This window comes from Gossypium arboreum, chromosome 6, assembly GCF_025698485.1.
Source record: "Gossypium arboreum isolate Shixiya-1 chromosome 6, ASM2569848v2, whole genome shotgun sequence".
NCBI classification, from domain to species: domain Eukaryota; kingdom Viridiplantae; phylum Streptophyta; class Magnoliopsida; order Malvales; family Malvaceae; genus Gossypium; species Gossypium arboreum.
In genome coordinates this window covers 48,649,548-48,721,636 of record NC_069075.1, presented here as the reverse complement: position 1 = coordinate 48,721,636, position 72,089 = coordinate 48,649,548, and the positions used below count along the sequence as shown (strand labels likewise).

Here is a 72,089-nt window from a genome sequence, read left to right as displayed (position 1 = left end):
TCTTGAAGCTTGCGAAAATAAATATATTGATCATAATTGCTTCTTGTGTATCTCTATTCTGACATAAACTTGTCAAATCACTTGTATCACTGCCTCAGAGATTGCTTTAAACCATACAACAATTTTCCTAGTTTATACACTAAATTTTCTTTTTCAGCAACCTTGATTCTTCTGGCTAAGTCATATAGATTTTCTCTTCCAAGTCTTGATGTAAAAAAAAACAACTTTTACATCTAATTGAACTAGTTTCAGATCCAATTGTGCCACCAAAGCCAATAAAATTCTAATGGAGGACTGCTTCACAACTGGAGAAAATACCTCATTGTAATGAATTCCCTCCTTCTGGGCACAATCTTTCGCCACCAATCTTGCTTTGTAGTGCACCTCATCTTGGCCAGAAAATCCTTTTTCTTTGCAAATACCACTTGCACCCAATTGTCTTATTTCCCTTCAATAGACTAGCTAGTTTTCAAGTCTGATTCTTATGAAGGGACTACATTTCTTCATTTATGAAAGTCCTCCACTTTTCTTTATCTGAACTTTGAATTGCTTCATTAAAAGTGGTAAGAATGTCATTAGCTACAATTAAGAATGCATAAGCCGCTATATCAGCAAAGCGAGTAGGCTTTCTAATTATTCTTGTTGGCTTATTGGTTGTAATTGATTCAAGTTGCTGTAAAAGTTTTTGGGTCTAAGCCTCCTATTTATTAGAGTCTCATTTTTCCACTAGATCCTCCCTACTAGAGTCTTCTTCTACCATAAAAGAATCATTAACTTCATCATTTGTTAGAATCGTCACTCTTTCAAACTTCTCTACTTATGAGTATTATTTGACTGCTTCTTTTGCACTTTTGAAAACATGGTAGATTCATCAAAGGTGACATCCCTGCTAAAGATAATTTTCTTTATTTTTGGACACCATAAGTGAAAACCCATTATACCAGAAGTGATCCCTAAGAACACTGCTTTCTTTTCTATTGAATCCAACTTTGATCCCTTAACATTATAGTATGTAGTAGAACCAAACACATGTAAGGAATAATAATCTTTAGCATGTTTCCCACTCAATTTCTCTAATGGTGTTTTTCCATCTATTGCAATTGATGGTAAACAATTAATGAGATGACATGCATATGCTATAACCTCAGCCCAAAACTCTTTATCCAATCTAACATTGGATAGCATACATCAAACTTTCTCCAGCAATATCCGATTCGTGTGTTCTGCCACCCCATTCTGTTGTGATGTAGATTTTATAGTGAAGTGCCTAATGCTACTTTCATCTTTACAAATCTTTTCACATGGATCACTTCTATACTCTCCACTATTGTTTGTGGAAAGGTGTTTGATCCTTTTGTCAATTTAAGTTTCAATAATATTTTTCCATTTAAGGAAAGCTCCCAACATTTTATCTTTTGTTTTCATTGTATACACCTACATTTTGTGGGAATAATTATAAAAAAATTACATAATAATTTTTTCTTCTCAAAGAGCTTATTTTAAAGGGATTCTAGACATCAGAGTGAACATAATTCAAAATGTTTTTAGTATCATGGATTGTAGTCCCAAACTTCTCCCTTGGCTGCTTCTCTTTGATGTAATACTCATAGAAATTTAGTTTACAGGTTCTTACTCCTTTAAATAATCTTTGATTTATGAGTAAGTTCAAGGATTTTTCATTTGCATGCCTTAAGCGCATATGCCATAGATTAAGTGCTTCTAACTCCCGATTTTTATTTGATGCTACAACAACTGTCCCATTAACTGTATGACCCAAATAGTGGTATAAGTTAATATTCTTACGGACCTTCTCTATTAACACACATACACTAGAAATAAACTTCATCACACCATTTTTAACTCTCACTTCGAAACCTTTTGATGCCAATGTTTCCACAAAAATGAAATTTTTCATCAAATTTGGCATATAACGAACATAATGTAAAGTTATGATTGATTCATTATGATTTCTCAATTGAACAGAACTGATCTCATTTGTGGTAAGTGGAGTATTATTTGTTGTATAGATATCTCTACCCTTTAGTTTTTTAAAACCAAATAACCACTCCAAATAAGGACACATACAATAACTACAAGCTGAATCCAACATCCATACATCAGAATGGTCAGTTATTGATGTAACAAGTGAGAGATCTAAATCTTCTTTATCACACTCAGCTACATTTGATTCTGTTATAGCTTTCCCTTTATTAGATTTACCCTTATTTTTCAACTTTGGGCTATCTTTCTTCCAATATCCTTTTTCTCGACAAAAAGCACACTCATCTTTACTTGGTTTCCCCTTTGACTTGGATCTCCCTTTTTGTACTTTACTCCGAGTGTGTGAACGACTTCGGACTACCAAATCTTTTACATCTCCGATTGAATTTATTTGCTTTTCCTTCTTTCTTAGTTCATAACTATATAAAGATACACATACTTCACTAAGAAATACATAAGCATTCTTATAAAGTAGAATAGTTTCAAGTAACTTAAACTCCTTACGAAGTCACCCCCATAGCATCAAAGCCAAATATTCATCTTTGAAGGTCTCATCCATATTCACTAAATTAGTGACTAATTAATTAAAACTGGTGATGTGATCATTCATAGTGGTACTCGGAACATAAGTGAAGCGGAACAACCTTTTTCTTCATATAGAGCTTATTCTGATTGTTTTTCTTTAAAAAAAATTCTTCTAGTGCCAACCACAACTTATTTGCAAAAGTCTTCTTTGAGAAAGCCTACCTTTATTCTTAAGAAAGGCACAATTGAATTGTACCACATGTCAAACGATTGATAGTCTCCCAATCTTTCTCCTCCACATCATTTGGTTTCTTTTCATTTATGGCAATGTCTAGACCTTATTAAAAGAGAGCATCTAAAACCTTATTTTACCACTTATCGAAATGACTAGTGCCATTAAAGATCTCCACTGCCGATCTCGCCTTTTTCCCTCAACCTTTATTGGTACAAATTAAATTTTATGATTTTTATGATTGAGAAAGGCATGATCATATTTATCCCTCAACCTTTACACATTTATTCAATTTGACTCCTACTCTTTTATTGTAAGCAAATTAGAAGTTTTGAAACAAATAAGGCTAAAGGGTAAAAGAACCTTATTAACAAATAAAAAACCAATTAAGCCCTTTTAAATTTTAAAATTATTAAAAATCATAAAAATTTTAAACAAAATTTATAAAGAAATTATAAAAATATTAAAATTATACATTTTATTAAATAATAATACTAACTCAATAAAAGCGTAGGGTCAATTTTTAAAAATCTTATAACCATTAGATTTTAATGGATCGATATAGTTAGTTTTAAATAAATTTTTATATTTATATTTTTTATTATTTAATAATTTAATAATTTTAATTTTAAAAGGGCTTAATTAACTTTTTTTAATTTGTTACTAAGGTCTTTTGACCCTTTAGCTTTATTAGTTTCAAAATTTTCTAACTTACTTCCAATAAAATAGTAGGGGTAAAATTGAATAAATGTGTAAAGATTGAGGGCTAAATTTGTTATTATACATTATATAGAAATACCAAATTTTAATGGAAGGGCTATTTTGCTCATTTATCTAATATACAAGAGTTAATTTATTTAATTTTTGAGTAAAAAACCTAAAATACAAGCCAAGAATTTTGTGGTAGTTTTACATTTAAAAATATATCACAGCATAAAGATTGCGCTATATGTCACATTTATATCGCACAAATAAGTTTGGACAGTGGCTATAGAGACTATGGGAAGAATGAGCGGCAGTGCAGCCGCCGCCGCTGGTGGTGCTTCAATTGTCTCATTACATTCACTAGATTACTTGTAGCATAAGTGTGGTTTAATTACGTATTAGGTGTCTGGGGGGACCAACTTCTTCTTTTTCAGCTTTTTATTGGATTAAAATTATTGCCATTTAAGATCTATATAGTTTAACTGTTTCACAATTACAAAAACCTCATCGTTTATCTTAAATCAATTCTACATTCTTAGGTAGCTCATGTATTTATATATTTTTTTATTATCGTATTCATGTTTAAGTTATTTTATATTTATATAAGATTTGACAATTTGTGTTATCTAGATTTTGACACGTTCCTACCCTTCCGTGTTGTGCCATTGTTTTATACTTTTTATATTGTTTTCCCTTAATATGTTCATGTCTTATAATGTTGTATCACCAACATTTTTAAGCACTAAAATTGCCCCCAAAATTCTTACCTTTTTGGTTGGCTTGGTATCCTGAATTTTAGGCTATAAGAAAAATTCAATAGTTGAGAACTTCTGTAAGGAAAAAGGAATTTATATTATACTAAAGGTTATATTTTGTTATTAGTTTTATATATCCTGAAAGTTGTGGATTTAGTTCTTATATTTTAATTTGATCAATTTAATCTTTATATTTTTGAATTGGTCAATTTTAGTTTATGTACTTTTCAATTTTTGAAATTTTAGTCTTGACCCAAATAATAGTAGTTAAATTAATTCAGGTAGTATTTGAAAAGTCACCTAGTAATTGGATTTGGATGTAATTGCTTGTAATTGCACAATGAAAGCATGTTAGGGTAACCGTTGTAATTGAAAGGTCTCATCGAATTGGGTGTAATTGGAGTACCTAATTATAATTTCCAATTCTTAGGGGAGAGTGAGAATTGGAGTAATTACACCTAAATCCAATTGAAAAAAATATTTTTCATATAAGTTATAAAATTATATTTTAAGCATAAACACATATGAGAGTTTGAGATGATTATGACCAAAATTTTCTTATATTATAAATCGTAAAAATATTATATTATAAAAATAATTTAAATATTTTTAAAGTTATAAAACAAATATATTATTTAAATCCTAAACAAATTCTAAAGTTATGGCAACAAAAAGTTTTTTATAAAAATAAAAAATATAAAAATGTTTTAATATATTTATTTAAAAGTTACAGTTAAGAAATATGAGCATAACTTATTTATGTGTCCATACTATATATTATAAAATAATATATTTATTCATAAAAGAATATTATAGTTTTTTTCATAACTTATTTATAAAAAATAACTTTATAAGTTATGACAAAAAATATTATTTATATGAAAGTTTTGGACAATTTATAAAACCTATTTTATAAAAAAATATGTATTATAAATTTTATATTTTTTACTTAATTTATGTATTATAAAAGAGATATAATCTAGCATAAGTCCTTCTCCAAATTAAATTTATATAAGAGCTACAAATTATTTGGACTGTAGATCCAAATATTATAAGGTCGATACTAATTATGCAAATAGAAAAGGTTTTCTTGTACCATATTGTGTGATATGATATTATTTGATAGAATGGTATCAGACACAAGCACCACAAACAGCTCGCGAATTCTTTAATTTGAGACATTTAATACTTTAAAATATGGTTGAGACATTTAATACGCTTAGTCGACATATTTTCATTATTTTATTTTAATTAACTTTGAAAATGAATTATATATAATTTGACACATAATTGATCATTCTCTATGTATGTACAAAACGAGTGGATAGATGGATTGTACAAAAGATTTGGTACAAGAGTTTGAGCTGATGCACAATATGAAGAATTTGTGATTGTTTTATTATTTTTTATTTAACTTTTTTTTGTATTTTAAGTTTGTCTTTTTATTTTAGGTTTATTATTATTATTGAAAAGATATACGTGAAAGAGGAGCGTCAACCACCATTCTTTTTACCTATTAGATTTTATTTTCTTTTCAGTTATTATTATTGTTGCTGTTATTATTATTATATGTACATATAGTTAAGCGGGCGCACACTACCGCATTCACCAAATTATTTTGTTTATTTTTTGTTTTTATTTTAAGTAAAGTTTCTCTTTAGTTATTTTATTGTTATTATCCTTCACTTAAGTATTAGTTAGATTTGATCTAGTTTTAGATCAATAATTGATCCGGTGTTTGAACCGTGAGATTTCAAATTTGCACTTAATATTTTCCACATTAGTAATCGTTAATTTTCTGGTTTAGGAGGTAGACTCAATTGTCTCACAATGTTGTTTTAGCATTAAATAGATAAAGGATACCCCTTGGTCCAATGTTGGACAATATACAATTGGAGAATCAATATGATCCGTAATTGTTGTATTCGATACATCAAAGTATAAATTGACGCGATCAATTGAGTGAGTGGTTGGGTTCGTCAAGAGAGTTAACAATCAAGTTTAAATAATTTGCGTAGTTGAGGCTATTGATTTGAGCCAAGTTCTTCTAGTTCGTAAAACTATCGAGGAATTAAATCATGGAAGTTGTTTTAAAGGTTATTCACTTGGTAAGGGTTAGTTGTCGGGTTATTCCTGCAATTAGTTTATTACTACAAAAGAATTAAGAAGTTTGAGGTTGTTCCTTGATCTCTACAACTAACTAATCAATTGGAGAAGAAAATCCATTGTCCAAGATTAGTTCAAAGCCGAAGTCAAAATCACACTTGAGCTTAGAGTTTTCATTTATTTGTTTTATTTAGCTTTAATTTTGTTTTACTTATTTTTATTTCGTTTTTATTTAATTTCTATAAATTATTTTTATTTAGATTTAATCTCATTTTTTCTTTAATTTCGTAGATTTGTTTAATCTTGGTCATAAGAAACTGTAAATTAATTAGTCCAATCTCTATGAGGTTGACCTTAAACGACTTATGGTGGAGCAAAGAGAATGAGCTAGCAAGTGCATGTGGTGTGATATGAAGGATCACAAAGACTCTAAATGTCCAATGTATTCATTTAAGAAAACATTCTTGAAATTTTCATCCACACTCTCTCAACTTGATTTGATGCTAGTAGTCACACGATCCTTACAAGGCGAGGAATGTAAGTATGACATAAAGCCTATTGAGAAGTCTTCGTCCACTGCTATCATTGATGATGATATGAATGAGTAAGATACTTTGAGTGACACTATTTGTGAAGACAATAAGTGCGATTTTGTGCCAATTGTTGAGTCTAGATCTAACATTGCACCTTGTTTCAAAGTTGATGTCAAAGAAGTTGATAGTAATAGTGAGAACTATGATAATAGTGATAGTGAACTGGAAAAAGTTGAAAGTGTGAATTGTTTCCTAGAGTCTATAAATTTGGACAAGTTAGACCTTTATTTTCCTCTTAAAGAGTTGTATTTTGATGAATTAAATGTTCAAAATTTTTATGAGGGGTTAAAAGGAAGTGAGGATGGTTCATGTGAAAAGATCAAGAGAAAAGGGGCCTTGAGCGATAAAAGTCAATTTAATGGTCCAACTTTAGTGAGTAAAAATTCTTACGAGGTAAAATTAGAGAGTTCAATTCATATTGCAAAGGATCAAAGAAAGAAAGAATCTATCCAAAAGAGAGTTGTGTAAGCATCAAATTATTTTTCCCAAGGTTATAGACGACCCAAAAGCTTGCAAAATCCTTGGACAAGCTTTTGAACATCATCTCTATTTGGGTGTCTGGTCCAGATTGACCTAATTATCTATAGCCTCAACAAAGTATCTCATAAGAGTGACCATATGGTCTTTGACCAAATTGATAGGCTTTTGTTGGGCATTCATGAAACTAGTAATAATCGACTGTCAAGCCAAGGTAGCTTGGCTTACGAACATGTCTTTTAGTTTGTTTAGAATCTCTTTTACAGTCTTACAGCTCTCTAGTTGCTTACAGTGGTTATTGGTCATACTTGTCAGCATATAGCAGTGAGCTATCTCATTAGACTCCTTTCAGCGTTTTCTAGCCTCAGCTTAAGTGGTCGGAGGGAGTTTATTATCAAGGACTATTTTTAGTTTCTCACAACTCAGGGCAATCATGAGGTTCTTTTTCCATTCTTTATAGTTATTTTTGTTGAGTTTGTTCTCAATATGTATATTTTATAAAGGAGCAGGTATCATTTTTGAACTAAAAATAAAATATTCAGTCGTTGATATCTTTGTATTAAGAAAATATTTTGCAACTTATGGTATGCATTAAGATGATACATGTATCTTACATTAAATCTTGAAAAATATTTGTAAGTCATTACAACGATAATTCCTGCACCTATTGAATCAAGTCACCATGGGGTAATCTTGATCAACTAGTAAGAACATGTATTTCCATCCAATTAGTACATGAACCTAATTCCTTAGGCATTCACATGTACTAATTATTGTTTAATGTTTGGCCATCATTCTAACTTAAGTAGAGCTTTGTGGGAAGTTACTTAATTAGAAGATCTTGATTGTATAACTATCAACTCAACACCTATCACATTATGGAACACAAATGAGTCATTATGAGACAATCTCACCGAGTGACACATTGTGACTAGTTGTCCTCTTTGAAGAAAAACTTGTTATATCGTGTGATAATACCTACAACAGAACTGACCAACTATCATACAATTATAAGACAATTCTTCATACTTTCAAGAAATCTCCTCGATGATATCCACAATACAATACTATAGTAGGTAGTTAAATTGCCATTCCATCACAAGAGACCATTGATGGATGTCATAGGCCTTGTTTTGGGACCTTCTCCCACTCAATCTTTTAAAAACATGTAAGGTTTTCAATGTCTGGTTTCAATCATGAATAATTAATAAATGCATGGCAAGTACATATGTCATTCTTTCTTTAAACTATATGGCATGCTTATCATACATATGCATGAACATAAATTTGTTGCCAAATAAATATCATCATGCTATCATAAATAAAAGTATAAAATTTAAATGACCCTGACCAGCCAAAGTTTCCAAGATTCCTTTCTAGAAAAATAATAAAATTACAAAATCACCCTAAAGCATACTTTAGGTATTCTATTTTGCCACCATGGGCTTTCACTGCCACACCGGTTCACGTCGCCATTACCTCATCGTTGGGCTGCCGCTGGCTATTGTCGGCCCGCCACTAACCATCACCGTTGGCCACCGTTGGACCTTTGTTGACCACTATCGACCACCAACGTCGGCCTTCACAACCAACCCCTACCGTTGATCACCACCATCGGACCACTAACAACTTTTGTTGTCGAACCACTGCTAATATTTTTTCGATTTGCTTGGGTCGGGTTTGTATATCTAGATCAGCCTGGATGCATATCAGTTTTTTGGGTTTCGTAAAAAATATTAGTTACATAAGTCTGATGTCCATTTCTAGCTCACATAAATTATTCTAAAACAATAAAATAAATAAATCTTACGTGGAGATGATAGTCCACAATCTAATTACATTCCCGAAAATTAAAAATAATTACATTCATATTTGTAGGAATCACAACTTTGGAAAAATTATTTTATCATATAAATAATAAAATAATAACATATTTTCATTCACACACATATCCCTAAACATAATAATTATAAGAATGTCATATCTTTTCAAAATTCAATCACGCATGAAGAAGAGAGAAAAATTTTGGTATGAGTTTATACTATAAACATAGCACAAATTGACTCTGATACCAATTATTGAAAAAAATTTCAGTTCAAAAGCGATTCTCTTTGTAACACCCCTGACCCGTATCTGACGTTGGGACAGGGTATGAGGCATTACCAAACTTGTACTCATACATTTATGCAAAAGTCGGGCTATAAAATTTTTCTTTAAAATAACTTCATTCATACATACACAATTTATCTTTAATATGGGCCTACGAGGCCCAAAACAACTATCAGAAAAGGATCGGGACTAAATTGGAAACTTTTAGAAAAGTTTGGAAAATTTTCCCTAATACAGAGTCACACGCCCGTGTAAGACAGGGGATATGCCCGTGTCCTCCAGCCATGTAACTTTTTGACTATGACGTCAGTACCAATTTAGGGTCACATGGCCGTATCATATGCCCGTGTAGCCAGACCATGTGGTCAATTAAAATTAAATGAATTTTTCATAAAAAGGTGCAGACTTCACACGGCTAGAGTACACGCCTATGTGGGTAGGCCGTGTCTCTCACACGGCCAAGACACACGCCCGTGTTTTAGCTTGTGTGTTTACTACTGAGCATACTGACTTGTAAAATTATGGTGCAGGGGACACATGGCCATTCCAAATGCCCGTGGGACCGACTGTGTGTCACACACGGCCTAGACACATGCCCGTGTGGACAATTTGAAGGCTATTTTCCAAGCCAATTGCCACCGTTAGTCACTCATGCACTTAAGCAAATTTCATAGCGTACAACATGACATACTTAAACACTCAATATTCAGCACCATAGCACTTTCACATTTTTATAATATCATCCTATTGCACCTTTCCTTAATCACACCATTTGGAAGCATTTTATACAAACTTCATGCAAATCAACTTAATTATCAAAATTTCAAGTTGCACATTTATAACTATTATCATCTTAGGTCATTAAACCATTCTTTATCTCCTAGTATTTAATCCATACATCTTCATATATTCACCAAGCAATCATATTCCACATCATCAAGACAATATCTCATCATATATCAATCACACAACTACATAGCACATTATCAAGGCATCAACACATGCATGCATGAACAATTAGATATTACAACCCAAAAATCAATCACGAGTTATATCACATGGCTATTACAAAATGAATCATCAACATCGTAGGCCCTCACAATTTGGCCAAATAGCATGACACATATCATGAAATGACCAAGTCCCCTATACATGCCATACTCAAAATAACAAATTCACTATACCTAATGTTCTTTTGATAGTGTGATCGAATGCTTCGACGACTTTCGATCCTCGAGCTAGCTTGGCGGAACTACAAAGGATGGAAAAGAGAGGGGTGTAAGCATTTAAGCTTAGTAAGTCCATATGCAAATAATATGCAATATTAGTAAACCCTAATCATACAAGACATAATAACATAGCCATCAAGATTATTCATCATTCAAGGATTCTAGCTCATTAATCAAGTATTCATATATATATATATATATATATGAATGTACTTTCTTGTCACATGTTATCTTTTAACAGACATCACTTATGAGTATAACGTACGTACCTGTACATACCTGTAGCATATCAAATAACTTTACCGTCATTACCATGCCCATCTTGGGACTTTCATCGCATCATCCATTATAATACTCGTTGAACACTCAGAATACTATTGGATACAAGGAAACTTGCACATAAGTGCCACATACACATAAGTAGCTGAAGCTATCTGATATCATGCAACGATCGCAATGGAGCTACTCACGTGCTTGCTCATATAAGCTATCAATCAAGGTGTAACTACACGGGCTGCTCACAAAAGCTATCAAGTATCTGACCACTCAAGGATTACCTAGCCATCGGTAGGACAAACAAGATCATTGCCCAGAACTCAATCACATGTATCGCATCCATTATGAACTTAGACCATTCAATGAGTTCGGATGCTCGCATCCATAATGAACTCGGACCATTCAACGAGCTCGGATGCCACATATATCACGAACTCGGACCACTCAACGAGTTAGAACTTTTTAATTCCTAGTGACATGTCACTTGTATCCTAAACTATTCCGAAGGTTCAAACGAGATTTTCCTCACTTGCACATGGCATATTTTGTCGTACTTGCTCGTGATGTCGTATGTAACGACCATAATATCATTCATACTTACAATAGCACCATTAGACATAGCATGCATAATAAGCAATAAAATAATTATCACATAATGTTAACACAACATAACATACCACCTTGTCACATTATTTACACATGTACTTACCTCGGTACAAAAATGATGATAATGAAGCCTAATCTTCCCTCGATCAAGACCCGGTTCACTTTTTTTGTTATCTATAATGCCAAATTTAACTTGTTTATAAATCACATTACTCAAATCGATCCATAATTCATAATTTGGTAAAATTACCTTTTTACCCCTATCTTTATACTTATTTACGATTTAGTCCCTAGGCTCGTAAAATTAAATGCATGCATTTTCTTGGTTACCCAAGCCTAGTCAAACCTTTACTATGCTTACATCAGCCCATATTTTCCTTTATTTCACATTATTACTACTCACTTTTACACTTTCACAAACAAGTCCCCTTTTTAGGTGTTTTCACTAAAAATCACCTAGTAAAAGATGTTTATCATGCATCAAACATTCATATTACTCCATTAATAAACTAAATACATTCATGTTACACATGGGTCAAATTTCATACATGAACCCTAGCTCGAAATATAGCTAGAAAGGGGTAGATCATGCTTCAAAGACTTCAAAAATACAAAGAACATTAAAAACGGGGGATAGGAAGTACTTACAATCAAGCTTGGAAATATTGAACAAAACCCTAAATATGGATATTTAGAAATTTGGCTAGCACATGGAGAAGATGGACATATTTTTGCTTTGATTTTCCCTTTTTATTCTTTTAATTACCAAATGACCAAAATTGCCTTAGGGTTTTTCTTTCAAATTTTTCCTATGCATGTCCATTTTTGTCCAAAATTATAGAAATTGGTAAAATTGCTAATTAGGGCCTCTAATTCATAATCTAAAGCAATTTCATGCTTAAAGCTTCTAGAATGCAAGTTTTGCATCTTATTCAATTTGGTCCCTAAAGTTCAATTAGACATTTTATGCATAGAATTTCTTCATGAAACTTTCATATAAGCATGCATTCATATCATAGACCTCATAAAAATCATATAATAATTATTTCTATCTCTAATTTATGGTCTCGAAACCACTGTTCTGACTAGGCCCTAATTCGGGATGTTACACTCTTGCAGAGTAAAAAATAAAAATTTGAAAACAGAGCCATTTTGTGATATTTATAACAATAGACATTTCCCAAAGTCGTACCTGTGTTTTCGGTAAGACGGATCCCTATCATTCCTGACTTTCAACTAATGGCCTTCTCCGCTATTCTCGTATCATGAACTATTTCAAGTGTGGGCTCAAACAATTCGAATCAAACACTGAACCATAAATCATTTACTTTACTTTCAGTAGGAAAACAAAACTCTCTCTTTAATGAAAACTAGTAGAATTGTTATTTTCAAAAAATAAAAATTATACCTAAAAATAATTTTTTACTATTTTTGGGAAGAATAATAATATCTCAAAGTTATGTATCACTTCTTATGCTTTTAGCCTTATCGGTGCCATCTATTTATAGGGAAAGAAAGTGAAACCCTAGTTGAATTAGTAGAATACATTTAATGCCTATTTAATAGAAAAATAATCCCCTAGTTAAACTACGAGAGAGGGGGGTTAATAGGGTGTGCTTCCTTTCATATGTATTATGATAGGGATTCGGGCCTCACCTATATTAGGTCCAATTATATGTGCTTCCTAGACTTTTAACTCATCACTTTATAATTTAATCCAACCCAATACATATTTTTCTATTTCTCAAAAATAGATATTACTTACTAAATTAATTTAAATTAATTAATTTTCCAATTAAATATTTTTGTCAACTCAATTTTAATTGCTTTAAAATCATGACAACTTTATTGTAAAAGAATCTATAAGAAAATATATTTAATTTTCTACATTCAACTAATTCACAATGACCAATTAATTTATCCCATTTTTGAACTTCAATTAATTAATTAATTAATTAATTAATAATTCTAAAATTATAAATTAATTCTCAAGTCATTTTCATACTTAGTGGAAAACCACATTCATTTCTGAATGTTTCCCATTTATTTAACTTTACCATTTCTATAAATTTCTGCTCATTTGATTCAACACACAATTCATTTCTAGCTTCAATGAGCTAACGGAGGGACCAATTGGACATATGTGATTAGGGCTCAAATGATTTTTAATTAAGTTCCAGCTTTTCACCTATTAATTATAAACTCATTTAGTCACAAAGTCATTCCACTATAGTATCGTGACTAAGCTCTCCCTAATGACATACTAAAGCTACTTGATCAGTACTTGTCAATGACATTGTCGTAAGTGTGTTACCCTTATAGGATATCATTAATCTATTTGGGATAAATCCTCTCTGTCAATATGATCCTATTTTATCTAATGGTAACCATTACATCTTCCTTCATGAAAAGTCAACTACTATCAAATAGTAATTAAGTCATTCATCACAAAGACGAACGACCCATGACCACATTTAGTTTTCGTCTATCATGTAATGTCAATAAGAGGATATAATTTACCAATATTTGGGGCTATTAATTCCACTATTGTGAATGATTCTACATACTACAGAAGTCATATACACAATGCACTAACTTTCAGTTCATTATCTATTTGAACTAAAGCATTTACTTACATCAAAGTATACAAGTCATGCATACATAGTCCATCTTCTACTCAAGATTAAGATATGTCACACCATGAACATCACAAGTGAATAAATCCATAAAATAATTCAGGATCTATTCTGCTTGGGTCCAGTCCAATGTACTGTTAGTCCTGTTAGTCACATTTATATCTCTATCTTCTGGGAGTCATCTATTCGATGCCCAAGACAAGGCATCTCCCTAATTGGACTTGAAAAATGACATATTAGTCTTTCACTCGATTTACTCATTTTCGATTAGACTAATTACATGTTTAGGTTCATCTACTAGTAAAAGTTATTTTTCAGTAGTTCGACCCAAACACAAACTACCGCTTAGTATTAGTTAAAAATTAGACAACAATTGAGCTAATATTTGTTTTACATGAAAAAACCACATGAGGACATCATACAAAAGATATTAATGTAACTCATGAATAATTTTATAAACCAATTTGTTCGAAAAAAATTACAAGTGTACAAACAAATATACTACACTTAGGGCACTAGATCCAACACAGCATTAGTCACCGTGGTTCGTCTATCACTCACTTATTCATTGCATATGATAGTTTAATTTTTTAGGATACTACATAAGCTAGGGCAGAAGTTGTTTGATAGGTGCTTTTGGAGTACGAGGATTTTTTAGGTCAGGGTATTAAGTTTTCCAAGTCGATGGTCTTTTACAACTCAAATGTAAGGAATCAAAATTGTGTAGATGTGGAGTTGGTTTTGGGTGTTCACTAGTCAGATATCCTTGAAAGTATCTAGGTCTTCTTGTAGTGGACGATGTAAGATGGAGGCTTATCTTTATTTCAATAGTGTTTCAATAGTAGGAGTGTCTATTCTTTATCTCAAGGTGGTAAAGATATGTTTGTCAAATCCATTTTGCAATCGATCTTGATGTACGCTATGTTGTGTTTTTTTACTACCGCTTAGTTTGTACAAGGAACTTGAGGCGTTGATTGCTTGAGGTATTGGTTCATATCTTATTCGATGTGGTTGATGCGAATCTAATTCTCAACATTTTTCTTGCTCAGTATGGCCAAGTTGATATGCTAATCTGGTGATTGGATAATACATACATTTAAATAATGAATAGTAGGTACAAGACCATGCTCTCTAATCTTCCCTCTACTACCTATCGGCTTTTACAATTAACTCGAAACTTTTACACTAAATTTTTGCAGCATAATGTCCCAGAAAATATTAAGCTAGAAAATTGGCAATTTCTCAATAATTACATCCCTACTGTGTTGAATTTGTACAATAAGAAAATGGTTTCTTCTACTATTTGCATGATCTGCCAAGCTATAATTGAAACATGTTTACATGCCTTTCGTGACTGTGGGGTGGCTAGAAAAGTTTGGGCATCTCTTGATATTCATTGTTAAGCCAATTAGAATCATAGTGCAATGGATGTCTAGTTATCTTATCTATTGGAGGAAAATGATTCAAGGTGTAACACCCTACTCTTAACCCAATAATCAAATCCAAGATGTGAGATGCCATATTCGTTGCTAAAGAAGCTACGATTTTCATTACAATATCAATAAAGACAATCATGTTAACAATTAAGTTTAAATTTTTTAAAAAAAATTATTTATTCAAATATAGATTCTAAGTAAGCTTGAGAAAGCTTTTATAGAACTCTAGTAACAATTGAGGGTCTAAAATGTAAAAACAATTAAAATAGGGTGTTGTCGCGACACCAAAGGATGAATGACGGCACTAAGGGTAGTAGCATGGTGTCGTGACTTCATCTGGGGTGAGTAGCGACTATGAAGACATGAAGTTGACGTCGCAACTTCAATAAAGGAATGTTGCGACCTTGAAGACATGAGCCTTAATGTCGTGACACCAACAGGGGGATCTCACGACTATGAAGACAATTTCCTCCAAATTTTACATCATTTGCCTTAAACCTACAAAACACCAACTCCAAATGGTCTAAATGACCCAAAATCTCAACTCATCACCTTATAGGCATTAAATAAATGCCAACTCTTATTCTTGACACATCTATACACCTTTAAACATATGATGACAAACTTATACATATTCATTCTAGCCTCATGCATTAGATTCTATTACTTTGTATGTAAAGAAATCTTCATTTACAAACATACATGTCGAAACGGTTTTTTTTGTCCTGACTTATTTTATTTTTAAAAAGGAAGACGGATTCGCCACCAATCTTTTTAATTAGGAGTGATTGGATCACCTCGAAATCTAATTATTTTAATAAAATATTAAAATTACTAAAATTACTATTTTTTGGGGGCCTACAAAATTAGAAGAGTGGGTTCGGGAGTCGGTTACGCATGAGGAAGGATTAGCACCCTCATAATGCCCAAAATTTGTACCTAGTTGATTACTTGGTGTCTTAACGTTGAGAATTGTGAACTTGAAGAGAGTTTTAAAATGCTACACAGAAATACATGTCAATGATATTATTTAATGACATTACTAAAGATATTACTATATAAATTAAATTTTATGGAGAAGGTTCTTTTATTTCGAGTAAATTAAGAAGATAAGTCACGTGCCGTAAGTTAAGGGCACAACATCTTAAATCCCCCCCCCAAAAAAAAATACACATCGTCAAATTATTACCTAAAATACTGTTTATTTCCAATTTTAATAAGGATATTCAATTACTTTGGTTCAAGGCAAAAGTCATTGAATCACCTAGATAAAAGAACATTGCCTTGAGGTTAAGTACTAACTATGTGTAGTGCAAGGTGGATGCAAACACTAATGTAACTCACAATAAATTTACTCGAACATGGGGTACTATACAAAGCAGATGAATGTATGCAAGCATAATGTACAATATAATGATAATAGAAAAATTATTATATTAATAAAAATAGCAACGTAGATAATAAAATAAAATAATAAAACTATCGTAAAATAATAAAATAACAAAAATAATAGTAGACATAATTTTAATATATTAAAATAATACTATTTAATAATTGTAATAATAATAGCATAATAGTAAAATAAAAAAGGTATAATAATACTATAATTATAATAACAATCTAATATTAACAATGATAAAATTTTAACGGAAAATATCAATTATCCGTGATGATTATCCAATAACAATATTAATGACGACAATATTTAAAAATAAAGGATTGAAATGGCATAATAAAATAATTTAAGGCTAAAAATATAAATTGCATAACTTAAATGGTAATAGCGTAAATAGCATAAATTAGAAGTGCTGGAAATTTAAAAAAAAAAGGGGAAAGTAAAGGGACTGAATTAAATAAAAAAGGGCTAAATTGAGTCTGTAATGGAATTCAAAGTATGAATTACAAAAGAATGAAGGATCAAATTAAAATAAATAAAAAAATTATAGGGATCCGAAGAGTTATTATCCAACCCAGTACACGTGTCACTCCCAAGGGGTCAACGGCGGGTCAAAGGATTGAGATGCAAAAGGATAAATTTACAGGTTAAGTTTGCAAAAAGGGAAAAAAAGAATTAGAATAAAATTAAAAGAAAGTTAGAAGAGGAGGGATCTGGGCAGCAATTACACCCTCCCCTTAAAAAACACACGGATCCCAGGGGATCCGGGTCAGGTCATTGGATCAGGTCTCAAAACGATGTCATTTTCTGAGGCCAAGACCAAACGACATCGTTTTATTAGCCTTATCTAAGTTAAAAAGTTTCTAAAAAAAAATCATTTCACTCATTTTCTCAAAAAAATAATCTTATTTTTCTCTTTTTCTCTTCTGTGAGGCCAATCATCGAGCTGTTGAGCCTCCACCATGGCTATTGGTAATCGACGACGAAAATCGTTGCCACCTGTGGCTGGAGTTTTGATAAAAAAAACTTTTTAAGCATTTTAAAGCCCTGAAAACAGATTTGGGGCTGAAATCCTTTGAAACCCAGCCAAAACTTGAAAAAAGAACAAGAAATCGTCGATTCTTTTTGACAAAGAACCCTACACCATCCTATTCAATGAAACCCCATATGAATCCAAATGGATTCGGAGGTCTCTCACGCTAGAAGGAGGCTATCTTTAATTAGAGACAGCAGCCTCGTCCCTTCGTGGTGGGAGATGAAACGACACTCAAGTAAAAAAATAAAAACTTAATCTTTCCATTTATTTTCTTAGAAATTTAAAAAACAATAAAATAAACATACCTTTGAATCTATTTTTTTTTGTGTTCTATTTCATTCGTAAAAAATTACAAATTGATGGTTGGGCTGTTATAGTAGCATTAAATATTACAAAATATTTCTCTTTTCTTTGTTTTCCTTTCTCTTTTGTCTTTGTTTTGTAGGTAATTAAGCATGGTGGTGGCAGGGAGACCTTCGGGTCAACTTTGGTGGGGGGTTGTGCCTCTTGCCATTTCCGTACAACTATGACAGAGGGGTTTGGGCGTCAAATCTGTGGTGTGGGTGATAGTAGGAGCCTTGGATGGCATGTTACTAATGTGGCAAGGGCGGTGGCTGCTAAAGGTTTAGGGTGATTAGGGTTTTTGATGGGTTTGGCAATTTGGGCTTTGGGTTATTAGTTAATTGGGCTTTAGTTTTATAAAATGGACTTTTAATAATTAACGATACCCTTTCTTTTGGGCCATATGGAATTGGGCCCTTACAGCTGCCCCTCTTTTCTTATTGTCGTGTAACAGGAAGGGAGCAAAGACTCAAAAGAGGATTAATTTCACCTGACCCTATTGAATTTCGACTTCTCTAGCGCTTCTCTTTTCAAGTGATCCACTCTTCTATTTCATTCGTTGTTCTACCCCACTGTATATTTTGGGAGATTGGATCTAATACATTATCCACTTCACTACAACTTTAGGAAGACAAGATTTAGGCCCCATTGCAACTTCAAGTAGATAAGATTTACTTTGTAGCTTCATTCCAACTCGCTACAACTTTAGTGAGACTGGAATTATTGTTTTATCCATTTCACTACAACTTCAGGGGTATATGATTTGATTTTGTAGCTTCATCTCGCTCCACTACATCTTTAGGGAGATAAAATTTGCTATTGTAGCTTCACTTCATTCCACTACAACTTCAAGGATATAGGAGTCGCTGTTGTAGCTTCATCTTGTTCCACTACATCTTCAAGGAGATGAGATTTGCTACTGCAGCTTTATCTTACTGCATTGCATCTTCAGGGAGATGAGGTTTGCTACTGTAACTTCACTCCATCTCACTGCAACTTTTGTTAAATCCTTAATTTAGATATAAACATTTTTCTATCAAAGAATCTATAATCGATATAAAGTCCATTGATAGAAGAATGTTTATGTCTTAGAATTACACAAAAAAATCAAATTAATGATTTTGTAGAAGATTCAGCAATCAATTGGACTTCTATTAATGAATATACTAATACAGTAGAAGTAGAAATCAAAGAAATTAATAATAAAATTATTGAACTATTTGAACCTAATAAAATCACTACTTAAATACAACCAAAATTATTACATTTAAGAGATCTATCAATACCAAGAGATTGGATGATAAAAAGGATAAATAGTGCAAGTACTTCTAAAATAGTAAGTACAATAGAATATGTGTCGTCTTGTGATAAATTATATTTTAAAAATATGACAATAACAATACAAATGATAATTTGGTTTTACCCCCAAATACTGAAATAGAGGAAGATAAGGAAAATCCAAGTAGAAGTTCTATATCTTCAACACCAATAGGAATGAAAACAATTTATATTCCTATTTTCCCACAAAACCAAGTGGAAACTCTGTATCTTCTAGAAACACTAGAATGGAAGAAATACAAACTTCTATAATACTCCAACAAATGAAACTTGGAACAAGTGATGTGATTACATTTTCGAATTTCCAATCCAGGAAATATTACACATATATTAAAATTACATTTTAATTTAGAGAATATAAAACATATTCTTTACATGTTTTACTTGATACTGAAGCTACAACTAGCAGTTGCAGAAAAAATGCCATTCTTTTAGAAAAATGAGAACCTATGAAGCATCCAATAAGAGTTATAGGAATAGATTGTAACGAAAAAATCATTCAATATAAAGCTGGAAACGTACCACTTTACATAAATAATGTAAGATTTGTGATGCCAAAAATATTATGTTTTTCAGAAATACATGGAGATATATTATTAGGTAATAATTTTATATATCAACATTTGCCATTTTCTATTGATAGAGATTTAATTATGTTATTAGTAGAAAAACATTTATAGAAATACCATTAGTAGAAAATCATAAATTTGTTTGTGATAAAAAATTTTCACCACCAAGAAAAGAACAAATTAAACAACTTGAAACAAGTTATTGGTTGTTTAAAATATTATATAATAATTTTAGTCAAGAACCATTAAAATTATGTTGTTTAAAATATTATATAATAATTTTAGTCAAGAACCATTAAAATTATGGCCAAATAGCCCTAGATATTGTGATATTAAATTAGAAAATCCCAATAAAATTATTAGAGTTAAACTTGTGATTTATACAAAACAAGATATAGATGAATTTGACATACAAATTAAGGAATTATTAGAAAAAAGATTAATAGAAAAAGCTAATAGTCTACATTCTAGTGTCACAGGCTAGAGTTCAAAGCCCGTGACCATCGAACCAAATGCATCCGATGGAGGTCTATTACTTAAATGGGGATCATTTGGCCTACGAGACCTGGCCCGATCCAAGGAACTGATAGAGAAGCCTGTCAAATTGAAGCCTGGTTGGCCCGATAGCGAAGGTATGGAAACTTAGGCAACTATGGTAACTAATCTTCAAAGATAAAGGGAATCATATTTTGTAAGATTAGATAGGATTTGATTTGGCAATATCTTGTAAATCCCTTAAATTAAGGGATATAGTTAATCTCGTCCATCGATGTAATTGTATCTTGATCGTTGATTTTAGGGGAGCTCAAGTATAAATAGAGAGCCTCCCTCCTCATTTGTACTCACTTCATTCATTGTTTCATTATTCTATTGTGAATAAGAGAATAGAGAGAATTTACTCAAACACTTTGCGAGTGTCCCTTTCTGTTGTTCTTTTTAAGCTTCTTTTGGCATAAATTTGCTTCCGCTGTATGAGTTGGTGCCTTGGAGGAGTTCTTAAGGAATCCTCATTCGAGTAAAGGCTGACTTGGGCGAGTTTGGACGAGCAAATCGCCTAAGGCCGCATAAATTGCGAGACGAAAGGTCTAGCCCCGTGACAAGTGGTATCCGAGCTAGGGTTCGAACCAAGTGGTATCCGAGCTGTTGGTTCGAAGGCACTGTTGGGATGTCGAAAGAAGAGTTCGAACAAAGGTGGGCGAGAAAGTCTTTGAGGGAGATACTGTCGGCAGTAGAGGTACGCGTGGGTAAACTTGAGGAGTCCATGGAGGACGTTAAAGAGTCTGACAATGCTCACGGGGAAAGCATTGAAGACATGAAGGAACAGTTCAGGGACTTTGTGACCACGTGTCTAACTTCCCAAACGGATAACGTGCAAGAGTTGCTAGATTCCCAAAAGAAGAAGCTGACAGAGAGGAACAATGCTCTCGAAGCCATGGTGAAGGCTTTGAAGGAGGAAACAATGGCCACGACGCTGGCTTTAAGCACAAGAATAGAGGAGCTCGAGGGAGAGCTGGCCTTGTATCAAGCAGCGGTGGGGGAAGGAGTGTCAAGTGCAGCACTCAGTAACGAGTATGTCTCGAAGTTGAAAGAGTTTGTGGGGACAATGTCTGCATGTGATGTGGACAATTTCTTGTGGAGGATGGAAAACTACTTCTGTGCCAAAGGCATTGTGAATGATACGGGTAAGGTACAAACTGCTTCATTATTTCTTACTGATATTACACTTTTATGGTGGCGAGGTAGGACCACAGATAAAAGGCAAGGTGAGATTGGAACATGGGAAAAGTTCCAATGCGAGTTGAAGGGAAAGTTTTACTCGGAGTTTACCGAGGAAGAAGCTCGGGCAAAGTTGCAAGGGATAACGCAAAGGGGCACAGTGGGGGAGTATGTTCGTGAATTCAAAGAACTCATGCTCAAAGTTTTGGATGTGACCAAGAGAGAAGCAATGCTTGTTTTTCAAGAGGGATTGAAGCCGTGGGTCAGATAGGAGGTGGAACAAAGAGGTGTCCAAAAGCTGTCGGAAGCCATGATGGTAGCGGTATCCGTGGTTAAGCTTGGTCTAGGGAAAGACAAGCTTGGATATTCCAAGTCCGAGGAAAGGGGCGTATGTGAAGGGAATCACAAGGAAGATACGGATGAGTATGGCAATGGCAATGGCAACAATGGTGGTAATGGGAAACCACGAGTTGGGAAGAAGAAACCCAAGAGGAAAAAGGACAAGCTGAAATACTTTCTCTGCGACAGTCCACATATATTGAAGAAATGTCCGATGAAATCCGCGCTTAGGAAGAAGCCGGTGGGTAAGGCCTTGGGACTTAGTTCGAGCGCAAGGGGTGTCGAAGCCAAGAAGGCCGAAAGCAAGAAGAAGCCAGTCGAGTGCTTCTTATATCATGGTCTGCATAGGTTGCGGAAGTGTCCGAGAAAGTCTGCTGTCGATGGGAATGATCGAGCAGATACGGAGCCTAAGAAGCTTGGTTCGAGCAAGGGAAAAGCCGAAGCCAAGAGGGCAAAGAGGAGCAAGTCTGTCATCGAAGGGAACGATAGAGTAGACAATGAGCCCAAGAAGCTTGGTTCGAGCAAGGGAAATGCCGAAGCCAATGGGGCTAAGAGGAGTAAAAAGAAGCAAGTATAGTGCTTCTTGTGCTGTGGTCCGCATGAGTTGCGGAACTTTCCAAAGCAAGCCGTAGTTAAAGGAAAGGCAACGTCCGAGCATGGTGAGTCGTCGGAGGGGCTTCCACCCAAGGAAGAGGTGAGTTTGTCATCGAACTTAGAGGAAGAAGTTGCGATGAAAACAGTGAAGCTGGGACCAATGAGGCTCGAATCGAGTGAAGTATCGGAGTTGGCCGAATCATCGACAAGGCTTCCACCTATGGGAAAGGTGGGTGGTGCATCGGACTTCAAGGAAAAAGAAGTGATGCATGTGGGACAGTTGACCTGAGTAAATGCAAAGGTACATTCGGAACACTCTGATAGTGTTTTGCATTCTAACTTGTGTACTTGGCGAGAACGTAGGGGGCCTTTCGAAGTTCTTGAGCAAGGAGGCTGAGAGATTGTGGGTAAAGCGAAGCTAAGTGTTGTGAATCACGAGGATTCTATTCGAGGGAAGTTAGAATGTGGGCAAGGGAGTGACATAACTCCTTGTCGTCGAGATGTATAAATGAGTAGGACAGCTCGAGTTAAGAAGCGACAGAAGCCGAGGAAAAAGTCCCGAAGGAAGGGAAGAACTAAGGCAACGAGTGGGATCTGAGGCGAATCAAGTTAATGTCATTCGGGAGTCGCAACGAGGACGTTGCGAGAATGGGTGGGGGAGAATGTCACGGGCCAGAGTTCAAAGCCCATGACCATCGAACCAAATGCATCCGATGGAGGTCTATTACTTAGATGGGTATCATTTGGCCCACGAGACCTGGCCCGATTCAAGGAACTGATAGAGAAGCCTGTCAAATTGAAGCCTGGTTGGCCCGATAGCAAAGGTATGGAAACTTAGGCAACTATGGTAACTAATCTTCAAAGATAAAAGGAATCATATCTTGTAAGATTAGATAGGATTTGATTTGGCAATATCTTGTAAATCCCTTAAATTAGAGGATATGGTTAATCTCGTCTGTCGATGTAATTGTATCTTGACAGCTCAAGTATAAATAGAGAGCCTCCCCCCTCATTTGTACTCACTTCATTCATTGTTTTATTATTCTATGTGAATAAGAGAATAGAGAGCATTTACTCAAACACTTTGCGAGCGTCCCTTTCTGTTGTTCTTTTGAAGCTTCTTTTGGCATAAATTTGCTTCCGCTGTTCGAGTTGGTGCCTTGGAGGAGTTCTTAAGGAATCCTCATTCGAGTAAAGGCTGACTTGGGCAAGTTTGGACGAGCAAATCGCCTAAGGCCGCACGGATTGCGAGACAAAAGGTCTAGCCCCGTGACACTAGTCCATACTTTTATGGTTAGAAATCATGCCGAAATAAAAATAAAAAAGCTAGAATGGTCATTAATTAAAAAATATTAAATCAAAATATTATTTTTGATGATTATTTTATTCCAAGAAAGGATGTTTTAATTAATCTGGCTAAACAAGTGAAATATTTTAGTAAATTTGACTGTAAATCGGGATTCTAGTAAATCATGCTAACAGAAGAGTCCAAACCTTTGACAGCCTTTAGTGCACTGAATGGACATTATCAATGGAAGGTAATGCCATTTGGGTTGTGTAATGCACCACAAATCTTTCAAAGATGGTTGGATTCTATATTTAATAAATATAAAAATTTTGTGTAGTTTATATAGATGATATTTTGATATTTTCAGATACATTAGAATTACATAGAAAACATTTAAATATCATTTCTCAAGAATTCATAAAACATGGACCATACTAAGTCTTAAGAAAATAGAGCTAGAAAAACATAAATAGAATTTTTAGGATTAAAATTATCATGAGATTACAATAAAAATAAAAGAATTCCTAAAAAATTGAAGACAAAGAGTAGCTTCAGCAGTTTTAGGAATTATAAATTATGGAAGAAATTTCTTTCCTAAGTTATCTAAAAAATAAGTATGTTATATGAAAAATTAAAAAGGATAAACCTTTTATCTGGTCTAAAACAGACTGGAAATTTATGAAAAATTTAAGATCTGAAATCAATCAAATTCCAAAAGTTTATTTACCTAAACAATGTGATAAATTAATTTTAGAAACAGATGCCTCGCAAAATCATTGGGGTTGTATTTTAAAAGCTAGAAAAATAAATAACGAAGAGTTAATATGTGGATATAGTTCGGAAAATTTAAATTGAATGAAATTAATTATGTCATATATAAAAAAGAATTATTAGCTATAAAAAAAGAATAAAAATTTTCTTATATATTTAGCACATGTAAAATTTATCATAAACCGATAATCAGATAGTTAAACATTTCCTTACTAATAAAAGTTTGGAAATGGAAAATTTATCATAAAAACTGATAATCATACAGTTAAACATTTCCTTACTAATAAAAGTTTGGAAACTGTACCTAGAAGAATTAGATGGTAAAATAAATTATATACTTCTAATTTTGAAGTTTTATATGTCAAAGGAACTGACAATATTATTGTTGATTATCTTAGCCTGCCTTATGGATAGAGGCAAATAACCTTTAGAAAAAGTCGGTGAATGGACTATTGTTCATAAAAAGCCCAACAAAGGGAACACTTTCAAATCAATAAATCCTAATAAAGGATTTGTAACAATACATTCTCAAGTACCTTTTTATCCTAATCAAGAATATTATGTTCCATATCCAATAGTAAGATAACCAGTTGGAACTCAATTATCATTTACACCACAACCAGTAAGTCAACTATCTTGGTCGCAAGATCCAAATCCAGCATACCAAACCAATTATGCCGAAATTATAAAAGGAGCAGAAAAGTTTTATGCAACAGAAAATTTTTTAAAGCCACAACAAATTCAGGAAATAAAAGATTTTTATAATCCAGGCTTACTGTTAGAATTATATAATTTTATTAATAAAATATGGAAAACTCATATTACCGAGCAAAGAGCTAATTTCAGAAGAGCTCTTACTAAGCTTTCATAATTTTTAGTAGAAAAAAAAACTAAAGAACAAGAAGCTCATGATTTATTATTAAAAGCTATTTTATATTGAGATTGGGAAGAACTAGAAATTAGCTTTTTAGATATTAAAGAGATAATAAACAGTCTTCTTGATTATTCCAGTATTTATTAACAAGGGAACAAATAACCTGATTATAAATAAAATGTTTAGATTATGTTTATATAATAAGGCTAGGAATATCCTACCTGTAGAAATATTTACAAAAATAAATAGAGCCATTTGCAACCAATAAGCTCAATTTCAAAAAGCTTTTTTTGAATACTTTCTACAAGCTTATATTTTTTACAAATGATTTAGATGAAAAATTCCCTACTATAAAGTTTAGACAAAATCATGAACCATTTGATATAAGCAGTATCGAATGGGGTTTTGTTAGGGAAATAACAGTTCAAAATTTTTCTTTTCATTTATTAAAAGATTTCTTGCATTTATTAAAACTATGTTATTACGTATGGTATATGAAGATGATTTTTATTATTACTTTCATCGTGAAATTAGTAGCCTTATTGGTATAGCTGAAAAAGAAAAAAATTTATCAGCCATATCAAATATGGACCTTTAAAAAAAATGATTAGAGGACCCAACCTAACAACAGCTAACGAGGAGAAAGAACACTTGACAAAAAATATTGACAAGTGTTACAAAAATCCCAATTATTATCAAATCCAAGTAGAAGTAAATTTAATGACCAAAGCCCAATATCTACTTCAACAAAAATCTTATTACTTTTGGACTGATGGAAGAAAAATATTGGCATATGATGCTAGAGCTGGATATCACCAGGATGATAGAAGTAAAGAATCCGTTCAACTATTAAAAAAGATTGCTGACATGAAGATTAACGATTTTTCATCACACATAATTGAAGAAATAAAAAATACATGGGAAAGTTGGAACTCACCAAGATTGTCAATTGATTCATTAAATCTAGATGAAATTGAAGAAATGAATCTAGATAACATCCAAGAAGGATAAAAGAAAAGACAAAGGAAGCAACGTGTGGAAGCAACCATATCTATGTCCAGAAAAAAAAAGGAAGCAACGTGAAAGCAACCATATCAAGACAAAAAATATCATCAAGTCAAAGATGAGGCATCATCCTTATCGGAAAAACTATGTAGGATTTAAATGAAATTAAACAGGGTTCAAAATTTATCTTATAAAAGGAGATGGAGGAAGCCTAAGAAGTGCATTCAAGTTAGTTTTGAAATTTTTCTTTAAGTTACGACTCATCCACCATCCTCCCCTATTTTGTAAAACCTTTCATTTACTACTAGTTTCATTCTGTAAATTTGTATTACCATTTACTGTCTCCTTAAACTCCCTGTAACTGGTATCAGAGCATCAGTGTAACATCTTTTGAAGAAATAATATCGTAGTATTCATTGTAAGTTCTTATCCTTTATTTTCAATTATGCTTATTTCATGTTGGTTTTTCTTAAAACTCATATATCTGTTATTCTATTTTACTATAATCTGTTTATGTCTGGGTGAGACTATTGGCGTTTTAAAGTAAGTAAATATAAAGATAATAGACGATTTTAGGTACCTAAGATAAATTTCATGGAAGAAATTGATTGTTTATGCAATGATAAAATTTGCAATCATGCTATGCATATTGACTCTAAAATTGAAAACAATATTTCATCACTTAGTAAGGGTTTTAATAGTTTAATAGATATTACCTCTATATATTTTCATAAGTTATATAATAAAGTAAATAAATTAGAACAACAAATAAATAATTTAGGAGAAGTAACAAAATTAGATTTGAACAACAAATCTAAAGATATCTTATCTGAAGTTAATAATAAATTAGAACAAGTTATTATTAATAAAAATATAGGATAAGAAATAGATTTAGGACCTTTATATAATGGAAATAGTAATATAATATTAGCCTTGTCGGAAGAAGAAGACACTTTCTCGAAGAATCATCTTCTTAAAAAATATATAAAAATCTGAAAAGCAAAAGAAATTATACTTATCAATAAAAATATGATTTCCAATCCTTTAAACAACTTATAGAATATTGGAAGAATAAATTCACTAAGACATCGATAAAAATGAAAGAATTGAATATCTAAAACTAATAGAACAACTTTATGAAAAACATAAAACCTATTTGCATTATTCAATTATCATTATATGTTGAACTATGACACTACAAACAGTAGTAGTAAATAATTCTGATAATTCTATCAATTTAGAAGTTACAAATTTGATGAAAAAATACTTCAACAGATGAAGAAGAAAATATAGAAATATCAGAATCAATGGATACTGATAAAACAAATCAATATCCTTATGGAAAAATAAAACTAGAGTCGGATCTTCTAAAAGATGATTATTTAAGATCCTATAATAAAAATTATGAACAAGTTGATAATACAACTAGAATTTTTGGTAATCAAACAGAAAATATTGCTACTAATGAAATAAAATCTGAAAATTTAGGAGAATCATCTACTCAACTTGTCCCACATGGGTAGATGATCTAAATAAAAGAAATGTAGCTCAAGGAGGAGTATATTTAGATCTAACTAATATTCCTATGGCAGACTATGGAAAAACCATGATGATTGGGCACAGTCTATGACTATAATTGTTAACAACATGTGGCCAAAAGAAAATTTTTAAATTACTTTGTTGGAACATTTCAAGGAGATGTTCTACAATTCCTAAGAAGATGGGAAGAATTAGAAAAAGAAAAAGAACAAAAAGGGCAGTTAATCAACCAAATTCAAACTCCTAAAGATCTATTAAGGGCACGTTTGGTTGGGAGGAATGGAATAGAGCTATAATGTAATAGAGTTGTAATGGAATAGAGCTGTAATAGAATAGACCTGTAATGAATAATTTAGTTGTTTGGTTGAATAGAATGGAATAGAGTTGTAATAGTATTCTTGTGTTTGGTTGAATGGAATAGATGTTGTAATAGCATAAGGAAAAAGACTTAAATGACTAAAATACCCTTAGTAGAATTTTTTAAATAAATGATTATTATTTTTAAATTTTAATAAAATTATTATTAAATATAATTTAATAAAAATAATAATAAATAATAAATAATTTAATCATATTTTAACATAAGTATTATTAAATACAATTTAATAAAATAATATATAATTTAATAACATTCTTAATATTATTATTAAATTATGAATTAATAAAAATCATAATATATAATATTATAAAATAATATATAACTACTTTATTATTTTTAAACACATATTTAATGTGCTAAATGTTCCATTATCCATTTATTTTTCCTTGCACTCTTTTTCTTCCTTTACTAAATTTCTTTTATCTTTTATATAATAAAAATCAAGTTTATATAATCTTCAATTGAGTTAATTGGAAGATTCGTCTACAACCATGGTGAATCAACATATTATCATCTTTATAAACATATCATTTATATTTTATATAGTTAAATTAAAACACTTGTTCCTTATCAAACAAGCTGTAAGGAAAGTCACTCCAAGCTAAGGTGCTATATCTGTAAACAAGCATCAAAAGAGCACATAAAATATATATTTCAAAGTTTCATCTCAAATTGGATTATCCTCCACATTCATGCAACCAAACATTGCAAATGACACACATATCTACATACAATTTACATTCGATCAACTACATGTTGGAAGAATACTCAATATGATACTTTTTCGAGTAATCTTTCAAACGACGGCCTTTCCATGCCTCACGGTATCTGATCCCAATGATGTCTCGAACACTGTTTGTCCTTGAGAGCCCAGTTAATCTTGTTATTATCGATGCCAAGATCAATCATAATGTGCTTGTTTCTGGAAAAAAAGTTCACTTTACATTAAATCGACTTAATAGCATCACATTCAAATTGTTTTATTAGCCCTATCCATGACTTAATTAACACCAATTTACATCCCCTTTAACAACGAATTTAACCTTTTCGATCAGCAACAAAAACTAATATTTAACAACTATTGTTTTTCTTTTATTTCATACATGCAGCAGACCAATTGCTCTACATATTACAACACATTCAAATAAGTATTTATATGCTGGAATAATTAGCTTTCAAGCTGTAGTTTCCAGCAGTCATTTAAGCATTTAATTGTCAAATTTTCACTTCACTACTAACAACCGAACTTAGTAAGAATAGCATAATATTTTAGCTACTAAACTCGATTTATAAACCCCTACAACCATAGCTTACCTGCATGCAAACTTCAGAATTTAAACATGAAAATTTGCAAAGTTTCCTTTGAAAAACTCACTCACAAGCACATTCAATTTGTCCTATTTTGGACAGCACAAGACAGCAACATGCAGGGCATTTGTATCCCGCAACAACACACTCAAGAGTATTAAAATTTATTAGTTCATCACAGCAACAATCCATGATTTTTAATCCAGTAATACTCAATTATTTGGTCCCAAAACTGAATAGCATAATGCAACAAATGGGACTGTCTTTACAGCCCTCAATCAACATGAAAATAGAACCATTAATTTGTTCAAATTTTGGACAGCAAAATAAGGGCACAAAATTGGATAGCAGTAATTTTTACACTATTTCCGAGTAGCATTTAAACTTACAATAAACGAATCTAGCTAATGCCAGATAGTAAGTAGCCTTGAAAATTTAAAGAACATTTTCAGCCATTAAATCAAAGCCGAAACATCAATTCTAATTTAATATATATATTTTAAGCATGAAAATAACAAAATGAGTTTAAAGAAAACTCACCATTAGCAACACTCAATTTGTACTTCTAAAATGACAAGTCATTCAGCAAATAAAACGCAGTTTACTCATTAACGACACATCATCAATATCAATCCCAGAGTTATACATTTTAACCACGGCACCAAAGCACTATAAATCACAGCTATAACCCCTCCTAATTTGTCATTTGAAGATACCATAATTTCATTATTAAGACCGTTTAAATTACGACAATTAATCCACTTTAGATAATGGTTTAAGACAACATAAATACTTACATTTTAATCAAGATCAAGCAGTAGGAAATCTTAATTATAACTATGACATCTTCTAATTTCAGCTTAGGACATTAATATTTAATCACATTAAAAGTAAAAAGATAAACCCAAATACGAAATTGGGTATTTGAAGATTTCAACAATTACCCAAATATAAACTAGAAAATGGAAATCCATTTAACCTAAAACTGAATTAACCCGAACATATTCATACATGTAGACCAACACTATACAATCCAACCATAAAGTCGACAACCGAATCCATTTGACCTAAACCCAAATTGATCCAAATACAAAATGACCAAAACATGAGCTTCAAATCCAAATTAGCTGGTCATAAAACAACAAAACCCAAATAATAACAGTCCGAACCCAAATTGGCAAAATCTAAAATAAATGAAAATTTTAAAACTTAATTTGATTCAATCTACATTGTTCCTATGAACTCAAACTGACAAACTATTAGATCTATAAAGATGTATAGGAGATTACAACAAAATTCAAGCTAATATAGGTAAACAAATAGATGAATCTGCTAGAAGTAGAAAATTGGGTTGATTAAAATTGTATTGATTAAGCTAAATCAAAATCGTTATTGAAATTTTGAAACATGACAGATCCATTTTGAAGCATCATAAAAGGATTAAAAATGATTTTCAGAAATAATTCAAAATAAGTGTAAAATGAAAGAAAAAAGAGTTGAATCTTGATGTTGAAACATGTGAAGAGCAACAGATCTAGCGAACTGAATGGAAATGGATCCCCCAAAGACCAAAGGCCTATGGCGTAAACTTAACGTACGCCAATTCTCGAGTTCCTTCGATATTTCTTTCCAAAAAAAACCCTTTTTCTTAGGATTTTTGGCAAAAAAAGAGCCCTAATCGAGACTCCAGCCTTAATTTCTCCAATCATGGGGAAAATCCAATTCACATACAATAGTAAAAGCGAAGATTACATCAACATGTTTTCACACCCAAGATTAAAAAAAACCAAAAAGTTAACAAAATTATCAACAAATAGATTAAAAACTTGAAAATGCCTATTATTTCTACTAATTTAACAAAAAACTAGAAAAAAAAAGAAATCAAAATTGGAGAAGAGTTACCTGAGGGAGGACTGCCGATTGTTTCACTTCTCAAGTTTCCATCTCAATCGAAAGCCTTGTTAAGGGTTGGAGTTAAAAAAATGAATCTTAATTGAAGGCCTTGTTAGGGTTTATCAAAGGGAGATAGAGTTGGTGATAACAGAAGCATGAAAAAGAGGGAGACAAGTTTGGAATAAAATAGGAAGAAGAATGAAAAAAGCAGAGATTGCTTCAGACATGAGAAAGAGAAGGGTAAAGTTGAAAGTCTCAACATAATTTTTTACCCAGCCATTCGTTGAATCCCTATTCCGTGGGGAGGGTGCCGAATTGTAAACGGCACTTTTGCGTTGAATAAGGCCGTATTGAATGAGGCTGTAATAACCCATTACACCCAACCAAACAAAGTTTTAATGGGGGGCCCACTGAATTCAGCTGTAATGGCTTAGCATTACAGCCAACCAAACATGATGTAAGAGCGTTAACTTATATTCTAAAAATAGAATTTTGTGCATATATTGATAAAAATATCAAGATAGTCTACCTAGTTATGTGTTGTCAAAAATTAATTTATGTGATATTAGATATATAAAAGAATTTTCTAAAAAATTTCTTCACGAATATCAAAAACTAAAAAAAATGAAAATATAGAATTTTGGAAAAAAAACAATATTTCCATAAATTACCACCACCATGGGATGAGATTTGTATAAAAAAATACGATTCTTATTTAGAAAAGCACAGTAAAATATCAAGAGTGGATTCGAAACTATAAATTCTATAGGAAATAGAATTAATTTTGCAAAAGAAAGAATAATTGGTTATTATTTACAAAGTAAAGCTTCTAAACAAGTTAAGCATAAACTAAGTAATAAGTATTGTACAAAATTCTAGAAAATGAACTAGAATTTGGATATAAATCAGTATGTCCAACTACTTATAAAAAACATAAAAAGAAAAATAGTAGATATAATCTAGTTAGATGGAAACCAGGAAATAAGAAAAATTCTGGTTATAATAAAAGGAAAGATTCATTAGAAGAAAAACTTCTAAAAATCATAAAAATAAAAATGTAAATGTTTCATATGTGATGAATAAAGTTATATAGCACAAAATTGTTCTAATAAGGAAAAAAGTGCAAGAAAATTATTAAAACATTTAAAGAACAAGATTCAGAAATATGTTCAAAAGAGTAAATAAATCCCGAAGAAATATTATACGAATTAATTATTTTATGTTTGATTATTTTAAGACATTACGGTAATTATTTTGTCAAATAATTATCTTTGACAAAAACTACCAAAAGATTTGCAGAGAAGAAGCCATCGTCTCTTTATCTATTATTATTATTATTTATTATTATTGACACATCCTACAACTTGTTGGCAAAGATTATTAATTGAAACCCTTGAACAGGGTCAACTAGATTCTTTGTGTTCCTTTCCAAAACATGTCTTTTATTTTGCCAAGGAAAATAACAAAAAAGCATGGGCTTTTTATTCATTTGGGGGAAAAGGAGGAGAAAAAGCCCTAACATGACCCACACAAAGAAGCATAAGACATCCAATGACTATGAATATGTCATTGATAAGTTAGGAATCCTACCTCAGTAATGGCATCCATATTAGAATATATTTAATCCTTACAAGAAAACTAAGATTGGAGTTCTATATAAGTCTCAATTTTTGCAAATGAATCATCAGTACAAGAAATATGAAGTTTTTGCTTCAACTCCCATGCTGCTCATGCTTCTGCTTCATCAGGGCCAAGAAGAGCAAACATAAGGAGAAGGAAGCAAAGAGCGACTAATGATCGGCGTCCCCGACGTGATTCCCGGGAAAGAAAAATGAAGCAACATGATTTGCTAACACTTCTCTTTAACATGTTTTCTTAGAAATGCCATCTCATTCTCAAACCCTCCACCTTTCCTTGTGTTTGATGACATCTTCACCCGTAATGCAATTCAAAAGTTAAGAAAAAGAAAACTCAGTTCATTCTGTTAAATCGATTCTTGTTCATTCTCTCTTACGATTATTCGGTATTAAGTCCATCTCTTGCATTTGGCGCTCAACAGAAACCAAACCGGTCTGTTCAAGAAACCTGCATAAGATATCCATCCAATAAACCAAATTCAGGGTGTATGTCAAGTAACAGTTTCCAACTAGAAAAGATTTAAGTTTCAATTTTGCTATTTCAAATATCATCATCCCTATCCATATAATTAATGCTAGCATTATAAGAACCAGTCACGTTCGCTTTCTTCCCTCCAATTTATTGTTCTAAAACTGGAAAAAGAACTATGGGAGCATGCAAGAATCGACATTTTCAAAACAAAATTCCGAGCTCCCTACTCACCATGTCTATCTAAACCATGTTATGTGCCATGATAACAGGCAGGTTCAATCCAAACTGATATCTAATATATCACCATTATATCAGAAGAGCATGCTAAAACCCATCATGTTTGTAACAAAACACTGAAATTTTCAAATGCTAAAATACCAAACCATTAAAGTCTGAGAGAATCATGGTAATTATGGTACAAATACCTTTTGACAATTAAAGTATCCTCTCAGATTTAACATAGAAAGTGCCAAATGATCATACAAAATCCCATGATTTTCATTTAAATCATAAATAGCAAATAAAGCAACTGCAAAAACTAATATAAAGCTAGAAGACTATAAATCCATGTTCAACACAAAAGATAATTGGGGTGGGGGGTTAGCATAGACAGTATTACCAGTTAAGAAGCAAGAAGAGGGTGATGGCAATGAGAACAAGGAAAGCAACATGAAGAATCAAGGAGAAATCAGTAGAGGAGAATGCTAAACCCAACATGAGAGCAAGGCAAAGACCTAACATCAAAAACGTTAATTTTAGAGTACTCCATGTAGGACCCTGAAACCCAAAATCGTTCATTAGAAACTACATAAATAAATATGGCTGCAAATATTGTAAATATCTAAAAAGAGAAGGGGGGGGGGGGGGGCAGATCGTAGAGAAGGAAAACAGAACCGACGTTGACACCAGGAGCTATAGCTCCAAGTAAAACAGCTTGGGTTGATGATATATCGCCTCCTGCTGATTGTTCTTTCTCCATTGGATCTTCAGATCTTAAGTTTGAGAAGCAAAGCCGGAGACTTTACCCGATTGAAATTCCTAGGGCTTCTTCTCCGTCGGGTTCAGTGGTTTAGGGTTATAGCCGGTTTGGTAGTTAATAATTAGAATAACCCAAACTCCGACAATTCAATATGGTTCTTCTACTTTTACATCATATTTCACTCTCTCTCTCAAATATTTTTACTTATAAAACTTTTAATGTATTTTTATAAAAAATTATTAAAGACTGATGGTTCTCGAGATTTTTCCTCTTAAGATTAATTTAATGCCTAATATTTTTAGTACTATTTTCAAAATCCTCCATGAAAACTGATGATCTCCTCTAAGCTTCATTTCATAAAAGGATTAAAATGCTGAAGTTCTGAGTAAAAGTCAAGTCAGTTGCCTTCAAAGAAACAATCTCATTTTCAAAGGCACTAATTTATGCCCCTTTTATGGTGATTAAGATAATCTCAAACAAAATGATGCAACCCTGTTCAACAAAATGATGCAATAAAATGAGGTTGATCTTAGGGTGGTTTTTTATCAAAAAAAAAAGATAATCTCAAAAATTACTCAAATAATTCTCAACTTCTTCTAAGCAATGTTTCTCCCTCTCTTCAACAAAGATCTCAAGCCCCCTTTCGGTGAATCCCTCCCCTGTTCAATGGTTGCTCTCCCTCATCATTGTCCACAACAGACAAAATTATGTTCCGGGATTCCAATGGTTTTCAGCTTATATCTTTGCATAGTTTCATCCTCCGTGCTATTGTATTGCTTCTCAGAACTTTTAATGTTAATTACTGCAGGCTACTTAGGAGGGAGAAATATTAACACAGGACGTTTTAAAGCAGCCAATCTTTGAAGACATGAAACTTCTCCAGGACGTCAAAATTATACTACAATCATCAAACAATTGCCACCTGAAGAGAGAAACTCGCCGTTGGGCTAGGTTGCTTCTGAATCGTTTTTAGCTTTACTTCGCCTAAAATTCTTCTCGTCTTTGTACAACAAAAAAAAAAAAAAAAAAACTTAACCCATTGTCCCACAGCAAATTCTCCGCCTAAGACTCATCAACTGCCTTTCCATTGGCTTGGGTAAGACCCATCAACTGCCTTTCCATTGGCTTGGGTGTCTTATTGATGGGGATTTCGTCCATTACGCATGGCAAAGTAAATTTATAGAAGACAACATTTCTGGTCAGTAAGACAACATTATATATCACTATAAAATCATCCTAAATCTGTGACACCCTTTCTTCACACTTGAATACCTCATTTTCAGACTTATGACTAAAACAGACCTACATACATATTTTCAACTTCTTTATGTCTATATATATATATACACACACAGGATGTATGCTACGCGAATGTCCAAAGAGAGCTTCAAAGTTTTTAATTTCCCATGAAAGTAGGATTTCTCAGGGTTGGATCCTGCTGGAGTAGCCATTCTTTCTCTTTTAGATACTGCAAGAGTGGCCGTGGCTCGTCTCTAAGCTCAGTCATGGCTCCACAGCCATAATGGCTCGGTCTTTGATAACCATGAAACGGCTTTTCCCTTCTTGGTTCCTCCATGCCGTAAACACGGGGAAATCCTTGATGCAATACTGAACTCTCTGTGTAAATTGTTGGATTTGGAACAGATGGAACTCCGTATTGATTGAAAAGACCAACACGGGAAATATCATGTGTGGGAATGGGGTTCCCGGGAGCGTAATAGTTGAGAGGCTGCACATGGCTGTTGGCATGATCAGGATTGCGACTTTCTCTGTATCTCCGAAGCCATTCTGAAGAAGTCATCCCGCTAAATGGAGGGTATTTATCAATGAAACCTGGAATACCAGAACCATTAATACGTTCGCCATCAGGGGACCAATTGGGGTAACCACTTATCCTTGATGCATTGTAGAAATTCTCGGGTTTGTTAATGAACTCTGAGCCATTCGCCCTGGAAAAACTAGACTGATTACCATTAAACCAAGCAGCATCATCAGGCAATAAAGGGGCAGAAGGAATTGGAGCCGAATATGGTGGAGGTGAGTAAAAGTAATTGGTTAAAGCTTCAGATCTTGATGAATTGACAGAATCCTCGGTTTGATGGATAGAAAGATCGCTTAGGGATGAAATGGCTATTTCTGCAATAGGGCTCAAGCTTGGTCTACTAACATCACCTCTTGTCTTTTCAGTACTGCTTAAACTTCCTTGGTTTAGAACCCAAGAACTAAGTGAAGGTGGCCCGGCAGAGATGGGGGCTTCCGAAAACAAGAATGCCGCGGTATCTTTTACAAAAGGCTCATGTTGCTTGACAGGTTTGCTGCGCCTGAAATTCGAGATGTCAGATTGAAAATCTGAAGCATCAGAATTGGCCTGGTTTTGCGCTATTAGTAGGGATGTAGCACGGCGCAAACATTCATCAGAAGGAACCGTTTCCTCCATTTCGTTTGGAGATGCAGGGTCTTTTTCGCTATGAATTTTCCCATAGGGTGGTGCTGAATTATGCCTTGTAAGAGGCTTCAAGAGAATAACTTCTTCCTCTTCCATGGCAACAGATTTCCCATCTGCAAGATGGCTGCTTTGGTTTTCACTTGCAATCTCTGTCTTGCATTCTTTTCCAGCTTCATATGTATGCTGATTCAGCCCTTTGACATTTACATCTGAATTGGACTCCCGATCTTCTGATTCTAGTCTCTCAGGCATTTCATTTGCATCTTTCGGATAGAATTTCTTCCCCAAACTATCGAAGGTAATCCATTTATAGGAACCATTTGATCTGCTTGCAATCTTCATTGCAGCATTGAGCATACGCTTAATACGGCATTCAATCCCACTTTGGTAACTGTCCATCTGATTCCAACTAGTTGAGAAATCTAATGAAACATGTATTTGAGCTAACGGTGCAAAGCCCCTCAACTCATAGTCTTCCCACAGTGCAATTCTTACATCAGACACAATTTCAACATTAACATCGAGCTGCTTCAAGAGGTCCATAAAAGCAGCCAAAAAATAAGATATAGAGCTTTTAGTTTTCTCATCCACTCCATATGCTTCAACTTCATCAAACATACTTGCCAGCCACTCCACGAAAACAAGTATGGCAGGTAGAAGGGGACACGAGTTCAAAGAATTTGCCCTCAAACATCTATTTACAACACGTCCCATGAAAATAAATGTAGCATTCAATGCGAATTGTATCAACTCGAGATGTTGCTTGTTCTTTCCATCTTTAGACCCTGGCAATTCGAGGTTATTATTTAGATTATGGAAGACGAAGATGAAAACAGAAACAGCTTGAAGAACTCGGAAAGGGCCTGTTCTAGCTGAATCCATAAGCTGATAGGACTCCAGCATTGCTCTTAGCTTTATATCATCTAAAGCCATCATCACATCCAACACTCTCATGGTAGATGCAAAAGCACAAGGGAAGTCCTCCAAACTGCCTCGCATCAGCCAAGAACATGAGAACTTAGTTAAAGGCGGAATGCAAACACCAAAAAAGCTTTAAATATTCTTTGTTAAAAACAGAATACAAACACCAAAGAAGCAAGTTGACAAACCATCCGTATCGAGTAAGATTGGCAGCATTCAAATTGATAGAAAGCAATCAGAAAACATCTAGCTGTGGTGATTTCAAAGACAAACTTATTTTATTGGATCATCATAAGTATGTTTTTGCAACTCAAAAGTCAATTCTTCATATACTCCATATGCTATGCCCTATGGTAATTTACAAGCATGAAAAGCAGACATGATACGGATGAGACAAATTAGCATATGAAGCCTTAAACATATTTGCATCTTAAATGAACTAATTCTACTCTTCTGTAGTTACAAAAATTACCTGGATTTTAAGAAGAAGAAACTTAGTGTTCGGATAAGAAGCAACCAAAAATTCATTCCTGCAGAGTGATCATTTTCACCCTTCAACAGAACGCCATCTGAAACTTTTTCACTTGATTGTAATTTTACCTGGGAATCACTTCTTTCAAATGGTTGTAAGAAATCAAATTGTTCCTCACTCGAAAGAGATGGCAAATCACATGACCTGTTCTGCAAAATCACAAGAAGCATTTGGAAATCAGAAACTGCTATGAATATCCAAAGGGTACAAAATTATTTGCATGGCATGAGCAAACAGTATAAATCTTACTCTTTCAAATAGTAAAACAAGATTGTTCCAGGCATCCGGGAATGGTTCTTTTACAGCTAAACTTCTTATACAGTGGTATAGAGCAAGAAACTCATCACCCACATACGTAGCCAGTACTGCCAACTAAAAGTGAACATTAATGGTTATTACATAGAAATTGGGAATTCAGAATGTTACAAATGCAACTTTGTTCTATATAATTGGCTCAGATACTACATTTATTGTTATATATCAATAGAGAAAATAAGAAAACACTTAAAATACCTGATTCTGGGGGTTTCCGCTATCCGGCCATACCATTGCAGCTTCCAAGTAGTAGGCGGCTGCAACTGACCAATTATGCTTGAGGACACTAGATTGTTCAACTTGTTCCATATATCTAGCAAGATCCCCGAGACATACTAAAAACCGGTGACATAAGAAGTGACATTTCCGCAATTTCACAGGTTCAATAGAAGCATTGATGCCACCCCTTCTAGAGGATGAAGATTCTTCAGGAAGTCCGTAATGACTTCTGAGTTTCTCAATCAATTTTTTGTAAAATTCGGTAGCTTTTAGAAGAAATGACTTAAACCCATCTATATATCTGTTATCAGAACCACTTGAGCCCATTGCACACATTGTACTTTCTGAATTAGCTGAGCTTCTTTTTGTTCTTTTACGGAACTCATCAATGTGCTTATAGTGTAGCTTCCACAGCGAATATTCAACATCTTGGAGTTCTGTCAATTCATGATCATCCAAGAAGAAACTCTCGTAATTTAAACAGACTTTGTGGTATAAATCCCGAACATCAGAGTGCAATAAACCTTTGGTGTGGATTAACACCCACAAATGCTTCTCTGTGTTAGCAATCTGATGAAACCAACATGATTTCGAGAGTCAAAAACTAATTGAAACAAGGGAGAGTTTAGTATACAAATAGAGTATAACATGAAATTGTAGCTACAACGTCCAAAAATGTACCTCTAGAAGGAAACTTGCTCTGGCCTTCTGATCTTTCAGAGGAACAGCTGAAGTAGTACTCATGATTATAGTGCGGACTGTTCTTTCATATAGTTATATCTCATCAACTGGACACACAAATATTTATAGCATACTTCATCCAATCAATCAATTATGCTCATTAGAAACGTAAACAATGGAAGAGAAAAGGAAAAGAAGCAACAGCATGACTGAGTAAATGCTGAAATAGGTTAATACATCAGCAAAACGGACTGACTCAAAACTATTTTGTAATAATAAGAAGAATGTGGACGTCCAGTAGTCTATCTTGCTTGAATGGAACTCAAAACAATATGGAATTTAGATTTCAGTCCAATCCATGAATCACTGAATTTCCAAATTGCAGTTTATGAAATATGGAGCAGAACTTTTTATTTCTCAAGTTCATCCACCAGCCATATCTGAAATCCATAGATACAACAAAACCTTACCGATTTCAGTTCATATTCTATATCAATCCCCCTACTTACAACAGATCAAATTCATATCAGGAATCATAAATCCATATTCCCAAATGAGCCATTTGGATAATACTTCCAACACAGAGAAATTGCCTAGTTATACAATACCAGACTCCTTGGACCGAGAAACCTTCTAGGATTTGAAGTTACAGGACTTAATGAGCATATCATTCTTTCCTAATAAGCTAGCAAGTTCACTGCTCCTTTTTCCTCTTATATGTTTCAAGTTTCGAGCATTCAACTACAGACTCAAGGATTTCATCTTTAGCATTCAAATGCTTCAGACATGGATGAAGCAGAAGTTCTGAATTCAGATTCAAATAGTAGTTTGAGTGAAGCTGACACCGTAAGAGGAAATTTGAAGAAATACAATATAATGGAATGATATTTGCTGCATCAAAAGCATACCAAATCCAAAAGTACTAATAATACTCGTAAAATTCAAGTCACTTTCATCAGTGGGGGAAAAGGAGAAAAAGGATAAGGCAACAATTAAGATTTCCAAGCAGATAATGCATCCAGAAAATGACCATCATCATCACCATGAAAAGGAGTAAAATAAGTTCTAGGGAAAGAATTGCTCAATAAAAGCCCCAAAGTTTTCAACTTTTAATACAATTATTCCATCAAGTATACAGCTTCTTGCCTAAGGGGGAAAGAAAAAAAAAATCCGCAATAAATGAAATTTGAGAATTCTCATTTGCAGTTTACCATAAAAATGAACATGAAGTATTAGCAGAGAACAAGAAGAAGAGAAAAAAGGAACAAGACCAGCAACAGTGAAAGAAATTAGAAAGCAAATCAAAATAAGCAAACAAGAGATAATCAAAGCAAAAGAGCTGAGATATTTTTCAAAGGACTAGAAACCTAAGAACATCATACCTGAAAATGAGAAACCAGTACCAGGAAAAAAAAGAAAAATATTTAAAGATTCAATTAAAAACCCCATTAGGAACAGGAACTTACTGCCAAATTTTGGAGATGAAAGTATGACCAAACAAAGGCCAAATAAAAGTACCCAAATGGAAGTGAAAGAGAAAGACAGTGAGAGAAAGAGAGAGAAGCGCGGAGATTGGCAAGTGAAAGAAGAGGTTAGCCACCTGTTCTGCTTGGTTGTGAAACAGACAAAGTAAAAGGTGGCTGATGATGAGACTCATGGAAACAATCTATACCCCCTATATTAAATGTTTTTCTTCCCTTCTTTTCAAAAAAAAAAAAAAAAAAAGAAAGAAAGAAAAATTGTTGCTTTTGTCATATTCCATTGGTTACTGGTGTTTACTAGTTACTACATACCAGTCATCATAGAATAAAAACTCTTTAAAGATAGGAATAAATAAAAGTGAATTCATAGTATCATCACCGTCATCGTCCGTCCTTCTTGACTAAATGAAGAGAGTATCCCTTGCAATCCAAGGCAACCCCATCTTTCTTCTCGTCTTAGAATTCTCATTACTCATTTTATAAGAACAAATTGCACCATCATAATTTCAGTAGCATCATAATCATCATCATTATTAAAAGGCGTTTATCCAATTACTTAATTGGATTAGCACTTGCACAGGCGGATGGAGGCAAGTTTGAAAATTTATATTTGTGTTCGAGAAACTGTTTCTCCACCTTACAAATAATGAATATACTTAATTTTTGCAATCAAAAGTTTTATAATAAATTATTTTTCTAATCAATTCGAAAAATGCGATAAAAAATTAAATTTTGAATTAAATAGTTTGGGATATCAACTCAAATTAAAATTAAAAATTTAAGTTTAACTCGGATATAAATTACACAATTCAATTTATCTGAAATTTCAAATAAGAAAATACAAAACTATGTCATTTTGATAAATATTTACATTTTAAGTTAAAAAGATAAAATTATGTCATTTTAATAAATATTTACCCATTAAATTAAAAGACAAAATATTATATTGTTTGCATAGTTAAATAATATGATTCGTTAACTCGACTCGAATAAAATTTTTTACTCAACTTGATTCGAAAAAATTAAATTGAGTTCGGTAACTAAAATAGGATTCGTCAACTGGACTAACTCAAAATTTTTTTACTTGATTCGACTCGACTCAATCGAATGCTCACCCTTAACCTAAACGAAGATAATTTTTATTGCTTTTGAATTTTGTGAAAATTATCAACATACATTTATTTGGTATATAAAAAATTATAATTTATATATTATTCTATTAAATTATTTAAATATTTTATGTATCGTTATATTAAATTATTTAAATATGTTATAAAATATATAGATAGAGAGTAAAGAATAAAGAGAATGTGAGAGTAAATAGAGAACATATTTTATTGATTAATTGGAATTATATACAATACTTCTCCAAAGTCTATATATATAGACATAAGGAGTATAAATGAAATAGAACTCTACTTATAATTACTATTAGAATTTAAAGTACATTAAAATTTATCTAGATCTTGATGAACATCTATTTAATAAAATATTCATAACACTCTCTCTTGGATGTCTATTTATAGATAATGTGTCTCGTTAAAACCTTACTAAAATAAAAATCCTATGAGAAAAGAAAAAATTCCTAGTGAAGGAAACCAGGAAAATCCAATGGGATAAAACCTTGGTTAAATGAAAAAGAGTATAATGCATATTTACTCCCTCATGAAAACATCAGATACTTTCTCATATTCTACATATTCAATCTTGAATACTAGTTTTTCAAATGACTATTTGAATGTATTTGCTAAGCATTTATATCACCATTCTTTTGAAAGTTATGAGTGAGGAAAAATTTAGGGAAAATATATTTTGATATCTTCAGGAGTTTCAACAACAATCATAGCAAACTTTAATCATGATTATTCTATAAAAATACAAATAAGTATTTTGGATTATTTTATAATCCTCCTTCAACTACTATTCACCACATATGTTCAAATTTATTTCAATTCATATAAATGAACAATTTCCCAAAAATTTTGATATACTTCTAGTTAGGGGTGAGAAAAACTCGATTCGACTTGAAAAAATCGAAAAAAATTGAATTTTGAGTTACACGAATCGAGTTAATCGAGTTATTCGAGTCAACTCGAATTTTTTTTTGAATTTCGAGTTCGAATCAAGTTGAGTTTTCGAATTTGAATAACTCGAATAATTCGAATAATTCGAATATCAAACTATAATATTTTATATTTTTACCCCAAACTCCCAAACCTTTTTACTTTTCCCTCTAAACTTTTACTCCTTCCCACTTCCCCCCAAAACTTTTACTCCCCTTTCATCCCAACCCCCAATCTATCCAAAATCCATTTCCCACAAAAATTTTACTCTCCCATTTACTTTTTCTCAGAATTTTACTCCCCAAAACCCTCAAAACTTTTTATTTTCCCTCAAAATTTTTACTTTCTCCCACTTTCCCCCTAAAATTTTTACTTCCTTCCTATCCCACCTCTCCTCTACCCCAAACCCATCCCCCCCAATTCTTTTTTTAATATTTTCCCTCTAAAATTTTACTCCCCCTATTTACTTTTCCTGAAACTTTTATTCCCTAAAACTTTTTATTTTCTCCATAAACTTTTACTTCTCAGCCTTTACGCTAAAATAAAAAATCAAAATTATCCAAAAAATCACTAAACATAAATAGTAATAATTTTATTTATATCTACTATTTATATTATTAAATTAAATTTCACATTTTATATTATTTATATTATTGAATTGTTTAGTCATATTGAATATTTATATTAAAATTGAATTATTAATTATGCCATTAAATATTCATGTTAAAATTTTATATTGGTATCAATTTCACATTTTATCTTTAAAATAAATTTTATTAAAAAATTAAATTTTTACATTTAATATATTTTTAATTCCAAAATACATAGTGACAACAATCTGAAAATAATTGAAACAACTAAGCAAGCAAAGAAACAAACCCGTATATAAAAGATTAATAAATAAATTATGAGGCAATGAAAGTTAATAAAAATTTTGATTAAGGTGAACAAATTTTATTACGATGGGTGACAGTGGTTATAAGGACTCAAAATTATTTTTTAAAATTTAACTCGAACAAATATATTCGATTCGATTCGATTCAAATTCCATCTCACTCGACTCGATTCGAGAAAATTTCAAATCAAATTAGGATGATAAAATATGAATCGTGAACTTGATTAACTCAAAAATTTTTCATTCGATTCTATTCGATTTGATCGAACGCTCACCCCTACTTCTAGCATTCTAAATCCTTCAAAGATTTTAATATAAACTTTATTATATAGTGATTCATAAAAGGTTGTAACAACAACCATTAGACCCAAGTTAAATATTTTATAAATGGTCAATTTAATAATATATTTAAAGGTTATTGTATCCACCACAAAAGGATATTTTATATTTTCATAATCAATGGCAAGACTTATCGAAAAGCTTCATATTTTTGTTCCGCTCTTGCAAAACCACTTCATTTGTACCTTCACTGGCTTTATACCTTTAGATATTTGGACTATTAGTCCAAAAACTCCATGAATTTAATTGTACTTGAGTTGCGTCTTTCTATTTTGAACAATCTATTTCATATTTATATTTCTCAATAGATTTATTTAATATTCTCCTTTTATTTCAGTATTTCAACAATAATATTGCATGCAAAACCATTGTCGACCAGTTTTATTATCGGTTCGACATTTTCTTAAATTGACATAACTTATTGAGATATCTTATTTTCACTATTTTAATCTTTAGTTTTAGGTACCTGAATCTCTTCTGGAGTTTTATTAGTTATGTCTTGGGTCTCTTTTGGAGCACCCGCCTTCACTATATGATCATCTAGATTTATTATTTTATTTTATAAGAATTTTCATTTTTGGAACTTGTAATGAATTATCCTTGTTGAACTTCTGATTCAAATTACTCTCCCCCCTAACTCATTACAAGGTATTAATTCTCTCCCCTTAATGTCGGGAAAACAATCTGTAACACCCCGTACCCGATACCGTTGCCGGAGTCGAACGCGAGGTGCTAACAGACTTAATTACTTTGTTTTCACAGTCCATTTAAAAAAAAATTCCAGACAGGCTGGCTAACTGCGTCACTGTCGCCTTAAAAATCATATCTCGAGTTCCAAAACTCGAAAACTGATTCCGTAAATTTTCCCTGAAATTAGACTCATATATCCATCTGTGGATTTATTTCTATAATTTTTGGTCGGGCCAATTGGTACAGTTTATTAGTTAAAGTCTCCCCTGATTCTGGGTTCGACTACTCTGACCTTCATGTATTACGACTTGGATATCTCCCTGTACAGAGCTTCAATACTCATGCCGTTTGTTTCTAATGAAACTAGACTCAAAGGGGAATCTATACATATAAGGAATGGCTTCTAATTGTCTCTGGATAATTTATGGTAAATTTTCAAAGTCGAAACAGGGGATCCAGAAACCGTTCTGGCCCTGTTTCACGAGAACTTTAATATCTCTTAATATACTGTTCATATGATCGTTTCGTTACTTTCATATGAAAATAGATTCATCAAGGTTCGATTAAATAATTTATTCACTATTTAATTCCATTCCTACAAATTTTAGTGATTTTTCAAATCCACACCACTGCTGCTGTCAGCATCTGTTTTCAAGGTAAACTTTACCTATTTCGTGGTTTCCATGGACCAACTAGAGTTTTGTCATACATAGGTCTACATATGATCATATTTAGCCATTCCAATGGCTGATCATTTGCCCAACACTTCCATTCCAGTCCATAGTCACATCATGAAACTATATATATATACATAAACACAAATGGTCTAATGCCATACTCCACTTCTACGAGCCATTTTTGCATGGCTGTACACACATACATCACAAAAAGTACTTGAAAAACAACAAAGGGTAGTCCTATACATGCCATATCCAGAGTTCAACTAAAAGAGTACCAAAAGAGCTTTGATAGTGTGGATGACTTCGACTTCGATGATCCCGAATCCGATAGCTAACGAACAAAATCTAGAAAACAAAGAGCCAAAGCAACGGGGTAAGCATTTTAATGCTTAGTAAGTTTCAAGTAATGAAATCGGCTTTGACTAAAGTATTACGTTCACATAGCTAAATGAATCACTTTATTAATACACATTCTCATAATCATACTTACTTCACACTTCATCAACATATACACACACAAGGTATCAACCTATCTAAGAGCCGAAAGTTCGTTAGTCGATTGAACGAATACTATTTCAAACGAATCGACTTTTCCGATGCACATGCAAACATACCTTATCGTTTGGGTTTTTCGAGCATATTAATTGAATTTATTACAGCACAAAACGCTCACCTTCAAACCAAGTTTCTTCGGAATTTAGCCGGATATAACCACAAGCACAATTGCCTTCGGGTCTTAACCCGGGTATAGTAACTCGCACAAATGCCTTCGGGTCTTAGCTCGGATATAACAACTCGCACAAATGCCTTGGTCTTAGCCGGATATAACAACTTCATACGAATGCCTTGGTCTTAGCCGGATATAACAACTCGCACAAATGCCTTGGTCTTAGCCGGATATAATCACTAGCATAAATGCCTTGGGACTTAGCCCGGTATCATTCAAATGCTCATGCACACATATATCAATAATCATGACACATCAATATTTCATTTTCGTTACTAAGGCTCAAACACAAAACATTTATCAAACCTTTCCAATTTCGGCTCAATAGCCACACACAAAGAGCATGATTTCAATTGACTTTATAACGTAGTCCCTATGCACATTCGGCTATCTCGCCATAATATGACAAATCATTTCAATATAATTCAAGTAGGGTCATTACTCAAGACTTACCTCGGATGTTGTCGAACGATTTCGACGGCTATTCGATCACTTTTTCCTTCCTTTATCCAACTTTGGTCCTCTAAGCTCTTGAGCTAATTCAAACAAATTTACTTCTCAATCAAACACATACATACGGCTACCATATACAATTCAAAACCAATTCATTCGTATCATTTGTCCATATTTTAGCTTTTAGCATATTTGGTCATTAGAGCGACCTATTTAATCTTCCAAGCATTCATTTCAAATTTTAATTAAACAATGTCGAATGCCATTAAATTACTAAAGCTACACACAAACATATGCATAAAATTCATCCATACATAACCTATTGCTCATTCGGTCATTCATCTCTCAAACTTATCAAAGCTTCATATCAAACCTCCCTAGCCGATTATACGTGTAAGCACATAATGCGCATTTAGCATTTTATTTACTTCATGATACATTCGGCCTTGGCATAATTTCATTAAAATCCCTATTAGCCACTTCACCAATCAATCATATCATCCCTAGCCGAATACACATTTTTTTTTCATTCATCCTTAACAAAATCTTATCAAGCTTAAATCCCCATTCCATCACTTTTAAAATGCCAATGTTACAAGAAATGTTACCTAAATTCACATTCGGCAACTACACATACACAAGCCGATTTTCTTCCTATCATCCAATTTAACATGAATCACAAACCTAAACCCTCAATAGCTACTATGGCGAAAGTCCTAGTCATGCCAAAATCAAAATTCCTAGCATGGGCTACCTAAAGAACTTGATAACTAGTTCAAATCTCAAACCATCTAACATACTTATCAAGTGTATACAACATTACCACCATTTTATCTCAAGTCATACTCATAAGCACATCCATCCAAACACATTCGTACTTAAACATCATTCCGCTTAACACCCATATCACATTTACTCATTAAAACATGAAGAAGGTAATCAAAATTCTTCACTAACAACCATGGCGAATGCTTCATTCACCACCCAAGTCCAAAATTTTAACATAGGCTAATTAAAGAACTTAGTAATTAACTTAAATTAAGCTAAAATTCCAAAATCTAACATGAATTACTAACCTTGTTTTGAGCTTAAGACAACCGAATGCTATATCCCTTTCTTCCTTTAAGTTTCGCCAAGCTAGAACCAAGGATACAAGCTTTGTTTTCATTACCCTTTTCTTTTTCTTTCTTTTATTTATTTCCTTTCTTTTGCATAAAATAATAGTCATTTAATTAAGATTTAATACATATTATATATATGTGACCATCATGGCCGCCACCACTTATAAAAAGAAGGGTATTTGACATGTAAAACCATTGTTTTGCATGCATGATTCAATTAGTCATCACACATTTCCCTATCCTACTTTCAAAGTTTACTACTAGGTCCTTTTTAGTGAAATTCACATTTATAACTCTAAATCAAAACATCAAAAATGTCACACACGAATTAACAAATATTATAGGCATCAAATGTCACACACGAATTAACAAATATTATAGGCATCAAAATGAATATTAAATTATTTTTATGCCTCGGTTTTGTGGTCCCGAAACCACATTCCGACTAGGGTCGTTTTAAGGCTGTCACACTATCGAATCAAAATAGTAATCACAAATCATATCATAATTGAATCTCCAATACATTTAAAACATATAATAATACAATGAGACTCGTAATTAATATATATTCCCAACTTTCTTTGAGGATTCCCTTATCTTTGTGCATTGTGGTGGAGCAATTGGAACATATACACACATAAAAAAAATTCAAAGATGAGAAATATTTAGCTCTTGACTAAAAACCAATTATAATGAGGAGTATTTATAACTTATTGGCTTGATACGTACAACATGTAAATCAACATAATCTCATGTTGAAATAGGAAGTTTAGTTCTCATAAGTAATGATTTAGATATTAATTAAATATGTTCAATCAATAATTTCTCTAAACCATTAGGCGTATAAATAACAAGCTTTTACAAAAAATTCAACAATTAATAAAAGACTTATATATCAACTCATCAACATTAGCAAGATGAATTGTCTTAATTGTATAATCTGAATTTAATTATTTAAACAAGTAATCTTGTAAATGACAGGTTGCAAATTGATAACACATATGTGATTATTTTGTAAATGCATCTACCAAAATCATATAATATCAAAACCATCCACATGATGGATGGATGAGCTCATATTCATTTTAGAAATGCAACACATTAAATCTCAACTTTAGCTAGTGAGTTTCTAATAAGCAATTTTCATTGAGAACAAGCAACAAATGAAAATTTTTTAAATTAAATAATCTTCTAGTTCTTTAATGAATGTCCATATGAATTCTCAATTAATTTTCACATCATATATGATCCAAGATGGTCTAACTGGACACGCTAAGTAGTAAATGCATTTGCATCAGTAAACTTCTGGTTTACTTTAACATGCATTTCAATTGTACTAATAATGTCAATATAAATTGTGACAAATTGATAATTTACTATCATTCCTTTTACTTTGTATCCACATATAAGTACTATTGAACATTTACTACTGGAAATGTTTAAATCCATGTGAAGTTTATAATGCCACAAAGTCAACAAAATAAATAAAATTTCCAAACAATTATATGCAATATTCGCTTCAGAGTATATGGCAAAATCTTCAAATGCAAAGCATTTGGTCTAGCGGTATGATTCTGGCTTAGGGTGCGAAAGGTCCTGAGTTTGATTCAAAATATAAATAACACAATCCTCTTTTGATTCGTATGAAAAATGTTCTTTTCCTCATTCACAATGTAACACCCCGTACCCGAGTCCGTTACCGGAATCGAACACAAGGTGCACACAGACTTAACTTAATTATTTTCACAGTCCATTTAGAAATTTCCAGACAAGCTGGTTACTGCGTCACTGTCGCCTTAAAAATCATATCTTGAGTTTCAAAGCTCGAAAATCAGTTTCGTAATTTTTCCCTGAAAATAGACTCATATGTCCATCTACATATTTGTTTCTAGAATTTTTGGTCAGGCCAATTAGTACAGTTTAATAGTTAAAGTCTCCCCTGTTACAGGGATCGACTACACTGACCTTCGCGCATTACGACTTGGATATCTCCCTGTACAGGGCTTCAATACTGATGCCGTTTGTTTCTATAGAAACTAGACTCAAAGAGGAATCTATACATATATGGCGTAACTCCTAATTATATCTGGTTAATTTACAATGAATTTCCAAAGTCGGAATAGGGATTCCAAAAACCGTTCTGGCCCTGTTCCACGAAAACCTAAATATCTCTTAACATATAACTCATATGACCGTTTCGTTTCTTCCATATGAAAGTAGATTCATCAAGGTTCATTTACATAATTTATTCACTATTTAATTATATTCCTGCTATTTTTGGTGATTTTTCACATCCACACCACTGCTGCTGTCAGCATCTGTTTTCAGGTAAACTTTACCTATTTCGTGGTTTCCATGGACCGACTAGAGTTTTGTCATACATAGGTCCACCTATGATCATATTTAGCCATTCCAAGGGCTGATCGTTTCCAAACATTTCCATACCTCTTAATGAACAACATACAAAATGATTATGATAGCATGCCAAAGTTTATATAAGCCATTTTCGCATGGCTATCCAAATTTATACAAAATCAAAGGGGTCTATGACCAACAAACGAAAGAGTAGTCCTATACATGCCATTTCAAAGTTCAACCAAAATTTGTACCAAAAGGGGGCTTTGATAGTGTGGGAGACTTCGACTTCCAAAAATCCAGAGTCCGATGGTGACGAGCCAAAATCTATAAAGCAGAGAGCAAAGAAACGGAGTAAGCAATTTATGCTTAGTAAGTTTTGAGCAAGGATTCAGCACAACAAAAGCATAGCATTCATATAGCTAAACGAATAATTTCATATGCACACATTCTCAATATCATACTTACTTCACATTACCAACCCTTATGTTCATACACAAAGATCAACTTAGCCATAGGCGGTAGCTCGTTTATCAACCGGCGAATACTTATTTGTAAGGGCTCAACTAATTCAAAGCACATACGGACATACCTCATTGCTGGAATTTTTGCAAGCGTATTAACTGAAATTTTTACAGCAAGATTGCTCTTTCCCGAATCACGTACCTTCGGATTTTATCCGAATATAGCGACTTCGCTCAAAAGCCTTCGGGATATAGCCGGTTATAATAGCTCGCACAAATGCCTTCGGACTTAACCGGATTTGGGAACTCGCACAAATGCCTTCGGATCTTAGTGCGGATATGGTCACTTAGCACAAAGCCTTTGGGACTTAGCCGGGACTCATTCGAATAATCATGCACATTTAACACTAAATCATGACACATTCAGTATTTCATTTTCATTAGCAAAACTCAAACACAAGACACTTATCACACTTGCAATTTCGGCTCAATATCCACACACAAAGAGCATGATTTGATTTGCTTAAAACATGATCTAATCAAATCATAATTTAAGCTCTATTACTCAAGAACTTACCTCGGATGTTGTAGAACGATTTCGATGGCTATTCGACCACCTTTTCCTTCCCTTTATCGGATTTAGATCCCCTTTGCTCTTGAGCTTAATTAAATAAATAAATCGATTTAATCATTTGAGCATCGAAAAGAGGAACACAAGGCACTTAGCCCACACTTATACATTAGACATTAAAGTCACATACATATGAAGTCATGCATCAAACTCAACACATTAGTTAGTACTCTCCTTAGCCGAATTTTCTAGGTCGAGATAAAGCCTTCAACATGCTTACTTATGGCCGAACAACACATTAACCTATGTACTCATTCATGTGGCCGATTATGCATGTTGATGTTGAGGCCAATTACATGTTTAATACCACACATGAACGGCATACATTTTACTAACTAATGCATTACATATTGTAGTTCAATACACATCTATCATTTACTTCATAACCGAAACATCATCATAAGCAAATATATACTTTGAGATAGTATATATGTCATACCAATACATCATGTGCAAACATATATACATATAGGTGCATGGGCCGAATCTCAAGTTGCTTATATCCAAATATAAACATATATCCAAAGCTCAAATCTTACCTACCATGCAATATGCATAAATCATACTTATGGATATACCATGGCCGAATACACCACAACACCATACCGTTTCAATTTTAGTCATGGTTAAACAAAGATCTTAATGTCTCACTAAAAATGCTAAAAAGAGAATCCAAGAGTCATCAACCCACCATCACATATATCATTAACAAGCTTCATATTTAGCATGCAATGGCATTAACACAAAATCCACCTTGGCCGAATACCAATCCCATGACATAGCAAGGATTTGAACCATGGCTAATAAGAACATCAAGCTAGCAACTAAAAACATGCATGAATCTCATGGCACAACATCAAACATACCTTAATCTTGATACAAGTATAGCCAACACTCTTCCTAATCCTCTTCCAAACCAAGCATGAAGCAAAAACCCCTTCCTTCTTCCTTAGAATTTTCAGCTCAAAGAAATGAAAAAAAAAGATGAGCAACAATTTTTTTTTTCTCTCTTTTCTTCAACTCACGGCAATGGGGGGGGGTAACACACACATTCTTTCTTTTTTTTTTCTTCCCTTTCATTATTCAATTCCCATGCTCATTATTTTATTTTTTCTTACATACCCCATTGTCACAACATGTTTCATGACATGTTTTGCCCATAATCCTTGTCATGGCCGGCCACTAGCTATTAGGGGGAATTTGACATGCAAGTCCTCCTTTTGATTACATGCACTATTAGGTCCTTATAGATTAACCTATCACATTTCAAAAGTGTCACACAAGTCCTAATAACTGAATTCACATGCAATCGACTAAATCGAAGCTTGAAATTTTCACACATTCATAAATACATATTCTAGACAATAAATATTACGTTCAAACATTTCGGTGTCTCGGTTTAGCGGTCCCGAAACCACTTCCCGACTAGGGTCAATTTTGGGCTGTCACAACTCTCCCCCACACAAGAAATTTTCGTCCCCGAAAATCTTACCGATAAATAGGTTTGGGTAACGCTCTTTCATAGAGTTCTCGGGTTCCCAAGTAGCTTCTTCCATCCCGTGCTTGAGCCATAACACTTTCACTAGCGGAACCCTTTTGTTTCGCAACTCTTTCACTTCACGTGCTAGGATACGAATCGGTTCTTCTTCATAACTCATATCGGCTTGAATTTCGACCTCTGATAGACTAATTATGTGCTATGGATCAGATCTATAGCGTCGAAGCATCGAAACATGAAAGACGTCGTGAATCCTTTCAAGTTCAGGGGGCAAAATCAATTGATACTCAACTGGACAGACTCGTTCGGATATTTCATATGGCCCTATGAACCTTGGACTCAGTTTTCCCTTACGGCCAAATCTGAGTATCTTTTTCCAAGGTGACACCTTAAGAAATACTTTGTCTCACACCTGATACTCAATATCTCTTCGTTTTAAATCCGCATACGACTTCTGACGATCTGATGCTACCTTTAGACTTTCACGGATTACTTTTACTTTCTGTTCAGCATCTTTAATCAAGTCCACTCCGAAAATTTTACTTTCACTGAGTTCGGTCCAAAACAATGGCGTACGGCATTTTCGACCGTACAAAGCCTCGTAAGGTGCCATCTTAATACTTGACTGAAAACTATTATTGTAAGCGAATTCAACCAAAGGTAAATACCGTTCCCATGAACCACTGAACTCGAGGATGCAACATCTCAACATATCCTCAAGTATCTGAATTATCCGCTCGGATTGACCATCGGTTTGTGGATGAAAAGCGGTGCTAAAATGCAGCTTGGTACCCAAAGCTTCTTGCAATTTCTTCCAAAATCGCGAGGTGAATCTCGGATCTCTATCCGACACAACAGAAATCGGTACCCCGTGTAATCTCACAATCTGAGATACGTACAATTCAGCTAGTTTATCCAATGAAAAATCCGTACGCACGGGGATAAAGTGAGCCGACTTAGTCAGTCTATCAACAACAACCCAAATCGCATCCTTCTTACTTGCTGACAATGGCAGTCCGGACACAAAGTCCATTGTGACTCGATCCCATTTCCACTCGGGTATCGTGATCGGCTGAAGTAACCCTGAAGGCACTTGATGTTCCGCTTTCACTTGTTGACATATTAAAGATCTCGAAACAAAGTCGGAGATGTCTCGCTTCATACCATGCCACCAAAACCGACGTTTCAAATCGTTGTACATCTTCGTACTCCGGGTGAATTGACATTCGGCTACAATGGGCTTCGTTCAGAATCATCGAATCGAGTTCAATTCCTTGGAACACATGACGACTTCGAACCTCAAAGAATCATTATCATCAATTTGAAACTCCGATTCCTTGTTCGAACACACTCATTTCGTTTTGCAACCAACTCATCGTCGACTTTTCGAGCTTCACGAATTTGATGAATCAATAATGGTTTGGCCTTTAATTCGCTACTAATACATTGTCGGGTAGAATAGACAAGTGTACATTCATCGTCAGAAGTAAAACAAGCGGTGATTTCCGGCTTAAGGCGTCCGCAACCACATTAGCCTTTCATGGGTGATAATCAATGACAAGCTCATAATCTGTTAACAACTCGAGCCAACGTCTTTGTCGCAGATTCAAGTCTCTTTGAGTCATCAAATATTTGAGACTTTTGTGATCCGAAAATACATGGCACTTCTCCCCAAATAGGTAGTGTCGCCATATTTTCAAAGTGAATACGATGGCAGCTAGTTCGAGATCATGGGTCAGATAATTTTTCTCATGTGGCTTTAATTGTCTCGACGCATAGGCCACAACTCGACCTTCTTGCATCAATACGCAACCCAATCCAAGTAGGGAGGCATCACTATCGATGACAAACTCTTTGCCTGATTCGGGCTGCACTAAAATTAGAGCTTCCGTCAAATAAGTTTTCAGTTGCTCAAAACTTTTCTGACATCTTTCCGTCCATTCGAACTTAACATCTTTTTGAAGTAGCTTCGTCATGGGTGTGGCTATCATCGAGAAACCTTTTACAAACCGTCGGTAGTACCCGGCAAGTCCCAAAAAGCTCCGAACCTCAGTAATATTTCTCGGAGGCTTCCAGTTAAGTATGGCTGAAATTTTGCTCGGGTCGACTCGAATACCCGATGCAGATACCACATGACCCAAGAAGCTAACCTCTCTTAACCAGAACTCACACTTACTGAACTTAGCATATAATTGCTTATCCCGTAAAATTTGCAATACTAATCTCAGGTGTTCAGCATGATCGGTTTCATCTCTTGAATAGACCAAGATGTCATCAATAAACACAACTACAAATCGATCCAAATACGGTCTAAAGATTCGATTCATCAAATCCATAAATACCGCAGGGGCATTAGTGAGCCCAAACGGCATCACTAAAAATTCGTAATGACCGTACCTCGTTCTGAAAGCAGTTTTGGGTACATCCGAATCTCGAATTCGCAACTGGTAGTAACCCGATCTCAAATCTATCTTTGAAAACATTGAGGCTCCCTTTAGTTGATCAAACAAATCATCAATACGCGGTAACGAATATTTATTCTTTATCGTCACTTTATTCAGCTGACGATAGTCAATGCACAACCTCATGGTTCCGTCCTTCTTTTTCACAAACAATACTGGTGCACCCCAAGGTGAGAAACTTGGTCGAGCGAAACCTCTATCCGTCAATTCTTGCAACTGAGCTTTCAACTCTTTTAACTTGGTTGGTGCCATACGATACGGAGCTATCGAAATCGGTGCAGTCCCAGGTACAAGCTCAATACCATACTCTATCTCCCGAACAGGTGGGAAACCCGGTAATTCTTCGGGAAAAACATTCGGGTATTCGCAAACCACCGGCACAGACTCGGGTTTTATTTCTAACTCCTTATCATCAAGTACATACGCAAGGTATGCTTCACACCCTTTCTTACATATTTACGGGCCAACATTGATGATATTACGGTGGCAACCCCTTTAAGTCCGTAGACTCAACTCGGATCATCTCGTTATTTGTGCACCTCAATTCTATAGTCTTGCTTTTGCAATTCACAACCGCATCATGCACGGTCAACCAATCCAAACCAAGAATAACATCAAATTCATCGAACGGCAAAAGCATCAAGTCCGCGGAAAAGCAGAACCTCAATTACTAGGGGCATTTCTTACACACTTTGTCAACAAGCACATAACGACTCAAGAGATTTGACACCGAATTACGAACTCGAGAGACTCAATAGGTAAAGTCTTACTGGATGCTAAGGTTTTGCATATATAAGAATGAGTAGAACCAGGTCAATCAAAGCAATCACATTAGTATCAAAGAGAGTGAAAGTACCAGTAATAACATCTGGCGAGGAAGCATCCTCGCGACGCAGACATGCATAAGCCCTAGCAGAGGCGCAAGCCTCGGATCTGGTCGTAGCATCTCTAGATCCTCTCGACCACCACTAGCATTGCCCATATTTCTAGATGGTCTACCCGAAGCGATGGTAGCGCCGGTTTCCCACTCGATTTACATTCTTCAAGCAACCTCGGGCAATCTTTAATGAAGTGGTCAACTGATCCGCACTTGTAACAGAGGCGGTCATGGAATCTACAACTTCGAATGCCATTTGCCACAATGTCGACACTCGTTCTATCTCGACGTTCATTCCCAACACCGGCGATCAAGTGCCTCGTGTACCTTGTGGGGTCGATCACGATCTCGTCTAAAAAGGCCGAAGTGCTTCTAGACCAGCCCACATCATCACGAAATTTCTTCGATGCCTGTTGAAGAGACTTTCCTGAGGATCTTTTAAGAAACTCTCCAGTTCCCACATCAACTTTTTGTTTTTCTTTTCTAAGCTCTTGACTTTACAAGCTCGCTCGACAAGTACTACGAACTCTCGTATTTCAAGAATGCCAACGAACATTTTATATCTTCATTCAGCCCATCCTCGAAGCGTTTACATGATAGCCTCGGACGAAATACATTCCCGGCGTATCTACTAAGTCTAACAAATTTTCGCTCGTAATCGGTAACTGACATAGAACCTTGCTTAAGCTCAAGAAATTCCTTCCGTTTTTGATCAACAAATCTCTGACTGATATACTTTTTCCGAAAATCAGTTTGGAAAAACTCCCAAGTTACTTGCTCTCGGGCACAATGAAGTCGAGTACTCCACTAATAGTAGGCGAATCGCGTAGCAAGGAGATAGTACACTTTAGGCATTCATCGGGTGTACAAGATAGCTCATCGAGTACCTGGATAGTGTTGTCCAACCAAAATTCAGCTTGCTCGGCATCGTCGCTATCCGTAGCTTTAAATTCAGTAGCCCCATGTTTTCGGATTCATCAACTGGGGCTTATTCGACCTTATTTGGACAAGCACGGAGGCATTGTAGGTCTTGGGGTGTGCTTGTTGGGAATGGAGGTTGTGGAACAGTAGTATTAGTTCGAATGTATTGGTTGAACCAATCATTCATCACGCTATAAAGCTTGTCTAGCTTCATCATTTGGATTACTAGCATTAGGTTGAGAGTCCGCGGTCTTTGTCCCTTGTCTTGGAGCAGCGCTACACTCTCAAGATCATCACCTACGCTTCGGTCGGGATCGGAATCCATTACTATAAATAAACACTTTTGAAATTGTCAGAAATCACCACACTATCAAATAATCACATGAAATGGCATGTATAGCTAGACCCAAACGCATTACGGTAGTCCTAGAATCGACTAAACTGTAGCTCTGATACCAATAAAATTGTAACACCCCGTACCCAAGTCCGTTACCGGAATCGAACACAAGGTGCACATAGACTTAACTTAATTATTTTCACAGTCCATTTAGAAATTTCCAGACAAGCTGGTTACTGCGTCATTGTCGCCTTAAAAATCAAATCTTGAGTTTCAAAGCTCGAAAATCAGTTTCGTAATTTTTACCTGAAACTAGACTCATATGTCCATCTACATATTTGTTTCTAGAATTTTTGGTCAGGCCAATTAGTACAGTTTATTAGTTAAAGTCTCCCCTATTACAGGGATCGACTACACTGACCTTTGCGCATTACGACTTGGATATCTCCTTGTACAGGGCTTCAATACTGATGCTGTTTGTTTCTATAGAAACTAGACTCAAAGAGGAATCTATACATATATGGCGTAACTCCTAATTATATCTGGTTAATTTACAATAAATTTCCAAACTCGGAACAGGGATTCTAGAAACTGTTCTGGCCCTGTTCCACGAAAACCTAAATATCTCTTAACATATAACTCATATGACCGTTTCGTTTCTTCCATATGAAAGTAGATTCATCAAGGTTCATTTACATAATTTATTCACTATTTAATTATATTCCTGCTATTTTTGGTGATTTTTCACATCCACACCACTGCTGCTGTCAGCATCTGTTTTCAGGTAAACTTTACCTATTTCGTGGTTTCCATGGACCGACTAGAGTTTTGTCATACATAGGTCCACCTATGATCATATTTAGCCATTCCAAGGGCTGATCGTTTCCAAACATTTCCATACCTCTTAATGAACAACATACAAAATGATTATGATAGCATGCCAAAGTTTATATAAGCCATTTTCGCATGGCTATCCAAATTTATACAAAATCAAAGGGTCTATGACCAACAAACGAAAGAGTAGTCCTATACATGCCATTTCAAAGTTCAACCAAAATTTGTACCAAAGGGGCTTTGATAGTGTGGGAGACTTGACTTCCAAAATCCCGAGTCCGATGGTGACGAGCCAAAATCTATAAAACAGAGAGCAAAGAAACGGAGTAAGCAATTTATGCTTAGTAAGTTTTGAGCAAGGGATTCCAGCACAACAAAAGCATAGCATTCATATAGCTAAACGAATAATTTCATATGCACACATTCTCAATATCATACTTACTTCACATTACCAACCCTTATGTTCATACACAAAAGATCAACTTAGCCATAGGCCGGTAGCTCGTTTATCAACTGAGCGAATACTTATTTGTAAGGGCTCAACTAATTCAAAGCACATACGGACATACCTCATTGCTGGAATTTTTGCAAGCATATTAACTGAAATTTTTACAGCAAGATTGCTCTTTCCTGAATCACGTACCTTCGGATTTTATCCGGATATAGCGACTCGCTCAAAAGCCTTCGGGACATAGCCTGGTTATAATAGCTCGCACAAATGCCTTCGGGACTTAACCCGGATTTGGGAACTCGCACAAATGCCTTCGGATCTTAGTCTTGATATGGTCACTTAGCACAAAGCCTTCGGGACTTAGCCCGGACATCATTCGAATAATCATGCACATTTAACACTAAATCATGACACATTCGTATTTCATTTTCATTAGCAAAACTCAAACACAAGACACTTATCACACTTGCAATTTCGGCTCAATATCCACACACAAAGAGCATGATTTCGATTTGCTTAAAACATGATCTAATCAAATCATAATTTAAGCTCTATTACTCAAGAACTTACCTCGGATGTTGTAGAACGATTTCGATGGCTATTCGACCACCTTTTCCTTCCCTTTATCGGATTTAGATCCCCTTTGCTCTTGAGCTTAATTAAATAAATAAATCGATTTAATCATTTGAGCATCGAAAAGAGGAACACAAGGCACTTAGCCCACACTTATACATTAGACATTAAAGTCACATACATATGAAGTCATGCATCAAACTCAACACATTAGTTAGTACTCTCCTTAGCCGAATTTTCTAGGTCGAGATAAAGCCTTCAACATGCTTACTTATGGCCGAACAACACATCAACCTATGTACTCATTCATGTGGCCGATTATGCATGTTGATGTTGAGGCCAATTACATGTTTAATACCAAACATGAACGGCATACATTTTACTAACTAATGCATTACATATTGTAGTTCAATACACATCTATCATTTACTTCATAACCGAAACATCATCATAAGCAAATATATACTTTGAGATAGTATATATGTCATACCAATACATCATGTGCAAACATATATACATATAGGTGCAAGGGCCGAATCTCAAGTTGCTTATATCCAAATATAAACATATATCCAAAGCTCAAATCTTACCTACCATGCAATATGCATAAATCATACTTATGGATATACCATGGCCGAATACACCACAACACCATACCGTTTCAATTTTGGTCATGGTTAAACAAAGATCTTAATGTCTCACTAAAAATGCTAAAAAGAGAATCCAAGAGTCATCAACCCACCATCACATATATCATTAACAAGCTTCATATTTAGCATGCAATGGCATTAACACAAAATCCACCTTGGCCGAATACCATTCCCATGACATAGCAAGGATTTGAACCATGGCTAATAAGAACATCAAGCTAGCAACTAAAAACATGCATGAATCTCATGGCACAACATTAAACATACCTTAATCTTGATACAAGTATAGCCAAAACTCTTCCTAATCCTCTTCCAAACCAAGCATGAAACAAAAACCCCTTCCTTCTTCCTTAGAATTTTCAGCTCAAAGAAATGAAAAAAAAGGATGAACAACAATTTTTTTTTCTCTCTTTTCTTCAACTCACGGCAATGGGGGGGGTAACACACATATTCTTTCTTTTTTTTTTCTTCCCTTTCATTATTCAATTCCCATGCTCATTATTTTATTTTTTTCTTACATACCCCATTGTCACAACATGTTTCATGACATGTTTTGCCCATAATCCTTGTCATGGCGGCCACTAGCTATTAGGGGAAATTTGACATGCAAGTCCTCCCTTTTGATTACATGCACTATTAGGTCCTTATAGATTAGCCTATCACATTTCAAAAGTGTCACACAAGTCCTAATAACTGAATTCACATGCAATCGACTAAATCGAAGCTTGAAATTTTCACACATTCATAAATACATATTCTAGACAATAAATATTACGTTCAAACATTTCGGTGTCTCGGTTTAGCGGTCCCGAAACCACTTCCCGACTAGGGTCAATTTTGGGCTGTCACACACAATGTCAATATGAGATCCATTATGAATATATTTTAAAACCAACGGATTAACCATCACAAGATATTAATAAATTAGCTCTTCTAGAGCTTTTGACTAAATTTGTACTACCAAATTTTAAAATAATATTGGTTTTTATTTTCTTTTATGCTTGCGTTCATTTCGGGGAATGCAATAGATTTTCTAGGATGAACTTATCAACGTCCCAATAGATTCTTTATTTCATAATCACCATCGCAAACATGTGTGGATTTCAAATAAAAATATATTTATTCATGTTGTCATGATTAGTCTCCAATTATAATAAACATGATATAATAAATCAATTATAGTGAAATATACTTGAGATTCTTTAACATATTTGTTATCACCTTGGCTATTATCACGAGCACACATAGGGATTATATAATTTTTTTTGCATAATGATTACCCATAGTGTGTAGGCCCCAATTGAAGATTGAAATAGTAGTAACTCTAAAAGGCAATAGACAAACTTGAGCAACAAATTTGGAGTTATCGACTATTGCATTGGTTGCTGCTTGAAAGGGGTAAGGTTTGGTGAAAGGGAAAAAATATGACTTATAGAGAAAAACAATTAAAAGAGAATCGTGCTGATAACGTGGTACAAAATAAATAGATAGAGAGTAAAGAACAAAGAGAATGGAAAAGCAAAGAGAGAATATTTTATTGATCAATCAGAATCATATACAATGCTTCTCCAAAGTCTATAATATAGACATAAGGAGTATAAATGAAATAGAACACTACTTCTAATTAGTATTAGAGTTTAAAGTACATCAAAACTTATTTATATCTTAATGGACATCTACTTAATAAAATATTCATAACAAAATATCATTTATGATTCAATTGAATTATTTAAATCTTATTTATTATTATATTTAAAATTTTAAAATATTTTATATATCATCAAATTTACAAATAATTTATATTAAAAGGAATTGAAAATTTATATTTCATAGATTATTATATTACATTATTTAAATATTATACAACTTAACTAATTTTTACTTTCTAGTATCATGTTTAAAAATGCATCTTACCTTTCAACCACAATTTTTAGCGACAAGAAGAAAACACGGAAAACTAAAAAACATATTTTTTCATAGCACTTTTCTACCACACTTTTTAAAAGCACTTTTCAACTACAATAGTAATAGAGAACTAGCCCTTAGTGTCACAAGACTAGAACCTTCGTCTGACGATCTGTGTGGCCTTAGGCGATTTCTTGGTTTCAAATCTGCCTAAGTTAGTCTAGTTCTCACAAAACTGAGAATTCTCGGTAGAAATACTTTAAGGCACCAAAAATAAAGCAGGAGCAACTCAAAAACAAAACAACAATGAAGAACATAAAAGTCACAAGAAAGTAAAAACACGCCAAGTGTTTGAGTAAATTCTCTCAATGGTATTCAATTACTATGAATTATTACAACTGAGTGATTACAAATAGGGGGAAATCCCTCTATTTATAGTTAAGTTTTCTCAAATCCAATGGTATAGTTTGTTTTACATCGACGATTGAGATAAAAGTCTATATACAATTAAGATTATTAAAGGACTAACACAATTCTTTAAGATTACAAAATTAAATCTTACCATATTGCAAATCTTCTAAAATTACTTTTCATTTTTAGCAAGGTAGCCTTAATTTTTCTAAGTGCTTTACTAGGCCACTGATGTTTCAAGTAGATGGGCTTTTTAACACCCTACTACCTGACTTGATCATTGAGTTCGAACTATAAGGTGTCATATTCGTTGCTGGAGCAAATACGATCAAACTTCATTATATTTATACCAATAAATGAGTAAATTTCAAACAATACATACATACGATACGATATAAATTCGTTTCTAGGGCTTATACAAGCTTATGAAAGCTCTATTACTAACCTAAGGTCGAATTAGGACCAATTTTTAATGTTTTCAAAGTTTGGAGTTTACTTTGCGACTTTAGGGGTTCCTTATCGGGACGCCACATTTTGATTTGGCCTCGTCGCAACGACCATTACTCGATGTTGTGGCGTGGCATATGAACTAGATCTAGTCGTGACAATAAATGTTTGACGTCGCAATGTAGCATATTGGTTTTGAATGGTCAAGTTTTGGCACCTATTTCATTCATTCATATGCACAAGTTATCCCTTTCATTTAATCAATTAAGCAACATACCATAATTCACTACTTCATCTTTAGCAATTAACAAAATTTAAGCTTAAATATCACTACCATTTTACCATTTAATTCAAGTGTATAAGTAGTTAACATATAACTAACCATTTAACCATTTTTAGCCTACTTCATTTACATAAGTTAAACTTAGCATCATTTCATGTAAATGAAGTGTACCAAAATAATATATACAACTATTTCATTATGTCATTACTCAAAACTTCCAATTGTAACTTCCAAAAGTTCACAAGATAACATATTATATGAAAATTGACTCAACCTAAGTACATGCCATATAATAAACAAAAAGAGACTTTACAAACATTGATGAGTCGAAGATCTTTGGCTGGATGCTGGAATCACTGATTGGGACATTGATATGCACCTAAACCTATGCATCGGAAACAAACCATATGCTAAGCAATAAATCTGTGTGGTATTTCCATGATTCAAGTCAATATAACATAAGTTACAATCATTTGAATACAATCAATTTGAATTCTAATGTTAACCAATTATGCACATCTTATGTCAAATCCCATCCAATGCATCAAAATATACATATGTCACAAATATACCAAATGCATTATATGGATCATTTATACATTACTTCAATTAGCCAAGTTAAATAAGCATATTATACTAACATCTCAACACCATTGATATTTGCATATCTACTCTATTTACAACATTTAACCATATCACATTTCGTTTCCAAATAAATCATTTCATTCATTTTCTTTCCATATCAGCCCTCAAGCTTGTTTAACCAGTTCACATCATCTATACATTACTTCAATTATCGTATATGTGTACCTGTAGTACAATTTCATAACATTTAAACAATTTTAAGCATCATTCAACAATTTCACAATTTATCCCCCTATTAATATGACTTGGACTCGAATGAATATATGGATCCCAAATAACACACCAATTTGGCACCTAGTGCTTCATCGAAATGTCTGAAGTAAATAAATTGTGCCTAGAGCTCATCGGTTTAGCTAAAGTAAATGTTGTCCCAGCACTCATCAGAACGTCTGGAGGAAAATGTGCCAAACGTTCATCGACATATAATCGAAGTAATACCATACTCAATCTATCCTATGACTTGCCAATTTTATTCAACTCCATCTAAATAGTTAATAGGGTAACCCATTATCCAATTTATCATATAGTTTAATTCACATTCTATGAATCTCAATATATCATCAATTCATCAATTCATATATCATGTTTCAACTCAATTTCATACCAAATATAATAAATCATAAGTTATGCTACTTTTCATTCTATTTAATTTTTCCTTTATCTTGATAATCAATCTCAATTATATCAATTTAATTTAAATAACCTTTTCACTCACCTCAATATCATACTATGCAAAGTATCATGAATATGCAATAATTATGTTAAATCTAGTGCCCTAAGTGTAGTATTTTCATCTATGGACACTTGTAATTTTTTAAATAGATTGATTAATAAAATTATTCATGAATTACATAAGTACCCTTTGCATATTGTCCTCATGTGGTTTTTTCATGCAAAGTAAAATAAAAGCAAATATTAACTCATTGATTGTCTAATGTTTAACTAAAACTAAGTGGTATTATGTAGTCGAATCGTAATACAAAAAGATAGTTTCTATTAGTAGGCGAACTTAAAAATGTCCTTAGTCTAATCGAAAATGAGCAAATTGATTGAAAGACTAATATGTCATCTATCAAGTCCAATTAGGGAGATTCCTTGCCTTGGGCATCAGAGTTGATGACTTCCAGAAGAAAGAAATAGAGATGTGATTGACTAGACCGATAGTACATCATATTGGACGCAAGAAGAATAGATCATGAATCCATTTATGGATTTATTCACTTGTGACATTCAAAGTGTGGCATACCTAAATCTTGAGTGGATGACAGACTATGTTTGTGTGACTCATATACTTTGATGTAAGTAAAAGCCCGAGTTTGAATAGATAAGGAATCGAAAATGAGTGCATTGGGTATACGACTTCTGTAGCGTATAACGTCATTCACAATAGTGGAATTATAGCCCGAGAAATGGGTAAATGATATCCTCCATTAGCATTACATGGTTGATGAAAAGTAAACATGGTCACGGGTTGTTTGTCTTTATGATGAATGACTTGATTACTATTTGACAATAATTGACTTTTCATGAAGAAAGATGTAATGGTTACTGACCTGCCATCAAATGTAGTAGTAATTTCAGTCTATTTTCGCACTTAAAGAGCTTGTTTCCTAGCACATTTAAAGTACTTTTGAGCAAAAGCTAAAATATTCAGCTTCTACTTTTGGTAAAAAAATGCTTTTCCAAAGATATTTTTGTCCCAAAAGCACTTTTAAAAAACTCAAAATCATCTTGTTTGGCAATGCTTTTATCTCAAAATTTTTTTTTGTCCCTAAAGTGCTTCTGAAAAGTAAAGCTAAAATGGCTCTTAGTATTTAATAATACATTTTAGGTATTTAGTAGATAGGATTAAACGTTAATAAAAATAAGTATTTTTAACACATTTTTAAGTGTTGATGATCTATTAGGCCGACACAAGCCTTAGGTAGGCTTAATTTTTTTATTTTAGTGTGCATGAGACTTAAATTTAAGCCTAATTGACATAGGAACTCAGGATGAGTGTAATGCCCTCGACTCGACCCAATCTACCGGATCTGAATCTCGGGTGTGACGTCTTTCTTACAGATGTAACTTAAAATTTTTCCTTTTTAAATCATTCATGTAAACGTCTTTCTATATATATGTAACAAAATATCTGATTAGTGTAAATTTTATTGTTACACTTAGATTTTGCCTATGTACAATTGACTATCTATGGCTACTACAGATTTTATTGTAAAAATACAATGTATGGTTTTTGTTTTGTCTCAAGGAGATTTCAAACTTTCCTACTTTATCTCTTAGTCTACTGGACATAATTTGGGATACTACTTAATGAACTTATGCACAAACTTTGACACACCACTTGTTTTCCTCTATATGCATAACAACCCAGTGGATCGCTTCTTTGGCATAGCCCTGGCATCATCTCTCGGTGTATATTCCTTTACAGACCTGAAAACAGAAACAACTTTTGTAAGTTCGTAAAAACTTAGTGAGCTAAACCTTAAGATACCTTTTTCATTCATTCTACATTGCATATGTGATTTTGCACATCTTTGGGTATTTCTTAACCTTTCTTTCTTCTTTGGCTAGTACAATACTGAGGCTACCATATTTCTTTATTCAGAACCATTTTCCTTCTCTTGCGCGTTCTATACTTAACATACTTTACCTTCTGTATCCTTTCTTAAATCTTATCTTTACATAATCCTTAACCTCTTCACTTACCTTATTATTAGACTTAATAACTTATTCCATACTCATTAGTTTTATCATTATCTTCGGACGAGGTAGAGTGCGCCCCAATACTTATCTCAGAATTTTCTCATTTCTTCTTTACTTTAGTGTATTCTCTATTCTTACTCTTAACTTATATCTTTGCTTCACCACGTATTCTAGCACACACTATCCTTTCTTATTCATCTCTAATAACTAAATAGTGTTTGTCATTCATTCAATGTCCGCCCAAAGGCATTATCTTTAGATGGTTATCATGAGATCCATTCTTCAGATTCTCGCCACAAAGGCATCCTTTAACAGAATTTGCAAGAAGGCATTCCTTTAATAGAGATGGCCATAAAGGCATCCTTTTAATAGAGATAGTCACAAAGGTATCCTTTTAATAGAGATAGCCATAAAGGTATCCTTCTAACAGGGATAGCCACAAAAACATCCTTTTAACAGAGATCGCCACAAAGGCATCCTTTTAACAAAGATAGCCACAAAAACATCCTGTTAATAGAGATCGCCACAATGCTTCCTTTCAAATAATAGCCATAAAAGCTCACTTATACGAAAATTGGTGTTTTTGATGATAAGGATTTTCCTAAACTCACTATCGTAAGGTTTTCCCCTCATCGATGGTATCCACCCAACCGTACTTTACATATTCCATATGATGCCATGTGTAACAGCCCATTTTCAATGAAATTAGAATAGTGGTTTCGGGACCACAAATCCGACCTAAAAATAAAATTTATTTTTATTTTATTAGAAGGTCTGTATTATGATAGACATGTCATGTGAAAATTTTGACACGAAAATTTTATCGATTAAGTGTTTAATTACGAGAAGGACTAAATCGCATAAAATGCAAAAGTTGAATTCTAGTAGTTATAAGATTAAATAGCTATGGAATTCAAAACTAGATGTCTTTATATGGGAATTAGACCATTAAAGAAAAGTATGTAGATTTTTGGTGATTCATTCATGGAAAAATTAGAAACGAGTAGGGACTAAATTGGAAATTAAAATAATTAATTAATTAGAAGATGATAGAAAAAAAATATCATCTTATTTTCTCATCTTCTTCAACCTAAAATACATGGAAACCCTAGGAGAGAGAGAGAATAAACATGGAAACCCTAGGAGAGAGAGAGAATAAACTTTCATGGCCTAATTGGGTAAGTTTCCTTATCTCGTTTTTAGTAATTTTGATATTTTTGAAACCAGGATAGCTTAAACTATCTATTTGGGGGATTAATTTGAAAAGTTATCAAAGTATGGAAAATGAGTCATGGATGTATATATAGAAAATTAGAAATTTATGGTAGAAAATGAAAGGTTGTTGATAGATAAACAACTTTTACAAAGTGATTTTTCATGAAAACATGATTTAGGGATTAGAATGTAAAGTTGTGAAATTTGATGAAAAATTCTAAAATTTTATGAATACATGTGCTGTAAAATTTGTAATGGGATTTTTGTTAGGCTTGGAATAGGGAATAAATTGCACAAGTTTCATTTTTTGAACCTAGGGACGAAATTAGAATTTAAGGAAAAGTTAAGGATAAAATGGTAATTTTTCCTAGGACGTAAATTGAGTCCAAATAAATATAAAATATGTGAAATTGATGATTAAGGCTATTTATATAGATCCGGACAACACAAATTCTAGGTTAGACAGAGGAAAAGAAAAGGTTTCGGATTAGTAGATTTTATACACGAACAAGTGTCGAGGTAAGGTCGTGTAACTTAATCGAGCATGTAAATATGTTAAATTGAATGTTGTTTTTGTTTGGAATGTGACTTATATTGATGTACATTATTTGAATGCTATAATGAAAAATATAATACATGCTTGAAATGGTGACAAAGGGTTAAGTCCCGATTGAATATTGGATTTCGACGATTATATGCGCTTTCCAAAAACGAATAAGGTCTTACGGATGGGATTTAGCTCGGACGGGTAATCCTATTGACCTTGTTATAGAAAGGATTTAGCCTGGATGGGTAATCCTAATATAATACCTTTCGAGTATACGTTACAATTAGGATTTTGCCTGGACTGGTAATCCTAATTGAGCTCTTCTGAGCATACGTTATATAAAGGATTTAGCCTGGACTGGTAATCCTGTTATACGATATGTGGCTTGAGAGTATGTTCCTTGAGTAAGTGCCCTAAAGAGTACCCTCGAATAAGAATTGACAGATTATGGAACCGTACACCTTGAGTGTAATACTTGAGCATCCATTGGAATTTCAATGATTCAACGAACATAAAACTCTTGACATGGTATGAGAATTATGAGATGAAATGATAATGACTTGAAAGAATATTGCATGATGATCTCATCTATGTTTACTTGATTGCTATGAAGATTTTGGTGACTAAAAAGTTTTATTGAATGCATGTGCTTAGGCAATGTTGCTAATGGATGGTAAATATGATATTGTATTGTTAGATTTAATAATGGGATTGGTAAGTTTAGTTTCCGTTATACAAACTTACTAAGCATGTAATGCTTACTCCATTTTATTTTCCCTATTTTATAGTGCTCAGAAGCTCGCGAAGGTTGGAAGATCATTGGAGCATCATCACACTATTGACTAGCTTGTTTTGGGTATACATAGTAAAATCATTTTGGTATAATGGCATGTATAGGACAATTTGACCATTAGTGGCTTAAAAATGATGTTTTGTAACCTAGCCATTGGAATGGCTAGTAATGGCTTATTTTGGTATGGTTAAGTAGGCTATTATGATATATTCATATGTGATAGTTAAGTATATGTGATCAAATGATGTTAATGCCTAAGTTAATCCGAGGTAAGTTTATAAACACATATGCATGTAATGGTATGTCATGATGAATGATGGAATTTTTAATTTGAATGCTTGGATTGGTTCGTATTGGATGTATTTCAAGTGCATGTCTTGGGTGAAATTTTGGGTGAGAAATGAAGCTAGAAATGGTTTCATTTTGTCCACATGGGCAAACACACGGGTGTGTGTCTAGACCGTGTGTGATACATGGCCTGGTAACATGGGCATGTGGTTAGACCGTGTGTCCCCTGCACCTCAATTTTGAGAAACAGAATGCTCAGAATTGAGCACACGGGTAGAGACACGGGTGTGTGTCTCAGCCGTGTGTGCTACATGGCCTAGAACACGGGTATGTGTCTTGGCCGTCTGAAACCTGCACCTAATTTCAAAATGAATAAATTAACCACACTGCCTAGCACACGGGCGTGTGGGATGGCTGTGTGTACAAGTCAGAGAGTTACACGAGGTCAAACATGACCTCTAGCATGGGTGCGTCCCAGGGTCATGCAGGCGTGTCCCTTGGACCACACGGGCATGTGAGCCCTGCACCTTGGAAAATTTTTGAAAAGTCGCGAAAAATTCTTAGAGCTCTCGATTAAGTCCCGACTTGATTCTAATGCTCGTATTAGGCCTCGAGGTTCTAATTAAGGGACATTTTGAATGATCCCTGGTAATGAATAGTAATTTGCATAAATTATTTGTAAAATGTTCTGAAAGTTTTGATAATGCTACGAAACCCTGTTCCGACAACGGATACGGGTTAGGGGTGTTACACCATGGCCTAGTTAGAGATTCATGTTTTTAGTCCCGATAGACCCCGTTAAATGACTTCAAAGATAGGCACAGACTTTTCATGCTGACTATACTTGATAGACTCTTTCACAACAAACTTGTTCATGTCATCAAAACATACTTATACACACTTTACTCCTTCAGACATATTAACCATTAACTTAGAGATCATATCCATTTTCCCTACGAATAATTCATAAAAGTTCATCTGACATACATTTTTCACAAAATCATCACATCATGAATTTTACTTAATTTTACAAAGTTCTAACATGCATAATACATTTGCAAGAGCCAGCTTAGGGACTTACCTAATCACTTAGAAGGCTGTCAAACTTCTGATCTAGCCCTTCCTTGTGAAAACAGTAGCTTGAGTTCCAAATCTTTCATTCAACCATATATTATGGCCTCATCGTCTCGTCAAATAGAGCCACGTTGTTAGAGTTGATTCAGGTAACTTTTCACCTCTAATTTAATTCAAACATATCACTAAGCTTTATTTCTTCAAGTATACTTATAGATCTGCATTTCCTTAGCAAAGACAATCATGAAAAGTACCTTTTTGGTAGGGAAAACACTAATAGAACTTAAGGTTTCAAAGTTATCTATTGTAAGGCATCCTATCTACTTAGCCCCCTTTGTCCTTAAGAAGGAAGATAAACCCCTTAACTTAACCCGGGTGTCCTTTTAACTTAAATTAAGTTTCATGGGGCCTGATAAAGGTCACATCAAGACTGAATGGCTTATCAAAATATGCCACGTCTATGATACTTGATACTCCTTCAGCCTTTGACTTTTCTGGTTCATGTTTGGTTAGTTCCCAATCAACTTTCCTTACAAATCTACTGGTACAAGACCACATTGGTCACTAGAGGTATTATGCCTTTTGGCGTGGCCTCATTCTTCATAACCATCATTTTCATAACCATCACTTTTGTTTCACTTATCATCCTAATCTAACTAGGGATCTTTGTCTAACTATTTCCATATCAGAGTCTGCTCATTCTATATGCCAAAATGCACTTGTTTGACTACCACTATTTATTCAATCATTCCTTTTGTGATTTCTTAACTGATCCTACTATAGAGGACCTTATAAATAAAACACCCTTGGTTTGCCTACTCTATATGTCAAAATGGGACTTTTTGGGCGAACACTACTTAGTTTATCATACATCTTTATAACTAGGTGCCTTATTCACATACCTATACTCTTGCCACTATTTTTAATTGACCATACTTAACTTAGCCTTAAGTTTCGCTCCTCTATAATATGCCAGACTAAGGTGTTACAAGCACACT

General features: G+C 33.6%; 2 protein-coding genes across 7 annotated transcripts; both read right to left on the bottom strand.

Annotated features, from left to right (window-relative positions):
* Positions 1-33,485: 33,485 nt before the first annotated feature.
* LOC128279248 (uncharacterized) lies at positions 33,486-36,206 on the bottom strand. Its single transcript, XM_017763814.2, has 3 exons — positions 35,081-36,206; positions 34,802-34,959; positions 33,486-34,158 (listed from the first exon to the last, which is right to left on the bottom strand). Exons 1-3 carry the CDS (start codon positions 35,159-35,161, stop codon positions 34,074-34,076), a joined length of 324 nt encoding a protein of 107 aa, XP_017619303.1. The 5' UTR covers positions 35,162-36,206; the 3' UTR covers positions 33,486-34,073.
* A 147-nt stretch (positions 36,207-36,353) lies between these two features.
* Positions 36,354-42,350, bottom strand: LOC108463852 (nonsense-mediated mRNA decay factor SMG7-like). 6 transcript variants are annotated; one of them, XM_053029459.1, is made up of 6 exons: positions 42,136-42,350; positions 40,276-40,382; positions 39,574-40,164; positions 39,310-39,432; positions 39,001-39,209; positions 36,354-38,595 (listed from the first exon to the last, which is right to left on the bottom strand). In XM_053029459.1, exons 2-6 carry the CDS (start codon positions 40,336-40,338, stop codon positions 36,558-36,560), a joined length of 3,024 nt encoding a protein of 1,007 aa, XP_052885419.1. In that variant the 5' UTR covers positions 40,339-40,382; positions 42,136-42,350; the 3' UTR covers positions 36,354-36,557. The 6 variants fall into 6 exon arrangements, with proteins under 6 accessions (XP_052885419.1, XP_017619297.1, XP_052885418.1 ...); XM_017763808.2 differs by lacking the exon at positions 42,136-42,350 and adding an exon at positions 41,742-42,130; XM_053029458.1 differs by lacking the exon at positions 42,136-42,350 and adding an exon at positions 41,658-42,106 and having other exon boundaries at positions 40,276-40,715.
* Positions 42,351-72,089: the final 29,739 nt, after the last annotated feature.

Bases quoted from the DNA above. Each gene is read 5' to 3' on its own strand.
- LOC128279248 (XM_017763814.2), bottom strand. From the start codon at position 35,161: ATGGAGAAAGAACAATCAGCAGGAGGCGATATATCATCAACCCAAGCT. The intron at 34,960-35,080 runs GTCGGTTCTGTT...TTTGGGTTTCAG, and splicing joins CTATAGCTCCTGGTGTCAAC to GGTCCTACATGGAGTACTCT. The intron at 34,159-34,801 runs GTAATACTGTCT...TATCTTATGCAG, and splicing joins CTCTTCTTGCTTCTTAACTG to GTTTCTTGAACAGACCGGTT.
- LOC108463852 (XM_053029459.1), bottom strand. From the start codon at position 40,338: ATGAGTACTACTTCAGCTGTTCCTCTGAAAGATCAGAAGGCCAGAGCA. The intron at 40,165-40,275 runs GTACATTTTTGG...TGGTTTCATCAG, and splicing joins GAGCAAGTTTCCTTCTAGAG to ATTGCTAACACAGAGAAGCA. The intron at 38,596-39,000 runs GTAATTTTTGTA...GATGCGAGGCAG, and splicing joins TTCTTCTTCTTAAAATCCAG to TTTGGAGGACTTCCCTTGTG.